Below are 54,589 nucleotides of genomic sequence, written 5' to 3'. Positions count from 1 at the left end.
GGAGAGGAAGGAATGTCTGAAAAAAATGGGATTGTAAAGTGTTTTGAGACCCCCCCACACACACGTTACTAATTCGTATAAAGACTAATGCATATTTCAAACTAACAGATTAAGAAGCAATTATCGTAAAAATATGGTTCCTCTGCCAACCGCGTTTATTCATGAAGTCTCCTTATGGACTTGGAGAGGATTTAAAGAGATGGGAAGAAAGTCTTGGCATTCTAAGCTGCCTGGGGATTTTGCTGGGCATATGAGTTTTCCTAAAACTCTGATGAAAGCAAAACTCACACATGATAGGTTTTCAATTTTATTTCAAATAATGATTTTCAGTTGCATTTGTAAACAACCATTAATATTCAGAAGTAGCCTTCTGAAGAGTTAAAAATCTTTCTCTCCTCTGCTGTGGCAAATATTTAGATTTTACATCTAACCAGAAGAACAGAAAAAATCAAACAGGATTTTACTGAGGCTGGGGAACTGAATCCTCTGACTTACCATTGGTCCAGTTGGTGACCCCAAGTGACTTGGGAGGGGAATCCTGGGCATGCTGGTCTGGAACTCTGGGGCCACAGTGGGGTAAGAGCACCTCCTCCACCCCATCCCAGAAAATCATGGCTGGAGGGTATGTCAGGCAATTATTGCTGTGTAACAAATAGTCCCCAGATGCCATAATATAAAATGACAATCATCTATTATTTCTCACCTGTCTGCTTGTCAGCTAGGGATTAGCTCCTCTAGTCTGGGCTTATCTGGGATGCTCTGTGTCCCTCATCCTCCTTGGACCAGGTGGCTAGCCCAGGCAAAATTTTCTCACAGCATTGCTAGAAGCACAAGAAGGCAAGCAGAAACATCTGAGGCCTCTTCAGGCCTAGGCTCAGAACTTGAACACTATTCAATTTCATTTTATTGGTCAAAGCAAGTGACATGGCTGAACTTATAATCAAGGGGTAGGGAAATATATTCCACTCCTTGAGTGGAAGGAACTTCAAAGTCATGGCAAAGAGTATGGATACAGTGAGGGCTGAAGCCAGTACTGTAATCTACTACAGAGAAGAAGGCCTGTAACCCTGACTGTACACTTGGTGAGTGGAATCACACAGCTTATCTGCAACTGTGACAGACCACTCTGTTCTGTGGTATTGATGATGGCGATCATAACTTGATGCTATTAATCAATCAGTATTCCTCCTAACTCTTCTAATTTTGGTTCCATATACCTCCCCAGACAACCTTCTGATTATCATTTAGCTTCCTGTATGGCTGTTTCTGCAGGGTGTAGTATTTTCACCTTTAGATACAAATGTCTGGGACCTAGAATAATTCTATTTCTTATGTTATTTTAATAGACAGGCCCTATTAATATTAATAGGCCCTATTGTCTAGTTCACCCTCTAGTGAGCCTGGCTGAGTCTTCTTCTTTAACAGAGTTTAACTTAGTAAGCTGCAGGGGAGGAGAAACAAGTTTCTGAGCTTGAAAAGCTGAAAGTCAGTTTCCATACTATGATAAATTCACACTATGTAACCAGTGGGCAAGTAACCACCTTTTTGGGGAGCCCTCTACCATGGTGTAATTTTTTGCCCAGATTTCCATAGTTCCTACATATAACCCCAGCACTTTGCCTTTAATAATGGAAGGAAAGAAAGGTCCAATTCACATAATCCTCCTGTTGGGCAGCCAAGCACATGCATGGTGAACCAGAGGGCTTCAATCAGGGGAGCACACCACTAGATATTATTGATATAGGAATAAGATCTCACAGAATTATGGGAGAAACTGGGAAGTAAAGGAGAAAAAAGGAAAAAAACTCATCCCGCCACAAATAGCCCCTAGTTTATTCAACTATGTGTCCTGTAGATTAATATACAGTCTCCTTGGTAAGATATTCAAGAGCCTTCAGAGCCTATCTTTGTATTCCTATCTTCCATCACTCCTTAGTACATACTCTGAGTAACACTGAACTTCCTGAGGCTCACAGGGAAACCCTTCAGAGCGCATGAAAGTGACTGACAAGGGCTGATAAAGATGATGATGATGTGATGGTGACGCCATGCTTGTTTTCATGTCAAGATGTCAGCATTTGGATCGGGTGGCCATCAGAGAGAGAGAAAAGAGCTGTGTATCCATAAGGATTTTTCGTTATCCATTTGGGACAAACTTAAAGTCTCCATGACCTTAATAGTTTCTCTGATCAATTTTCGTGTTTCATGTTTCCCATGCAATGCCTAGAGCAGAAGATGTTTTCTAGCGTTTTGTGTAATCTCTATGTCATCATTTACGGCAATGTTAATCAAGGTAAGTAAAGCTAGCTGTTGGGGAAAAAGTGCCCCAGTATTAGTAGTTTACACAAAAAAGTTTGTTTTTCACTCACAACACAATCCAATCAAGATTAGTGGGTGGTGGGTGGAGTCAAGCAGAAACCAGGACGTCTTCCATCTGGTTGCATTCTTAGCTTTAGCAATGGTTAACAATGGTTTAGCGATGGTCCAAGGTGGTCAAGGGATGGGAAGAGGGAGAGAGACTCCAAGTTTTTCATTGCATAGGGCCAGGAGTGAAACTCTACTCATGCTCACATTCCACTGATGAGAACCAGTCACACAGCTTTACCTAGATACAAGGGGAAGGGACAGTGTAGTTTAGCTTTGAGGCCAGAAGAAGGAATTAAGGTTTGGTGGGCATCCATGACTCTGTTGAAATGTCACTTTCTCTCTGAGCAAGTGCTTGATATACTACAGGCACTCAAAAATTTTGTTGAACAAGTGAATAAATGAATGAATGAATGACTATGTATAGGCTTCTGCTGTTCTGTTTTTCTAAGGCAGAAAATGAGAAGGCAATCATTTGGAGGGAAGCCGAAATCCGTATGCCACACCCACTGTGTTCATGCGACCATATATATTTGTAAAATTATTTCACAAGCACTCTAGGAATTCGTATTCTTTTTTTTTTTTTTTTTTTTTTTTTTTTGCCGTACGCGGGCCTCTAACTGTTGTGGCCTCTCCCGTTGCGGAGCACAGGCTCCGGATGCACAGGCTCAGCGGCCATGGCTCACGGGCCCAGCCGCTCTGCGGCATGTGGGATCTTCCCGGACCGGGGCACAAACCCGTGTCCCCTGCATCGGCAGGTGGACTCTCAACCACTGCGCCACCAGGGAAGCCCGAATTCGTATTCTTTTAAAGATTTGTTTTTCGTTCATTCAACAAATATTTGAGTGCTGCTACATGTCAGGGGCTATCGTATGTGTTCAGAGAACGGGTGGAAGTCCTAATTCCTGTTTATTGGTAACTCACATGGAATGAGTTTAATAGAAAGAGGGGAAAAAGCCAATACTCGCAGTTACTGAGTAGGTGCCATGATGGAGATATGGGTGGATTATGGCAGGAATGCTGAGGAAGGGCACCTCATTCACTTTCGGCTGGGTGTTGTGGAGTTTCATCTTCCAGAAGAGGTGATACTGCAGCTGAATGAACATGGACTTGCCAGTTGATACGCATAAAATGGAGGCAAAGAGAACAGTAGTGCAAATTTGGCACCTTTGGGAATTGCAATTAATTAGAAGGTCAAAAATATGTGGTGGTGGGTAGTTGCACGGGAGGCTGGAGAGGTAGGGCTGGATACGTCACAAAGCATTTACAAACTGTACTAAATGAAGGAAGAATGAAAAGGGATTTAGGACAGGGATTAAGTGATTTGTCTCCATCAAATGAAATAATACACACAGCAAAATCTAAGCAGCTGTTACCCACATCAACCCAAATTTCTTTTTCTCCTTAGATCTGCCTGAAATAATGACATTAAACATTAAAAACCCTAATGTTTAACATTAAAAAACAAACAATAAACACACAAAAACCCACTCAGAAAGTTGCAACAACCATCATTCTATGGGAAGAGGGAACACAAGGGCACAAAGAAAGGTGTACAATATCCTCCATTTGTATCAATGTATCCTTGCCTCTGAAAGTGGAACAGGAAGGAGGGACGTTTCGAAGAAAACAAAGGAAGTGGTTTCATTGTTTTCAAAGAACTATATCTGTCAGCAGAGTAGATTCTTCTAAGAAGCCTTTTTATTTTTAAATATTTATTTATTTATTTATGGGCTCCTTTTTGTCTGGATTCTTTTTTTTATATAAATTTATTTATTTATTTTTGGCTGCGTTGGGTCTCCGTTGCTGCGCGCGTGCTTTCTCTAGCTGCCGCCAGCGGGGACTACTCTTCATTGCGGTGCCGGTGCCGCGGGCTTCTCATCGCGGTGGCTTCTCTTTGCTGCGGAGCACGGGCTCAACGTGCGCGCGCTTCAGTAGTTGTGGCTCACGGGCTTATTTGCTCCGCGGCATGCAGGATCTTCCCGGACCAGGGCTTGAACCCGTGTCCCCTGCATTGGCAGGCGGATTCTTAACCACTGCTCCACCAGGGAAGTCCAAGAAGCCTTTTTAGATGGAAGAAAATTAGGAACAATTTGGGAAGCTCGTTTGTGGACTTCTGCATCAGTGAGGAGGTTGTTAAGGCTGTTCAGTCAGGGAACCAAGTACCCAGTCCAGTTCAATAAGGACTATTGAGCGTTCATTCACTCTGTTCATCCAGCACATCCAAGTGACACTTTTGTGCCCTACACCATGATGTCAGGTGCTGCAGGGAGTAAAAGATAGGTAAAGGTCCTTGCCCTGGAGAAATAATACAGGAATCTAGAGGTTTCTAACCAAGGATGTGCTGTACTTAAGGGTCAAATGAGAGAGAGAGAAAGTATATATATATATATGTGTGTGTGTGTGTGTAACAGGGAAGAGCCAAATCGGACTACATGTTGGATCTGTTTCTTTTACTTTAACCTTTGCTTTCTGCTGCTTTTGTTCACTAAAAGGATACTGTCTATACATAATGGCCTGCCCCTCTGCCATCCGGACCCTGTCCACCTGTGGATGGCTACATGAAAGAAGAAATTAACACATCCCCTCCCCCAGGCTGGCCATTCCAGGGGATATTTGCAAAACTTATGGCCCTTTTACTTTACTTCCTCATCTCCTTCCCCTCTCTGTGCCTTAAAAGAAACTGGCATCCAAACCCCAGTAAGATGGTTATTTTGAGACTTTAGACTGCCATCTTCTCGGTCTGCGGGCTTTCCGAATAAAGTCGTATTCCTTGTCTCAACACCTCATCTCCGATTTATTGGTCTGTCGTGTGGCGAGCAGAGCGAGCTTGGACTCGGTTTTATATATATATATATATATCTCACAGAGTCATTTGACCCTTAAATAAGTACATTATCTACATACTTTATATAATATATATTTTTAAAGCCTTGGAGTCTTAAGTCCAGAGTCAATGTTGATTCTATACTTGGGTAACCACTGTTTGTTTGAGCCTCAATATTTTCAACTGTAAAATGAGGATAATAACAACTACATCACAATTGTGAGGCTTAAATGAGATGACTCACGTGAAAGCTTTGTGTAAACAGTACAGAACTTTGCAAACATTTGTAATAGAGTGAAAAATTATTGAAGGTGAATATACTAGGACTGAAAGCAGTGTTTATCAAAGTGTGTTAGTTGAAACATTAAGGCCCCAGGATGGTAACTGGCATTTCTCAAGAAGAGAGTTGTATGGTCTCGAGGAGAGGCAAAAACTTTATCCTCTTAGGGGTTCTGACTGGAACTGAGAATTAAATTGACATAGACAGATTAACAGCAGCAACGCATAAAGATTTTTTACATGTACATGGGAGCACCCACAAGTCAATGAAGACCAAAGAAGCAGTTAGAGCAGAACACATACTAAGTTGGACAAAGTAGTAAGTAGTGAAAATGGGACAAAACAAAGGGGCTTGGGCTAGGGCAGTTAATAGTGGAGAAGTGGCTATGAAGATAAGGGTTAGTTTAACAAAGTTTGTTTTTACAGATTTCCCTCATCCTTGACTCCCATCTCTGGTGATAAGACTGTTTCTTTCCTCAGGGTAGCGGGAGGACATCGTTCACTTGGGAGTTCCATCTCCTGCTTTTGGGAAGAAAAAGGAAGATCAGAGGTCCTTCTTCCTTCTGATTCTCAAGTGCCTTTAGCTGAAAATAATCTTTATGCCAAAGTGGCATATTTTGGGGTAGCATATTCTGTCACTCCTCAGGTCCAGTAAATTTGAGAAATTCAGGATGATACAAAGTAAAACACAGTTCTTAGGCCTTGAATGCCTTGTCAACTCAAGGAGTAACTCTATTGTGCCTCTTTCCCCAGATTAATTTGTTCTCAGGATCTAGGCCTCCTCTCCACCCCACAACCATCCCAACCCCCACTCCAGCATCTAGGGCCTGGAGATTAACAGAACCCATTTTGGGAAAGACTACTCTCCAGGAAGAAAGTTATCACCTTCAATTTACAATCCAGCAGCCTCTCCAAAGCTTAGCCATTCATCAACAGATCACCTAGGAATTCACTCAACAGCTTTCCAAGTACAGTGTTGAGATTTCCAGCAAGGAAGGCAAAAAAGGGCCAGTCAACTCCTTGCCAGGGTGCCAGAGGGGATTCCAGCATAGAATGGGGGTGTGGCAGGTAGTGGATACCTTTGGGATTCCTTCCAACGTACCGGCTGCTAGCAAAGCAGTAGGAAATGTAAAGTCACAAAAGTGAAGAGTTGCGAGCTGATTCTCAAAGACTTTATAATTAGGATGTAAACCCTAAAGACCAGTGACACAACTAAGAAAAGTTTCTCTGCTTCCAAGAAGTTTCTCTGCGTGCAGAAATATCTTCTGGCAAGAGAAACTGCTCCTTCCTTCCCTATTCAAGGAGGTTCATCAGGTCACTTGCTTTCCCACTATACCCCTATCTTTTATCTCCCGTCTAATCCCGTATGATTGCTCAACACACTCCAAACTCTGCCTGGCTTCATTTTATTCCTTTCCAGAGGGCGCCCCCGAGAATTGCGGCTGGGAGAGGCGAGGAGCCGAGGGCGCAGGCGCCTGGCGCTCAGGTACACTGACGGGCGGCCCTTCCCCGTCCCGCCCCTCGGCTTGCGCCTCCCGACGGGCGGGGCGGACCTGGGGAGGGCGGGGCAGATCTGGCGGAGCGGACCTGGGGGGGCGGGGGGGAAACCTGGAGAGGGGGCGGGGCCTCGGGGCGCGGCCGCGCGAGGTGACCGGATCGCGGTTCCCGCGGGCGGCAACGCCAGGACGCTCACTGCCTCGAGCAGGTAACTGGCCGCCTCGGCGCTGTGTGAGGCGGCGGCTCCCCGAGAGCGGCGCGTGGAGACCCCGGGGACACGGCGCGGGAGAGAGCCGGGGGTGGGGGGGCTCAGGTGTAGGGTCGCGGGTGCTTCCCCGGGCGAGCAGCGTGGCGCGGGCCTCGAGCGGCCTCTTGCCTGCCCTCCCGGTGGGACTCGTGGACGGCAGTCGCCTCGTCGCCCCCAGCCTCGCGGGGCCGAGTCTCCTCAGCGACGCCTGCTCTCCGGAGGCCTGAGGGAGGTTTGGGGCCCCTCGACAGCCGCGATATCCGAGACCGGGAGGGCAGGGACTCGCTCTGTGGGAGCACGGTGGGCTGTAGGTCCGCTGGGTTCACCGGTCCGCTCGTTGGGACCCGCGGGCCGGACGGAGGGGAGACCCCAGCCCCGGCGGGGCCGGCCGCGCGCCGTGCTCCCCGCCCTGAGCGCGCGCTTGCGACCGCCGGACCCAGGTGGGCTCTGGCCTCTGGGTTAAGAGGAAAGCGAACGCATTTCCTTTGCCTGGAGAGTCTGATGAGAACCGGTTAGCGGATGGTTTTCATCTGTGAAGTTTCTGAAACTTTTTGAAGCGGCTAAGGGGTGGTAAACATCACTTTGTTTTGGTTTTGGCAAAACATGAATTCATCTACCCAGCTAGGTTTTTAGATTTGGTTTATATCTATCTCCTCCAATTTCTTTTTCCTTCTTCTTTCTTTACTATGGTTTTCTTTAAATCAAGGAAGTACTGTGCATGAATCGTGGGTATGTCGCACACAGGTGGACGTGCAGGTATAGGCAAGATAGATGGCAAGCCAAAAACGTTGATTCCTGTAGAGTGCTTAAAATACAGCGTGTAAAAGGATTGCTTTCGTATTTAAAATATACTGATTCTCACTCCAGGTAGGCAGTTATTAGAGGTGTTTCCCCTGATTGATATAAATAGCCTGGAAATATTGAGTTAATAGCACCACCGCCTACTTACCAATTTAATATTTCGATATGGAACTTTATCATGGCTAAAAATTGCTCTTTCTGGAAGGAGAGATTTATATTGCTTGCCTTTGAGAGCTGGGATTCGAGGAGATTTGGGTTTTTATCATACATTTTGTATTTTATAGTTTTTGCTAATGACTTTGAGTGTCTTCATAACTGGAGGAAAAAGCCTTCATAAAAATTTGCTTTTTTTTTTAACCCTTGAAGAAGGAACAATTTTAAGTTCCTCTTGTATTTTATTGGCTCCACTTGAGTTATAATTGTGTATTCACAAATAAAAACTAACAAATTGAGGGGCTAATTCAGGTTGAGAAAAAATGAGTTTGTGATTCTTGTAGGGCCTCTGGCTGAGCTGCCTGGTTGGCAGTTAGATATGTTGATAGTGGGATTTTCTGAAGTCAGGATCAGAGTTGTGAATGTTGGAACCACCCATGGATTTGTGATAGTTCATCTTGTGAGAGTGGAAGAAAACTTTCCAGTAAGTAGAGTAAGAAGAGAGGAACACCAAGGATGGAAAACACCAGGACTTAAGGGACGGGTAGAGACAGCCAAGGAGACCAAGGCGGAACAAACATTCAGGAAAGAAGGAAGCAAACTAACAGACAGTGGTGTCCTAGAAACCAGGAGACGGAAGAGTTTTCATAAGGATAGAAATCTATTTTAGGGTCAAATGAGTCAGAGGAATCAGGAAGATTGGGGCTGATAAAGTGCCTATTGGTTTTGGTAGTTAGGAGTATGTCATTGAATTCAACAAACACAATTTAAGTAAAATGATAAGGATGGAAGCCAAATTTGAAGGCCTTTGAGGAGTAAATAGAGGATGAAGAAATAAAGATAGCGTAGAATCCTTATTTTGAGACACAAAGATTTGAAGGAGGAGTGATAGGGTGGTAGAGTGATAGGGGAGTTTATAGTCAGATTGGAAAGAATATAAGGCCAATAGAATACTTTTATGTTAAAGTGCATCACCCGGCATGGGAAGCTGACAGCAAGTTGCTGCACATATTGACTAGAACTGTAAGTGTTTAATCTCCCCAATTCAAATTATGAACACTATTTTAGTGGTATTTTGGTCCTTTGGGTTCAGGTGATTTTATCAGTGTCAAAGTCACACGTTAACAAACTGTTGGATTGTATTTCTCCTGAGTTCCAGTACTTAGATACTTCTAGCTTACTTTTGTCATGTGATTTTTCTAGTGTGTATCTCAATGACTCTTCTAAAAATCTTATGTAGGTATCACACATTTTGGCTAAATCAGAATTCATGAAGCATACATCAGTTAGGGCCTTTGCTTCAGTTATTATTATGCATTTAAAAGAAAATGCTCTTAGATGAAAATTTCTTTATGAGTTTCACTCCAGTCTTCATTGAGAGTTTAATTTTTGTTGTTGTTCAGGCAGTAGTTTTGTGTGTGTGTTCCTTAGGATATGAAAAGAATGGCTAAAAATGGAAAAGCAAACAATCAAGTGTTGATAAGGATGCGGAACAACTGGAACTCTTGTACTCTGCTGGTAAAAGTGTAAATTGGTGGCAGTATGTACTAAAGTGAAACATATGAATAAAGTATGCCTAGACTATACCTGAAAAAATTCTAGAAACTGCAAACTAAAGTAACGGAAGACAGATAAGTGGTTACCTGAGGGAGGGGGGAGTGGCAAGGGAAAGAAAAGGGGGATGGATTCAAAGGGGGTATGACGAAACTTTTAGGGATGGTGGATGTATTCATTGGTATATTAATTTTCTTGATTGTGAAGATGCTTTCACCACTGTATACATATGTCTGACTCATGTATTTGTACATTTTAAATATGAGCAATTCACTGTAAGTCAGTACGTCAATAAAGCTGTAAAAAAAAAAAAAGTAAATAAAAATAGAGAGTAAAATGTGAATTCCCTGGTGGTCCAGTGTTAGGACTCCATGCTTCCACTACAAGGGGCATGGGTTCGATCCCTGGTCTGGGAACTAAGATGCTGCACGGCTGAGGCCAAAACCAAAACCAAACTAAAACAAAATACAGGGTAGAAGAAGACATACCATTTAAGTATATTTATTTCTTTTAAATATTATAGTTATCTCAGGATGATGGGGTTATTGATAATTTTAATTTTCTTCATATAGTTTTATATGTTTTTCATATTTTCTACCACGACATGTATTTGCTTAATTTTTAATTTTTTAAAATTTTTTTTTAACTTTTTATTTTATATTAGAGTATAGTTGATTAACAATATTGTGATAGTTTCAGAGTGATTCAGTTATACATGTATCTATTCTTATTCAAATTCTTTTCCCATTTAGGTTGTTACTGTGTTTGCTTAATTTTTAAGTGAAAAATTCATATGTGCAGAATAGTACTTTTGACACATCTACAGATTTAGAGAATACAAATAAAATAAATGCCCGGTACCTATATCATGCGTTAGAAATAATACATAATATTTTTGAAGCCCTAATTGTATCTTTCTCCCTGATTCTGTCTTTCTCTTTCCATGTTCCTTGATTTTCTGTAGAGTTTCACTACATACATAGGTATTCATAAGTAATGTGGTGTTTAGTTTTGTTTATTCCATGGCTTTTTGGGTGCACAAATTATATTTATGAGATTCATCTGTGTTGCTGTGTTATAGTTCATTTGCTTTTTTTGCTATTCTGTTATATGAATTTACAGCTGTTTATCCATCCTCCTGTTAATGGACATTTAGGGTGTTTTCATTCTTCTTTTTTTAAATTTAATTTTACTTTTTGCTATTGAAAGCTGTTTTGTTATTACTGTCCAATCTGTGTTTCTCTGTGTCCATTTGCAAGAATTTCCTATGTTTTTTTGCCTAGGAGTAGAGTTGTGGATCTTCAGTTTTGCTAGATAACGCTGAATTGCTTTGTAAAGTGGTTGTACCAGTTTATACTCTCACAAGCAGCGTATTAAGTGTTCACTTTGTTCCCTTTCTCAACAACATTTGAGACATTTGTACATTTGTAATTATCTGAATTTTTGTTTTCAACAATCTGGTAGATGAGAAATGGTAGGGTTTAATGTACATTTCTTTAATTACTGATGATGTTGAACCTTTCATAGTTCCTATTCAGTGGGATGGCTGTTTATGTTTTTTGCCCGTTCTTAATTTTTTTGTCTTTTTGAAATTGATTTCTAGAATATATATATATATATATAATTTTATTTATTTATTTCTGGGTGCTAATCCCTTGTCAATTATGCATGTGACAAATATCTTTTTCCCAGTAAGTAGCTTGTCTTTCACTTTCTTTACAGTGGTTTTTGATAGACCCATTCTGTAGTTTAATGTAGTTGAATATGTCAGCCTTTTCCTTATGGTTTGTTCTTTTGATATCTTGTTTAACAAATCTTTCCCTTCCCTGAGGTCTTAAAGATATAGTCTGATATTTTCTTCTAAAAGCTTTAAAATGTTGCCTTTCATATTTGTGTCCTTAGTCCATGTGAAATTGATTTTTGTGTGGTGTGAAGTGGGGATCCAGTTTCATTTTTTTTTCCATATAGGTTGTCAGTTTTTCTCAGCATAGTTTATTGAATATTCTGTTTTTCCTCTCAGTAATCTCTAAGTATCATATGTCAAGTTTTCATACATATGTTCATATGTATGGGCTGTTCTTTCTTTGGTCTCTTTGTGTATCCTTGCTGCAATCTTACTTTTACTTTAGTTGTAAAAGAGCCTCCATACCTAAGAGGCAGGTCACCCACCCATGCTTCTTTTAAAACTCAAATTAAAGTTTAATTTTTTTCTAAAGTAAACTTTTCATCTTAGTATACAGGAGTATGTTATCTAAGTCTTAAATATCTACTGTATTCATCCGAGGTCCCAAGTACTTCTAAAGCTACTTTATTGTGGATTATATTAGGCTGTCTTTATTTTTTGCAAATCCTGTCCTAACTCACTAGAGTTAACTTCAACTTGAAAAGTAAATATTGGATTTGCACGTTTGGAATATAGTTAAGACATTTGGAAAAACCTTCACACTGAATATAGCTGTATTTAAAAAAAGAATAGCTGTATTTAAAAAATTTTTTAAGGTACTTAGGATTTAATATGTCAAAATCTAAGAGAAAGATGAAAATCTGAGAGACTGTAGGAGCCCTTAAGTCTTATTTGCTTTGAGAGTATTTGCTAAACTGAGGGAACTTGATTGGATTTGAATGAGAATTTGGTAGATTTGTAGGACCGGAGGTATAATTAAAAGTCAGCCCAGGGCTCATTCAAGGTTAGCTAACAAGAGACTTTCTGCCCATAATTCTGGGATCCCAAAGGTCTTCGATGTCATGGAAAGGATGAAAACTCAACCTCCTTCAAGGATCTGCAAGGAAAATTGTCTTGAGGCCAAGTAAAGCAGAAGGGAAAAAAACCTGTCCTTGGGCAGTCGTAACTACCAGATCATGAGGGAAGTACACATCACCTTGGTGGTCTAAAAAAATTTCAAGATGTGAATTTTAAAAAATCTTTTTTTCTTTAGATATAATTCATATGCCATAAAATTCATCCTTGAGAGTGTATAATTCAGTGGGTTTTCATATGTTCACAAAGTTGTACAACCATCAGCACTATCTAATTCCAGAACATTTTTATTACCCCCAGAAAAAAACCTTATACCCATTAACAGTCATTCCCCATTTCCCCTTTTTCCCTCAACCCCTGGCAAACTCTAATCTACTTTTGTCTGTATGATTTGCTTATTTTGGGCATTTCATATGAATGAAATCATACAATATGTCTTTTGTGTCTTATTTCACTTGGCATAATCTTTTCAAGGATTATTCATGTTTACCATGAATCAGTACTTCATTCTTTTTAATGGCTGAATAATATTCCATTGTATGGTTAATACCACATTTTGCTTTCCCATTCCTTAGTTGATGGTTATATCCACTTTTTGGCTATTACGAATAATGCTGCTCTGAACATTTGCATACAAGTTTTTTTTTTTTGCATACAAGTTTTTGTATGGAAATGTATTTTCCATTTTCATAGAAAATATATTTTCATTCTCCATTTACCTACAAATGGAATCGCTGGGTCATATGGTAATTCTGTGTTTGTTTTGAGGAACTGCCAGACTGTTTTCCAAAGCAGCTACACCAGTTTTCATTCCTACCAGCAATGTATGAGCGTTCTAGTTTCTCCATCCTCATCAACATTTATTTTTGTCTGTCTTTTTGATTATAGCTATCCTACTGTGTGTGGAGTGGTATCTCATTGAGGTTTTGATTTGTATTTCCCTAATAACTGATGCTGTTGAGCACTTTTTTGTGTCTTTATTGGCCAATTGTCTATTTTTGGGGGGGGGGAATGTTCGCATCCTTTGCTCATTTTTAAATTGGGTTTTATGTCAAGGCATGAATTTAAAATGATATAGTAAACAAATGCAAATATTCTCTGTAGTAGTACGCTTTCATCTTTGGCTTAAAAAAAGTCCTACCAGTAAAGTTTTGAGGTCAATGGATAATTTGTCAAAGATAACCAAGTGCACGTGGAAATAAGACAACCTGAACAAGAATCAGCAGAAACAATAGACATTTAGAAGAAAACTTGCAAAGGCTTATGTATTGTAATTACTAGTTATTATTAAAATAACCATGATGGGCTCTATTTAAGTAAGTAAAAGGCACGTTTGAAAATATATGCAGGGAGCAGGAGTCTGAAAAGTGACAGAGGTACAAAGCTGGTTGAAAAGAGGAACTGAATGTAATTTCTATTAATGAAAAATGCAGTAATAAAAACTCAAAACTCATTTGTTAAGTTTAACCACAGATAGGGCAGTTAGGCAAACCCCAAGAGAGAATGAATTAACTGGAATATAGATCAGAGTAAATCATTCAGCATACAGCTCAAAGATACAGAAATGGAAAATATAAAAGAGATTAAGATACATGAAAATTAGAATGATCAGAATGAGAAGTTATAGTGAGAAAGTCTAGTAAGTGGAGTTCCTGAAAGAAAAGAAATAGAGAATGGGCAAAAGCAATATTTAAAGAGATAATGAATGAGAATTTTTTAATACTGGAAAATCTACCAGTACAGGTGGAAAGACACTAATCACAGATTGGTTATTCAGGTATACCACAATTTGTTTATTCACCTGTTGATGGACATTTGATAGTTTCTGGTTTTTGGCTTTTGCAAATAGAGTTGCTATGAACACTAATGCACCAGTCTTTGTATGGACATAAGATTTCTTTTTTCTTGAGTAAATACCTAGGAATGAAATGTCTAGATCATAGGGTAGGTGTATGTTTAACTTAAAACTACCAAACTATTTTATATTCCCACCAGTTGGATATGAGAGTTCTACTTGTTATACATGCTTATAAACACTTGGAATGGTCAGCCTTTGCAATTTCATCATTTCTAATAAGTGTGTAGTATTATCTCATTGTAGTTTTAATTTGCATTTCCTTAATGAATAATGGTTTTGAATATGTTTTTATGTACTTTTTATGTACTTTTTTTGCCACTTGGAGAAGTGTCTGTTCAAATCCTTTTTAAATTGTGTTATTTTTCTTTTTATTATTGAGTTGTAATAGTTTGTTTATATTCTGGATATAAGCCCCTTATTGGATGTATGATTTGCACATATTTTCTCCCATACTCTGTCTTTCACTTTTTTTTTTAAATTAAAAAAAAAAATTTTTAATTTATTTTTTGGCTGCGTTGGGTCTTGGTTGCTGCACACGGGCTTTCTCTAGTTTCGGCGAGAGGGGCCTACTGTTTGTTGCGGTGTGCGGGCTTAGTTGCTCCACGGCATGTGGAATCTTCCCAGACCAGGGCTCGAATCTGTGTCCTTTGCATTGGCAGGCAGATTCTTAACCACTGCGCTACCAGGGAAGCCCGATGGTGTCTTTTGAAGCACAACATTTTTACTTTTGATTAAGTCTAATATATCAACTTTTTCTTTTTTTTTTAATAAATTTTTTAATTTTATTTATTTAGTTTTGGCTGTGTTGGGTCTTCATTGCTGTGCACGGGCTTTCTCTAGTTGTAGCGAGCGGAGGATCCTCTTCGTTGTGGTGCACGGGCTTCTTGCGGTGGCTTCTCTTGTTGCGGAGCATGGGCTCTAGGCGCACGGGCTTCAGTAGTTGCAGCATGTGGGCTCAGTAGTTGTGGCTCGTGGGCTTAGTTAGTTGCTCCGCAGCATGTGGGATCTTCCCGGACCAGGGCTCAAACCTGTGTCCCCTGCATTGGCAGGCGGATTCTCAACCACTGCACCACCAGGGAAGCCCTCAAATTTTTCTGTCATTGCTTGTGCTTTTGGTGTCTTATCTAAGAAATCATTGCCAAGTTCAAGAAGAATTACTCCTATGTTTTCTTCTAGCAATTTTGTAGTTTTAGCTCTTACATATAGATTTGGATCAATTTTTACTTAGTTTTTGTGTAGAGTGTGAGATAGTTGTTCAAATTCTTTTTTTTTTTTTGCATGTGGATATCAGTTGTCCCAGCACACCTTGTTTGAAAAGACTATTCTTTTCCCTTTAAAGTTTTTTGGCCCCTTTGTAAAAATCAACTGACCATACATGTAAGGATTTATTTCTGGGTTCTCAGTTTTATTGCATTGACCTATATGTCTGTCCTTATGCTGATACCAGTCTTGATTACTGTAGCTTTATAGTAAATTTTCAGGTCAGGAAGTATGACTTGCAACTTTGTTCTTCTTTTTCAAGATTGTTTTGGCTATTCTGTGTCTTTTGCATTTCCATGAGTTTTAGGATTACCTTTTCAGTTTCTGTAAAGGAGCTGGAAGGGATTTTTATATGGATTGTGTTGAATCTGTAGACCAGTTTGGGGAGTATTGACATCTTAACAATATTATGTCTTACAATCCATGATCATGGAACGTCTTTTCATTTATTGATGTTTCCTTTTTTTTTTTTGAAGACTTTATTTTATTTTTTTAAATTTTCTTTATTTTTTTTGGCTCTGTTGGATCTTAGTTGCAGCACGTGGGATCTTCATTGAGGCATGCAGGATCTTTCTCATTGCAGTGTGTGGGCTTCTTGTTGAAGTGCGCGGGCTTCTCTCTAGTTGTTGTGTGTGGGTTTTCTCTCTCTAGTTGTGGCGTGTGGGCTCCAGGGCACGTGGGCTCTGTAGTTGTGGCGCGTGGGTTCAGAGTGCGTGGGCTCTGTAGTTTGCAGCATGTGGGTTCTCTAGTTGAGGTGTGTGAGTTCAGTAGTTGTGGTGTGTGGGCCCTGTGGCATGTGGGATCGAACCCACATCACCTGCATTTGACTGGGGATCGAACTTGCATCTCCTGCATTGGAAGGTGGATTCTTTACCACTGGACCACCGGGGAAGTCCCTGTTGATGTCTTCTTTAATATCTTTTAGTAATGTTTTGTAGTTTTCAGTGTACAAGTCTTGCATTTCCTTTGTTAAAGTATTCCTAGGTATGTTAGGGTTTTTTTTGGTTTTGTTTTTGTTGCCTGTTATTATGAATGGGATGGATTTCTTAATTTCATTTTTAGACTGTTCATTGTTAGTGTATAGAAACATAACTATTGATCTTATATCCTGCTACTGTACTCAACTTGTATATTACTTCTAGTAGGTTTTTAGTGTATTCCTTTGAATCTTTTTATTTACAAGACCATGTTGATCTGTAAATAGAGTTTTACACCTTCATTTCCAATATGAATGCCTTTTATATCTTTCTAGCCTAGTTGCCCTGGCTAGAATATCTATTACAGTGTTGAACAGAAGTGGTGAGAGTGGATCCTTATCTTTTGCCTGGGTTGAGAGGGAAAGCATTCAGTCATTTAGCAATTACTATGATGTTAGCAGTAGATTTTTCATAGATGCTCTTGATTATGTTGAGAATGTTCTCTTCTATTCCTAGTTTGCTCAGCTTTTTAAAATCATGAATGAGTGTTGGATTTTCAAATCTTTTTTTGGTATCTATTGAGATGATCATGTAGTTTTTGTCCCTTATTCTACAATATAATGTATTATGTGAATTGATTTTCAGATGTTAAACCAATGTTGCAATCCTGGGATAAATCTCACTTGTTTATGATATATAATTCTTTTTATAATTTGCTGGATTCAGTTTGCTAGTATTTTGTTGAGGATTTTTGTGTCTATATTCATGAAGAGTATTCATCCTTTTACTTTTAACTTATTTGTGTCTTTATATTTAAAGTATGTTTAAGTAGCATATACTTGGGTCATGCTTTTTTTTATCCAATCTAACAATCTCTAACTTTTAATTGGCATATGTAGAGCATTCACACTTAGTGTGGTTATTGATATGGTTAGGTTTAAATCAATCTTGCTTTTTTTCTGTTCATCCCATCTGTTCTTTGTTTACCCTTTCTTCTTTTTATGCTTTTATATCAATTGAGTATTTTAGGGGTATGATTCCATTTGATCTCCTTTGTTGGCTTATTAATTGCACCTCTGTTTTCTTACTTTAGTGGTTACTATAGAGTTTATAGTACGTATTTTTAACTTCCCACAGTCTACCTTCAAATGGTGTTACATATACCACATCACATCTTCTACAAGGACCTTACAATAGGATACTCTATTCTTCCCTGCTGGCCTTTGTGCTGTTGATGTCATGCATTTTACTTTTACATATGCTATAAACCCCACATCACCATGTTATTATTTTTGTCTAATCATCAATAATCTTTTATAATAAATCTTATATATTTATCTGTGGTACTCTCAATTCTTTGTGTGTGGGTTTATATTTCATCTGGTATTATTCTTCTACCTGAAGGATGTCCTTGAACACTTCTTGTAGTATGGATCTGCTGGTGGTGCATTCATTCAATTTTTTATGTCCAAAAAACTTTTTGTCACTTCCTTTTTTGGAAGATTTTCTTTAGGTATCAAATTAGATGTTGATAGTTTTTTGTTTTTTCCTTTCAATACTTTAAAGATTTTTGCTCCACTGTTTCCTTACTTGTATTGTTCCTAGTGATAACTATGTTCCTATGTATATAACGTGTCTTTTTTTTTCCAGCTGCCTTTAAGATTTCCTCTTCATCACCAGTTTTGAGCCATGTTAGTATGATGTGCCTTGGCATGGTTTTCTTCATACTTCTTGAGCTTAGTGTTTGTTGTTTCTTAGACGTGAGTTTTGTAGGTATCATATTTGGAAAATTTTAGTATTATTTTTTCTGCCTCTCCCCATCTTCATGAATTTCAATTACATGTATATTAGGCTGCTTGAAATTGTCCCATGGGTCACAGATGCTCTTTTCATTTTGTTTTTATTCTTTTTTTCTCTCTGTATTTCATTTTGGGTCTCTTATTACTGTACTTTATTGTTTCTTTTGCAATATCTAATCTGCTATTAATCCCATCCAGTGTATTTTCCATCTCAGACATTATAGTTTTCATCTTTAGAAGTTGGGTTTGCATCTCTTTTTGTATCTTCCATGTTTCTATTTAACTTTTTGAACATATAGAATCACTTATAACTATTTTGATGTCCTTAATTGTTCATTTCATTGCTGTGTTGGTTCCAGTAGATTGATTTTTCTCCTCATAATTTTTTTCCCTTTCTTTGAATGTCTGGTAATTTTTTATTGGCTGCTACCAGACAATGTAAATTTTACCTTGCATGCTATATATTTTTAGATTTCTGTAATTATTTTTTGCTTTGGGACATAGTTAAGTTTCTTAGAAATAGTTTGATCCTTTTGAGTCTTGATTTTAAGATTTGTTAGGTCAGACTAGTCTTTGGTTTAGGGCTATTTATTCCCCACCACTGAGGCAAGACTCTCTGAGTCCTCTCCTCAGTATCCTGTGTGAGGTTTTTCCAGTTTTGTTGGTGGGGACAGGCATTATTACTGACCTTGGTGAGTGTTGTTATGGTCTTTTAAACTTTTCTGGTGGTCTTCCCCCAGTCTTGTGTAGTTTTCTTGCATGCATTCTCTGATCAGCACTCTGCTGAATACTTAAGTGGGACCCTCTACTGATGTCTGTGCTTCTCTCTGTGTACACATCTCTACTCTCCAGTAATCTGTACAAACTCTAGCTCCCTTATTCTTATTTATATAAACTTGTTTCCTTTTCTGCATCCCTCTCCCATCTTCTCCAATTCATTTTGGATGACTCAAGGCCATCAGCTTTGAAAACTTTACCCCCAGAAGTAGTAATCATTTTTAACCAGTCCTCTCACATTCCCCTCATGATTAATGTTAAGTATTTGCAAGCTTACTGGGGTCAGAAATGTTGTTTGAGGAATATGTTAGGAGTTTTTATATAAGCTAGTTATTATACTTTGTTTCCTTGTCTATCAACTACATATTTGCTGAGTTCCTGCTAAATTCCCAGCATCATACAAGGTTCTGAGTTTTAAGCAGAAAGTGAGTACAACATTGTTTCTGAAAAGTTTTTGTTCTAGTAGGGGAGATAGAACAGATGTCATGAAATGTCATGAAAAATGTAAAACTTCTTTTTTTTTTAATTCACTAGATGTTTAAAGATGAGAGAAATTAGTATGATCCGGGTGGTCAGGGAATGCATCCTCTAAACAGACTGAAAAGGGCCTTTGAAAAATTTTAAAAAACTCAGAAATCAGTTACAAGGTATAATGGAAGAAAAAGTACCATTTAGCCAAACAAATTTCATAAGCATACAATAAACAAGAAAAGTTCGAAATTTATGAGGAAAATTGTAAAAAAACACTCCTAAAGATACAAACATAAACTTGACTTGAACAAATATTCTGAATAGGAAGACTCAACATCCTAAAGATATCAGGTTTTTCTAAAATAATTTATAAATGTAACATGATCCCAATAAAAATGTCATCAGATTTTTTTCCTTCTAGGTCTGGACAGATTATAAAGTTTATTTGTAGGAAAAGATAAGCAAGCATAGCTAGAAGAACTTTGAAATTGAAGAACAGTAAGGATGGGAGGCTAGCCCTGCTAGATAATGAAACATATTATAAGCCATAATAACTTTTGAAATGTGGTATTGGTTCAGGAATACAGATCAACTGAATAGAAGATATAAAACCAAAACCCAGTGGCAGGACTTTCCTGGTGGTGCAGTGATTAAGAATCCGCCTGCCAATGCAGGGTACAGGGGTTTGATCCCTGGTCCCAGAAGATCCCACATGCCACGGAGCAACTAAGCCTGTGCGCCACAACTACTGAGCCCATGCTCCACAACTACTGCAGCTCACGCGCCTAGAGCCCGTGCCCCACAACAAGAGAAGCCACTGCAATGAGAAGTATGCGCACCACAACGAAGAGTAGCCCCCAATTGCCGCAGCTAGAGAAAGCCCGAGCACAGCAACGAAGACCCAACACAGCGAAAAATAAAATAAATGAATGAATTAATTAAAAACCAAAACCCAATGGCATGTAGAAATTTAGTCTATAATAAAAGCAGCATCCTAAAATCAATGAAAAAAATAGGAATTTTTAATAAGTGGTGTTTGTGATACTGGGATAGTCAATTAAGAAAAGCTAGGATTGGATTCACTTCTCATACTGTACCAGGATGTACAGTATTCACACACTTATATATGTATGTATATGTGTATATATGCATATTTGTATATACAATACACACTCCCCCTCCTTTTTTGCATAGCAGAAAACACCATCATCAGAGTAAATCAATTTCACTAGTAAATCAAAGTGAAAAGAGGACGACAAACTGGAATAATGTTTGCCGCTTCCATTATGGACGTTGCATTAATCTCTCAAATTTATGAAAATCCTCTAAAACTGAGGAAGAAAAGGACCAATAACTTTATAGAGAGATGGGCAAGAGATAATGAACAGTGAGTTCATAGAGACAAATACATATTAGCCTTTATATGAAAAGGTGCCCAACCTGATTTATAATAAGAGGTGCAAATTAAAACAGCACAAGATATAATTCCTTTCCTATCATATTGGCAAAAGTCCAGCATTTTGACAAATATTCTCTTGGTGATAGATACAGGTACTGTCATACATTGCTACTGGGAATGCAGAATGGTACAACTTTAGAGAGAAATTTAGCAGTATTAAACAAAATTACACATATATTTACCTTTTGACCCAGTAGTCCTTATCTCTAAGAATCTGTCTTACAGATATATACTGGGAAATATCTGAAAATATGTGTGTATAAAGTTACTGTGTCACTATTTCTAACAGCAAAAGACTGGAAACAGTCCAAATTTTGATCTTGATTTGCAGAAAACAGCTATAAAAAATGTTTCACCATAGGGGAAATTTGAACATTGGGTAGTTGATTATCTTAAACTTTTTAGATGTGATGATGTTATTATGGTTATGTTAAAAGAGAGTACCTTTTAGAAATACTTGACATGTTACAACCCATTACAGTTACTGTTTATTTTGATGCTCAAATTGATCCATGTTTAGCCAGTAGAACCCCTTGGAGTTAAGTCTTGAGTCCTTCAGCCACATCTTTTAGAGATAATTACTTAAATATTTATGAGTGAGATTATATGATTGGAATATTTTTCAAGATAATCTGAAGGACAGGGTTAGTAGAGAGATAAAGATGAATTAAGATTTGCCTTGAGTTGATCATTGTTTAGGTGGTGGGGGTTTTGTTATACTATTCTATCTTCTTTTGTATGCATTTGAAATTTCCCATGAAAAATGTACAGGTAGTAGGCATAAATGAAAAGAGTGCATTTGGAACAAAGTCATTGAAGCCAAGGTAGGCAATTGGCTTCTTATACAATTTTATGTTCCTGGTAAATTTAAAACAGACTCTCTGTATTTCCACTATATCTTATTTGTGGTTTAGTTAGCTGATATGTGTGTGTGTGTGTGCGCGCGCGCGCGCAGCGCGCGCGCGCACGCGCGTGCGAAAGAGACAGAGACAGAGAGAGACAGAGAGTTTTAGATTTTTCTGTTAGTGTAATTCTCAGTATTAAACTAACTCAAAAAATACGAAGTTGTTTGTTTATTGGCCCTCATTCATTATAGGGCCTTTGGATTACCAAAAGAATCAATTTGGAGGAAGTGAACATTTTCTCACACTTTCTATGAGTGTCATATTTTCTTGCAAATTTTATTTGGACATTGATTTAGATATATCAGTCGAAAGAGAAAATGGAGAGTGGAATTTTTTTCAGATTTAACATTAAGATTGTTCATTTAGTAATTTTTAAGCATGTCATTTTAATAGCTTATAAGGAGCCCAGGTTATATAAAATTGCCTAAAGGAACAAAAATCTATTTTGCTCTAAACATTTTTGCTTTGGAGCCCTCATTATGTCTTAGAAAGACAGATTATGTGATTTATTTAATGATATCTAATGACATTAAGCATGATCATGTTAACTTGTTTTCTATTCTACCAACAGATTAATATTAAAATTGGAAATTTGTATCTTTTGCTGGATATTGGAGATTGAATGTAATGGCAACAGAATTTATAAAGAGTTGCTGTAGAGGATGTTTCTATGGTGGAACAGAAAAGCACAACTGTGAGTTTTGCTTTGTTTTGATTTCAACATTTTTTAATGTCTTCTTTATTTGTGACATTTTGTGATATAAATGTAAATGAGACATGTTTCCTAACTTCACGGGGGAGGCAGAAACATAAATGTAAGGCACACTAGCTCAGTATGAAAGTACCTTGGGGCATAGGGGAGAGAGAGATGAATTCAACTCAGGAGACACTCTAGGACATCACCACAAAGAAGATGATCCGTGGTATGGAAGTCTGAAGAGGATTTTAGCAAGCTGAGTGGGAAGCAGGGAGTAAGAGAAGGTGAGGATTAGACATGAATATTACAGGTGGATGAAATAGTATGGGCAAAAGTAGGGAAGTATTTGGGGGATAACATACTCTGGCAAATGTTTTAATTTAAATACAGAGAATTTCCAATTTACGAACAATGCATTAAAAAGTGCCTTTCATGAATGAATGAACGACCAATAGAGAAGAGACCTGTAACTTTATCAAGACCCACATTTATCAAGGACTCCTGGAGATTTCGCTTTCTATTGCATGGTTTCCTCAGCTCTTCAAGGTTATGACTGGAACTTTATTTTTCTCTGGCTCTTTCTTATATTTCTTTGTCTAAAGCATAGTTTCTTAGTATGTTTTTGAGTATGAAGGCTTCTTTTTTGCAATAAAGCATTTCATAAATTCCAACACAATAGTAATTGTACTTCCATTCAGTCTATAGACAGTACTAACTGTACATGAAGATTAGCTCTAGGTGTCCCTTACCTCCCCATCCTAAGTCACACAGTTTAGGAATCAAGAATCTCTCAAGATAATGGACAAAATAGGTCATAGAAGCTAGTACAGGGAGAGTCGATATTATTCTAGGGTCAAAGTACATTTTATTTTGTGGTTTAGTAAAGATTTTGGTAAAGACTTCGAGACCTTTAGCTTCTTTTCAAAGTAACTTTTGGTATTTAAGACTGAAATTAACCGCTGGTATTGACAACAAGAATTGTTTTGTTGACAGTATTTTTATTTAAATGACTAGATTATTATTTGAATGCACTGTGGAATTAACTACAGTATAAACTTGTTTTCCATCTGTGAGCTCTTTTGTGGAAATGAGACTCTTTAAAAACTGCTTTTACCATTATGATAAGTTAATATACTTTGGCAGTAGTATATTAACTTCTCAAATATTGGCTAGACAGAATTAATGTAGATTCCAGAGTGCTTGATAGGACCCACGAGTAGTTTATGTATCAGCAGTTTCCTTTAAAATGATTAAATAAGTACCAAAGCATGTTAGGTTTAGATTATTATATATAAATCTACATACATATTTGTGATTTTTTTTCTCTTTTCTCTTCTCTTCTACGCAGTATCTGTGGAAAGAGACTTTAAAGCAGCAGTATCAAATAGTCAAAATACTGCTATCTGTATACCTCCATTGACGTCCATCTCTGTAAAGCCTCAGGTTGGCTGTACTGAGGATTATTTACTTTCCAAATTACCATCTGATGGCAAAGAAGTACCGTTTGTGGTGCCCAGGTTTAAGTTATCTTATATTCAGCCCAGGATGCAAGGAACGCCTTCACATTTGGAAGAACTTGAAGGTAAACAGTAAAATGGCAGGATTTAAAAATCAGCCTGCAGCATTTAAATTCTGTTATTGCTGTTATTTTGCCCTTTTACATATGTAAAGATATAAAATATCTTTTATGTACAAATTTTACATTTCATTTTTTATATGTTCTGCTCTTTCTGTAGAGGAACTTACTGTACAGTGTTTTTGAAGTCCTTTATGAAATCTGATCACAATCAACATTTGTGTGTAGATTTGACCTTTCTAATGGAATAATATAATTGTAATATGTCAGTTATTCTTCACATATCTAGAAAGAAAAACAATAGAGGAATTATTCTGTTTTAGATCAGTAAATACAGGAAATAGTCTTATTATTTTCTAAAATTTAGTGTAAAGAGAAATAAGGAAGCAATGAAGTATTCTTTCTTCCTTCCCTTCTTTCTTTATTATTATACTTCTCAGTCTAAATACACTTCCCAGCCTAAACAGCCATTTGAATGAGGTAGATTCATTGGCTGAATTTTGGCTGATGTTTTAGAGGCCAATGAACTAAGGAAGATAAAAGGGAACAACATGTAACTCTTGTATTTTAGAAATATTTCATTTTAGTTCATTGAAACACTGTCATTCACAATGATTTATTCCCTGAAAAATTTCAAACATACAGAATAGTTGAAAGAACTTAATGATGAATGCCTGTATATCCACCACATAGATTCTGTCATTGACATTTTACTATTATACTTTATCACACACCTATCTATCCATTTCTCTAACCGTTATTAATCCTTTTGGGGGTAAGGGGAGAATGCATTTTCACAGTAAATTGCAGACATCAGTACACTTCCCTCTAAATACTTAAGCATATATATCATTTACTAAGTTCAATTGTCTACAGTTTTCTTCTTTTGACATAAACTTTAAACACAATGAACTGCCCAGATTTTAAGCGTGTATTTGTTGAGCTTTGACAAAGGGATATACCAATGTAATCCAAACTCCTATCAAGATCTACAGTATTTCTCTAAATATTTTTCCTGCCCCATCCTTTCTCTCTTCTCCTTCTGGGATACCAATTACACATATGTTGGACCTTTTTGTCTATGTGTCTGTGAGGCTTCTTTTTTTTCCACCTTTTTTGCTCCTCTCTATTCTTCTTATTTTTATTTTTTTGTATAAGACATTTAATTTATTGGTCTTTTTGGGGAATTTGATGCATCACCAGTGTATTACAACTGAGCCATTAATCTTGTAGCTTCATCAACATTAACTGGTTCATTTTCATGATACTGCTGAGGAGTCAGCTGTTTCTGCAGAGGTTCAAGGGAAAGGCCTTTTGAGAAGCTGCAAGTTCTTTTGTATATCTACAGAAGCTTTATTCACTCTGTTAACTTTTTCTTTTCTTTTTAAAGATTTATTTATTTATTCATTTTATATTTTTTAATTTTTGCTACGTTGGGTCTTCATTGCAGTGCGTGGGCTTTCTCTAGTTGTGGCAAGTGGGGGCTACTCTTCACAGTGGTGCATGGGCCTCTCACTGTGGCGGCTTCTCTTGTTGCAGAGCACGGGCTCTAGGTGCACGGGCTTCAATAGTTGTGGCACGTGGGCTCAGTAGTTGTGGCTTGCGGGCTCTAGAGCACAGGCTCAGTAGTTGTGGCGCACAGGCTTAGTTTCTTCATGGCATGTGGGATCTTCCCAGACCAGGGCTCGAACCCATGTCCCCTGCATTGGCAGGTGGATTCTTAACCACGGCGCCACCAGGGAAGTCCTGTTAACTTTTTCATCACTCGCAATGTTTATCTTCTTAAGATTAGTGGTAACTGGTTTTGCTTTAGTTTCAACCTTTTAAGCTTTTTTGGCTGGCTATGTGGAATACATTCCTGGACTTCTGCCCTCTTAGTTTGTTCTTGGCCATTGTCTGATACCCTCATGCAGCTGCTCAAGTTCCCGGTGACGCCATCTGCATGCCTCTCCTTTCTGTTCTTAAGGCTGGATAATAATGACCTATTTTCAAGTTCACTGTCTCTTTCCTCCATTATTTCCATTCAGCTGTTTAGTCCATCCAGTGAGTTTTTAATTTTAGATGTATTTTCAGTTGTAATATTTACATTTGGTTCTTTGTTTATAGTTTCTATTTCTTTTCTGTGATTTCTTCCCCCCCACCGCCCCCATTATTGTGAACCTATTTTCTTTTAGGTCTTTGAGTTTTAACATCTTTGTCTACTATTCTGACATCTGGGTCATCTAGGTTTGGATTCTGTGGATTGTCTTTTTTTGAGAATGAGTCACATTTTCCTGTTTCTTTGTGTGGAGTAATTTTGGATTGTGTTCTGGATGTTGGATGTTATGTGGTGGAGACTCTGGAACCTGTTACATTACTCCGATGGGTTTTTTTTTTCCTTCCATCACTCCCTCCCTCCCTTCCCTACCTCTCTCCTTCCTTTCCTCCGTCCCTTCCTCCCTCCCTCCCTAACTTCAGCAGGCAATTAACTTGATTGTACTGTGCTGCAGATTCTGTGTCTTTGGTGGCAGCTGCTATCTGAGCTTCGTTTTTTTATCCTTAGTTGGAGTCTGTCCCACACATGTGTGGTTCAGGGATCAGCCAGATATTTGAGCAGACTTTTAGTCATAGAACTTGAGGTTTTCTCCTTTCCAAGATTCCCACCTTACTTTCTAGCAGCTGTGGTTGCTCTGAACTCTGCGCTCTGTTCTTCAGGCCAGAAAGACTGGGTTTTCTACCAGAATTTTATCCACCCTGCACAGTGCCAATTTTGTCCTGCCCACAGGCTAAAAGTCGTTAAAAACAGGTGGCCATTCCCCTTTGTCCCAGAGTCAAGTGCTGTTCAGAATCCTCACTACTTTTGTTCACTCTCTAGTACCTTCAGGGTATTTTGTTTGTTTGGTTTTGTTTTGTTTTATAGTTTATTGTAGTTATCTACAGGAGAGTTGGGTCTGGTAACAGTGATAATTTTTTTTTAAGCAAGGAAGGATGAACCCTAAGCCTGGCCTGCCACCCTGTTTTGCACATATCAGCAGTGTCTCTCCAAAACAGTTTTTAAAAGTTCTGGCTCACAGGATACCCTGATCGATTGATCTTTCTCTTTCTCTCGCACTTGTTAACAACATTGTGGTTAAGCCATATAAATGGTCTTGTAATCTGTTTTATTCATATCATATATTGTGAAGCTTTTTAATGGCTCCATAGTACTAAATCATATGGATGTACCATAATTTAGTTAATAAATTCTCTATTTTTAGACATGTAGGGTATTTTATGTATTATTTTCATTATCAGAAGACAAGTAAGAAATACCTACCTGGCAATATGTTATAGTTTTTCTTTTGTCTTTTTTTTTTTTTTCATTGTATCACTAGAAAACAGATTACTTTTTGAGTTGAATGAGTGAGAAATTGGTTTACACTTAAATTATAGGCTCAGTAAAGATCTGGTAAAGCCATCTGATTTTTAGCATATTGGAGAGAAAATTATTTTATTTAATTAGAGTCAGGAAAGTATTCTTGGTGCCTAATTATGGAAATCAAACATGTGTATCTTGTATGTTTACATGAATGTGTGAGTGATGGGCTGATATGGAGATTTTGAGAAGGTAGAGCAGACCACTATCAATAATGACTAAAATAATGTTTCAGATATTTTAAATTTGTTAAGTTGCATTGCTTACTTGCTGATGGATCTGATTATAGCTGCAGCTTACTGCTTTGATAACAGATTGTATTATTAACATTTTACTCTGTTTGCTTCATCTCATATCTATCTACCTATCCATTAAGAGAATGCATTTTGAATAAATATTGAAAATTTTAATTGGGCTTTTGAGAGGTATAAGCAGTTGTGCTACTTTACGTTTAGTTTTATAGCACTGTGATTCTGTAAATTGAGAGAAATGCCTCTTGAACTTTAAAACTGATATCTTTTTAAGGGGAAAATTGGAATTCTTTACTGACTGACTTATAAAGGAAAAATGGAGTAAGAATATTCATTTTTTGGGGCTAGCCTATAAAGGTAGAGAGTCATCTTTGGTGCTACTGCTCTTGACAGTGCTACTCTTATTACCATAAACAGACTTTTGTAGCAGTGTTTATGTGCTGAACGATTTAAGAGTTAGCTTATAAGGTGTACAGGCTCCTTATAAGGCTCTCTGGCATGATACCTCCCTCTTGGCATCCCTCTGCCTTTGTACAGGGCTTGGATTGTACACATAGTTATTTGAACCAGAGTGTGAGGATAAGATCTCACTTCATAACCACATATTTTCTTTTTCTTTTCTGAACTCAGTGTGAAGCCACCTGTTTTATTGTTTAGCTTTTTCAGAAAATATTAGTTTCTACTGTGGTTTCTATTTTAAATGGGATAAAAAGATTTAAAAGATGGTGATGATTTAAACATTTGAAAAACTTTACGTCTGTTATTTCTAATGTGAGTCTTAACTTTGAAAGGAATTTGATCTATTGTTTTACCCTTTAAAAATTGTGAGATATAGGGCTTCCCTGGTGGCGCAGTGGTTGAGAGTCCGCCTGCCGATGCAGGGGACGTGGGTTCGTGCCCCGGTCCGGGAAGATCTCACATGCCGCAGAGCGGCTGGGCCCGTGAGCCATGGCCGCTGAGCCTGCGCATCTGGAGCCTGTGCTCCACAACGGGAGAGGCCACAACAGTGAGAGGCCCACGTACCGCAAAAAAAAAAAAAATTGTGAGATATAATACACATAGAAAAAAGGAACAAAACAGAAATTTACAGCCCAGTGATTTGATACAAAGCAAAATGCGTGTATGGTCACCACTCAAATAAAGAGAGTGTTACTAGTAAAACAAAAGCTTCCATCTTCCCCCTTTTCAGTCACTCTAGAGCAATCAGAATCCCAGTTGTAATAATCATCACTTTCTTGCTATTTTTACTTTTGACCACCTAAGCACATACCCCTAAATGTTGTGGTTTAGTTTTTTTCTGTTTTCTGACCTTTATATAAATGAAATTATATATTCAATATATATTCTTTTGTTATGTGTTTTTTATATAAATGAAATTACATATACAATATATACTCTTTTTTATGGGTTCTTTATATAAATGAAATTACATGTTCAGTATATATTCTTTTGTTATGAGTTCTTTCATTCAACATTATGAATGAGTGGTATCTCATTGGAGTTTTAACTTGCATTTCCCTCATGACTAATGAGATTGATCACCAGGTCATGTTTATTGGCTATTTGGATAGCCTCTCTTCTGAAGTACTTGCTCAGTCTTAAGCCAGTTTATATTTGGGCTTGCCTGTCTTTTTCTTACTGGTTTGTGGGAGTTCCTCATATATTATGGATATGAGCCCTTTGTCAGTTATATATGTTACACATATCTTTTCCCACTCTGTGGTTACCTTTTCACTCTCTTTAAATAGTCTTTTGACCAATGGGAATTTTCAATTGTAATGTAGTTAGGCTTATTAAAATTGTTTTTATGGTTAATACTATGTTCCATTTAAGAAGTGCTTCCCTTGTCTAAGGCCGTGAGAACTTTCTTATAAATTTAATTAAATATAGAAGTTTTATTGGTTTGCCTTTAACATTTAATTTAGATCTACAGTCCACATGGAATTTATATTTTGTGAATATGTTTTGTTGGATTGAAGTGTTCTTTTTTTCTACATCAATATCCAATTGTCTTATCACCTTTTATTATTATTATTTTTTGGCCGCGCTGTGTGGCTTGTGGGAACTTCCCCCACCAGGGATTGAACCCGTGCCATGGCAGTGAAAGCCCATAATCCTAACCACTAGGCCCCCAGGGAACTCATCACCTTTTAATGAAAAGACCATTCTTTCCCACTGTTATGCAGTGCCACATTGATTATAAATCAAGTGTCCATAAAAGGGGTTTCTCTTTCTGAGCCTTCTACTCTGTTCCATTGATCTTATTATTGTTCAAATTTTCTATTCTTAATACTGAGTAGAGCAAATCTTTCTTCTTAAGGATTATATTTTGGTGTTTCTTGGTTCTTTATGTTTACATATAAATTTTTTTTTTTTTTTTTTTTTGCGGTACACGGGCCTCTCACGTTTGTGGCCTCTCCCGTTGCGGAGCACAGGCTCCAGACACGCAGGCTCAGCGGCCATGGCTCACGGGCCCAGCCGCTCCACGGCATGTGGAATCTTTCCGGACCGGGGCACGAACCCGTGTCCCCTGCATCGGCAGGTGGACTCTCAACCACTGTGCCACCAGGGAAGCCCCCATATAAATATTTTTTATTCTTCTTTTCGTTATTTGATTTCTAACTTTATTGCATTGTGGTTATAGAACATACTCTGATTTCAGTCCTTTCAAATTTATTGAGACTTGCTCAGTGTATCTCAGCATGTGGTCAGTTTTTATAAATGTTCTGTCTTTGTGAAAAGAGTGCATCCCCCAAAAAAATGATTATCTTTTTTACTTAAAAGATGTTCTTTCTGCAGTAGAAAAATAAAGGAAACTCCGGTCACAAAATGTAGAATTGTCTGTAGGGCAAAGAGGAATGCCAGACATTTATCAGACTGTCTTGAGAGCAAGGTTCATGACTGACACCTGGGAGAATACTCCACACAGTTAGGCCTGAATAAACATCTGCTCATGTTTTTAGATATCAAATGCATGTGATTTAGTATTACTTGAGACATTTTTTTCCCTTTGCCTTGGGTACACCAGTTGTTGGCTAATAACTCCAAGAAAAGGGTGTTGTAAAACTTTAGAAACACTTGCTTTCAGGATCTGCCAGAGCATCTTTTGGAGCTAGAAAGGTAGAACTTTCCAGTTCATCTCAGCATGGACCCAGCTATGATGTGTATAACCCATTCTACATGTATCAGCACGTGTCACCTGATTTGAGTCGGCGCTTTCTTCCTCGTTCAGAAACAACGAAACGATATGGATCGGGTATGAAAAAAATTTTTCCTCTTTAACAAATGTAGAAATCAAATTCAATCTAAATTCTGGAAGAAATGATTCATCTTATGAAAAGCAATTTAAAAATAAAGAGAAAAGCAGGCTTCAGAAGTGATATGATAAACATCGTAACTTCTCTGTGGTTTATATCTAATGTAAAAATGAAAGATTAATGAGTTATGTATATTGGTAGTTCCAAGTTCCATTTTGTTTGTCCTTTTTTGAAAGAAATTTTATTTTTAGATTTTGCACATATTTTATATAACATCTGTCCATTCATATTCTACAACAAGTATTTACTAGCTCTATTTATTTTCTGCTCTATTCAGTGAAAATGATGCATTTAGAAACTAATGATGAGATTAGAAATGTAAACAAAGAAAATAGAAAATGCCTAAATGATTACCAGTCTTCGTTAGTTTAATATTTGAGACTGTATCAATTATAGACTATCTGTACATATCTGATTCACAGAATTTTCACTGATATTCAGGAAAAATATATAGCTATCTCAAACCCTGAATTCAGGCTGACGTACTAGAAATAAAGTAGAAATACTTATTTAAATATGTATTTCATCACTGTGCTAGACTATACAATTATTATACAGAATTCCATTCTTCAATGATCTTATAGTTTAGGAAGGAAACTACATATACAGACTCGAACTATAACAGTACATGGAATTCAGTATTGTAATAAGTGCTCATTAAATAGTTGAATTGCATTTAGTATAGAGGACTTACATCCTCTTAGATTATTCTTCTGGGATGAAGAATTGGATCATGTAAGCAAAAAGAATGAATTTTTCCTGCTTGATATTTGATGTGGATGTGAAAATGTATTGTTTGATTTGTGTTGGTTTCTGTTTCAAACAAAAGTAAAATAATTGAAAAGCAATTTTTAAACTTGATTAGAAGGCTTTGTCTCTTAAGTAGATTTGCATATAATATTCATGCTATATTTCCTATAGAGATTCAGTTCATGGTAATTAAGTAGAATTAAGTGTTTCTCCTTTTTTTTAATGTGTGTGCTTTTTAAAAATTTATTCATTTATTGTTTATAAACAATTATGGTTTCTATTTTAGAAACCATAATTTGGCTGTGTTGAGTCTTCGTTGCTGTGCGTGGGCCTTCTCTAGTTGCAGCGAGTGGGGGCTCCTCTTCATTGTGGTGTGTGGGCTTCTCATTATGGTGTCTTCTTTTTGTTGCGGAGCACGGGCTCTAGGCACGTGGGCTTCAGTAGTTGTGGCACACAAGCTCAGTAGTTGTGGCTCGTGGGCTCTAGAGTGCAGGCTCAGTAGTTATGGCGCGTGGGCTTAGTTGCTCCACGGCATGTGGGATCCTCCTGGACCAGGGCTCGAACTCGTGTCCCCTGCGTTGACAGGCGGATTCTTAACCACTACGCCTCCAGGGAAGTCCTTCTTCTTCTTTACTATAAAAATAAGTAATTTTCTCATGTCCCTTTGTAGTTTGTGACTTAAGGACCAATAGACTTCCCAATTCCCCTGGACTAAGCAAGTCTATGTTTGATCTTACAAGTTCATCTCAGCAGTTCATTCAGGTAAATTATTTATATGAATTTAATTATATGCAGTAATTTATTTTCAAGCTAAAACTTCAGAAAATGTGTGAATTACATTAGGAACAACATGTTATGTATATTTTGTAGATGTATCTGTCCTAATAGCTAAAGAATAAACGCTTGGCATTTCCCATGTGCGTTATTTCAGGAAGGTCTCAGTTGAATACTAAAAGGCAATAGTTTTTCTCTTGTTCTTCTATGAATCTTACTTTTCTCATGGTGTGTAATGAGGCAGTCTTGAGGCAGTTGGAATTTAAAATGTTATACTTAAAAGTGCTTATTGATTTGACTTTCCTTATTGAACATAACTACCTAGTTAGTAAAAATTAGTATTTCTATTGAGATGTAGAACTTTAATTATTCATGAATATTAACACAATGTTCTCCTTTTTTTGAAATAGAATTGAGTTTTTTGATGTTTAAAAAATGTTTTTTTAAATAAAGTAAGCTGTGATTATTATTTTAAAAGTAGAAACCAGAATTAAGCAAGGTAAAAAGACAAATCACCTATGTTCCTATAACTGAGAATAAAAGTACTATGAAAATATTGTTATATGTACCTGTGGACATTTTTCCATGTGAATGTATATGCATACATTTAAATGGAAACGTATTCTTAATAATCCTCAGTTGAGTTAATTTTTTGCAGAATTAATTCTTTATAGCACCAGTTTTTTTTTACTGTATCAGAATTGTTTGAAGAACTTGTTAAAATACAGATTGCCAGGCCTCATCCCCAGAGCTTTTGATTCAGTAGCTCTGCATCAGGGCCTGAGTTTGTATTTCTAGCAAGTTCCCAGGTGATGCTGAAACTGCTGGCCCAGGGGACTATGCTTTGATAACTGCTGTTTTATAGGTTTTTAGGTAACAGGGCATTTCCAAATATATTCTGATTTTCATTAGTATTTGCAAGTATGACATATAAACAGTAATCTCTTCCTCCTTATTACAAAGCCAAACCAAAAACAGCAAAGGCTTTCCCATATATTACCTACTAAGATATTTACTATTTTCCTGGTAACACACACACAGAAAACCTTTTCCCCCTTTACTATCTAAAAGTGAAAAATTCTGACCAGTAACACTGTCAGAATGATTAGCACTCAGTTTGATATTAGGGTGGGTATTGGGGCATCAGTTTCAGAATCCTTAAAGTCTGATATGCAACATCTGACTAAAGAAGAATTTTATTTGTAGAGACATGATTCATTGTCCAGTATGCCCAGTAGTTCTTCTTCAAGGAAAAATTCTCAGGGGAGTAACAGAAGCCTGGGTAAGGAATAAAGTATTCTACTTTTATATTCTTAAGGGAATTATTTCTACCCAATAGTATTTTGAATGTAGTTATGATAAGGTTAAAAAAAGTCTAGATGATTATATGTATGTTGTCAGTGTTATCTGCATATGAATACTCAGATCAGATGGTCCATTTTTTAGTGTTCGGGCATAAAGGCGTCTTTAAAATTAAATACCTTTCGTTTGTTTTAAAGTATGTTAGTGAGGGAATTTCCAGAAGCATACAGTATTAAGGCCATATCAGTGTTATTTGGGAAAGTTTTTCTTAGTTTTAACTTAAATTCTTCAGGTTATAATTGGGTTAAGTTTTTAAGCCAGGTACTTTTTATAGTATATCTTCCCCCAGCACTTCAGTAAAAGCATTGAAGTGTGATTTTTGTGTTAATAAATTGACAACTTTAAAAAGTAATTATAGCAGTTTTCAGTTGTGCTCTTAAAATTGGGTTGTATCAAAGCTCAGTTGGATTGGAAGGATTGTGTAGTAATTCAACCATCTTTGTTCTTTTACAATGCAGATACAATTACTCTATCAGGAGATGAAAGAGATTTGGGGAGATTAAATGTGAAAATGTTTTATAATTCTTCAGTAGAGCAGATCTGGATCACAGTTTTACAGGTAAGTTAATACAGTTAATACAAACTTTTCGTACATAATTGAATATTTAGACTATAAATTATAAGCATCTACTGTTGCTCTGTTCCAGGGAATGGGTCAATACCTTCTTTGGAATTTAGGGTTCTATAGGATTTTACAGAAAATAGTATTTAATAAAGAATCTAAAGAAAAATAAATCTATAGGCATGATGGAAATATGTTTGCTTTTAACCTCAAGAAGGAAATTGATATGATGTCTAAAACATTGTCAGATTATTTTAATGTTGATGAAACAGAAGATCTCAGTAGACTAAAGTTTACTTTTATAGTTTTTTTATAAATTTATTTATTTATTATTTTTGGCTGTGTTGGGTCTTCGTTGCTATGCACAAGCTTTCTCTAGTTACAGCGAGCGGGGGCCACTCTTTATTGCGGTGTGTGGGCTTCTTGTTGTGGTGGCTTCTCTTGTTGCGGAGCATGGGCTCTAGGCATGCTGGCTTCAGTAGTTGCAGCACGCGGACTCAGTAGTTGTGGCTCACGGGCTTAGTTGCTTCGCGGCATGTGGGATCTTCCCGACCAGGGCTCGAACCCGTGTCCCCTGTATTGGCAGGCATATTCTCAACCACTGTGCCACCAGGGAAGCCCTATAGTTTTTATTTAAGTCATTAACTCAAGAAATGTATCAAATATTTGTATTGTCAGGGTCCTTTGTAAAACTCAAACTGTATTTTTATTTTATCTTTCTAGTGCAGAGATTTAAGTTGGCCCTCTAGTTATGGAGATAATCCTACTATTTCTATAAAAGGAATACTAACATTGCCCAAACCAGTACATTTCAAATCTTCAGTCAAGGAAGGCTCTAATGTAAGTGTTTGTGTTTGACTATCTTTTTATGTTTTTCTATTTGTCACTTTAACCCATGTAAAGAATTGGAATAAGAAAGTGTTTTATTTTTGGAAAACTACAAATTATGTACCCCTTGCTTTTTTTTTGTTTGTTTGTTTTTGTTTTTGTTTTTGCGGTACGCGGGCCTCTCACTGTTGTGGCCTCTCCCGTTGCGGAGCACAGGCTCCGGACGCGCAGGCTCAGCAGCCATGGCTCACAGGCCCAGCCGCTCCGCGGCATGTGGGATCTTCCCGGACCGGGGCACGAACCCGCGTCCCCTGCATCGGCAGGCGGACTCTCAACCACTGTACCACCAGGGAAGCCCCACCCCTTGCTTTTTTAAAAATCGTTTTGAGCCTCAGAAATACTTGATATTTCATTGTCCAATATTAAGATGCATTTATTTTTAATTTTTTTTAACATCTTTATTGGAGTATAATTGCTTTACAATGGTGTGTTAGTTTCTGCTTTATAACAAAGTGAATCATTTATACATATACATATGTTCCCATATCTCTTCCCTCTTGCGTCTCCCTCCCTCCCACCCTCCCTATCCCACCCCTCTAGGTGGTCACAGAGCACCGAGCTGACCTCCCTGTGCTATGCGGCTGCTTCCCACTAGCTATCTATTTTACATTTGGTAGTGTATATATGTCCATGCCACTCTCTCACTTTGTCACAGCTTACCCTTCCCCCTCCCCATATCCTCAAGTCCATTCTCTAGTAGGTCTGTGTCTTTATTCCCATCTTGCCCCTAGATTCTTCATGACCATTTTTTCCCCCTCAGATTCCATATATATGTGTTAGCATACGGTATTTGTTTTTCTCTTTCTGACTGACTTCACTCTGTATGACAGACTCTAGGTCCATCCACCTCGCTACAAATAACTCAATTTCGTTTCTTTTTATGGCTGAGTAATATTCCATTGTATATAAAAAGAAAACCTTAATCACTAAAATATATAGAAGATGAGTAATATCTAATGAAACTATTTACTTTTCTTGTATTTACTTTTCTTGTATAAATATATGTGTATATTTTCATCCTCTCTCCCCCACTCCACTTTTGCTTTGAGAAATAATTGCATGATTACAATTAATTTCTTTTAAATACTTTCAATGATCGTAACTGGAAGACTTATGATCCTGAATTTGTTTTATAGATAGATTTCACTTTAAATATATCTTCATTTTTGTCTTCTGATATGGGTTGAATGGTTAGTGTTTTTCCATACAAATGCAACTTCTACAAGAGCATATCATTTAAAAATAAGGTAATTCAAATGACTAATAAACATGAAAAAAATTTACTCTCACTAGTATTCATAGATATACAAATTTAAATTACATATTGCTTTCTCTTTTCTTTCTTTTTTTGCTTATAAAAATTAGGAAAATTTTACAAGCACTCTAGACCATAACACTTTCTGGAAATTATTTTGACAATATACATTAAAACCTTAAAATAAGATTATACTAAGTGAAGTAAGTCAGAAGGAGAAAGACAAATATCATATGATATCACTTATATGTGAAATCTAAAATATGATACAAATGAAATTATTTACAAAACAGAAATGGACTCACAGACAGAAAACAAACTTACGGTTACCAAAGGGGAAAGGGGTTGTGGGAGGGATAAATTAGGAGTTTGGGATTAGCAGATACAAACACTATATATAAAATAGATAACAAGTTCCTACTGTTGTATAGCACAGGGAACTATCTTCAGTATCCTGTAATAAACCATAATGGAAAAGAATATGAAAAAGAATATATGTATAACTGAATCACTTTGCTGTACATCAGAAACTAATACAACATTGTGAATCAACTATACTTCAATAAATGATTTTTTTTAAAAAGAAAAAACCTTAAAATATTTATACTTTTTAACATAGTGTTTCTACTTGGAATCTACTTCATGGCAATAATCTAAGATGCAAACAAAATATATATAAAGTATTCTTGGCAGTTTTGTTCATCGAGGAAAAGTTGGAAACTATCTAAATGTTTCCCATAGGGGAATGGTGGAGAAAACTCTTGGTATACCATGTATTTGTGTATTTGTTTCCTATGGGTGCTGTTAACAAAGTAACACAAACTGGGTAGCTTAGAACAACAAATATTTCTCTCTCACTGTTTCAGAGGAAGTCTGAAATCAAGGTGTCAGCAGTGTTGGTTCCTTCTCTGAAGGGGAATCTGTTCCATCTCTTCCATGCCTCTCTCCTAGCTTCTGGTGATGGCCAGCAATCCCTGTCATTCCTTGGCTTCACTCTAATCATTGGCTTTCATCTTCACATGGCCACGTGTCTTTCATCTCTATGTGTCTCTGTGTCTTCACATGGCTATCTTCTTATAAGGACGCCAGTTTTATTGGATTAGGGGTCTGCCTACTCCAGTGTAACCTTATCTTAACTTCACAAATTACATCTTCAATGACCCTATTTCCAAATAAGGCCACATTCTGAGTTACTGGGGGTTAGGACTTCAACACATCTTTTTTTGGGGAGACACAATTCAAACCATAACACCATGTGATAGAATACTAGGCAGCCATGAAAAATAATGTTTAGGAAGAGTTTTTTTTTTTTTTTTTTTTTTTTTGCGGTACGCAGGCCTCTCACTGTTGTGGCCTCTCCCGTTGCGGAGCACAGGCTCCGGACACGCAGGCTCAGCGGCCATGGCTCACGGGCCCAGCCGCTCCGCGGCATGTGGGATCTTCCCGGACCGGGGCACGAACCTGTGTCCCCTGCATCGGCAGGCGGACTCTCAACCACTGCGCCACCAGGGAAGCCCTAGGAAGAGTTTTTAAGGACGTGGAAAAATGTTCTTAATAAGTGAAAAAGCAGTAATCAAAATTTATGTGTAAATATTAGGATCTCACTTTACAAAAATATTCATTGTAGAAAGTCTAGATGGAAATAAATCTTAACTCTGGTTTTAATCCTGATACTCACAGATGAATACTTAGTGAATTAAACACTTTGACTTTTTGATTTTCAAATAAAACTCAGCTAACTTAGGAAAAGTTAGGGGGAAATGTTCTCATATTAAAACTTGCTTGGAATCTTTTAAAATTTATTATTAAGTTGTTTAGGAGTCCCCTATTATGGCAAAATGTAAAGTAAACCAGTACACGTACTTCATTTGTAAGCTCACTGCATCTGAGTTTAAAAATTAAACATTTTATGCTTACTGTATTATTGATGTGATCTATGGCTTGAGATTGGAAGAAAAAGAAAGCGCAGGTGGTTGGGAGGCTCTCAGAAACACAATTCTGACTACACAGACATAAGTGATTACCGTAAAAGTGAACATTTGGGCACAGTATCTAAAATATTGATGTTAGGAAATTTATAAGCAGAAAACAGTCTAGTGTCAAGAAGATGTTAGGTCACAGTAAGCCAAGGTTTTAAAAATATTAAAAGTAATAAAAAGAACATTTGAAAATAGTCTGGGCATGGAAAACACTGACTTGCTGCCTGCAGTGGAAGATTATGAGAGAAGGTAGAACTTGAAACTCACATTTTTGTCTTCTCTTATCAAGGAGATCGATTTTCAGTTAGGAAAGAGTGGAACAAACATCACTAAAAGATAAAATGAACCCCAAATTAGATGGGAAGAACATTAGACAAAGAATATCTCCTTTAAAGAAATAATTCAAGTCTCTTATTAATGTGAACAAATTAGATTTTACATACTGTGAGAGCTTGCATGAGATTCTTGAAGTACTGTCATTAACTGTTGAAGAAGTGTGGTGAATAGCAGGAATGATACTCCAGAACCAAAGATGGAGAGCAACCTAATTTTTGAAAAGGGAAAAAGCTGTATTCTGGTGAACTTGGTGTTGATATTGACTAAATTCCTGACTAAGTAATTAAAAGGATTTGTGAAATTAAGAAGGGCAGTATCCAGAATAAATTTTGGAAAAGCAAGTCATGGCCATTCTCATTTTCATTTTCATTAAAAAATATTTTTTGTTATTGTAAAAATATTAAATTTGCCTTTCCTAGATTATAAATGTTATTTTTGTTTATTTTGTATTGGTATATGACCCTTTTTTCAGTCATTCTATTAATATATTTTATATTTTCTTGATTTTTATTTTAGACTATTGAATTTATGGAAACGTTTGTATTTGCTATTAAACTCCACAGTCTACAAACTGTAAGACTTGTATTTAAGATTCAAACCCAAACTCCTAGGAAGAAAACTATTGGAGAATGCTCACTATCACTCAGAACTCTTAGCACACAGGAAATGGATTACTCTTTGGATATATCACCACCTTCAAAAATTTCTGTAAGTGATATAATATGTAAAGTATTTCACACTTTGAGAATTATTTAATGGTTGAATTTTTGTTTGTTGGAGTATAATTTGAAAACTAGAATATATTAAAGGATCAGGAAGGCTCTCAAGAAGCAATAGTAACATAAATGTAATGTAAAAAAGTTGTAATTATGTCATTATTTAATAATTTTTTTAAAAGTTGATAAAATGTTAACAGAGCCCCTTTTCTTTCTCCATTGGAAAATAACCTTAGGGTTACTTTCTCCTAGTACATGTTTAATTAATATTTCATACTTCAATGTAATAACCCTAAGTATGAATAATTTTAAATAATTTTTTAGGTTTTTTTTTTTTCAGTAGCTGATAACTTAGGAAAAGCAAGACAGAATCAATAAACTCCAAACTCAATGAGAGATTGCCTTGAAATAGATTAGGAAAGTTTTAATCATGAGTAAGCACCATGTCCATAAATTGGGTAGAATGGAGGATCTTACAGCTGGTGTTTTTTTGTAAAGAACTTCATTATCTATAGTGCTGATTGATTTTTGAGACCCAGTAGTTGCTTCTTTCAACTAGCCAGCTGAACACTGTTTAAGTTGTTTAGAAATTCCTAATGATTTAATTATGTAGTTTCTGTGTCAGGATAATATATATAGAAATCAGTCATAACGCTTTATACGGTTGAACTTATATGTGATTTTAAATTTACATAGGATTTATATTTTACCCACTTTCAAAAATGTTTAAGGTGCTTGAAGTGGTTCTTAACCTGGCTACACATTAGAATCACCTGGGGAGCTTTAAAAAAAAGCCCATACTTAAACCATTAAATCAGAATTTGGGGAGGAGTGAGCCAGAGGCATCTGTAATTTTCAGAAGCTACTCAGGTGATTCTAATGTGTAGCCTAGCTTGAGAACCACTGAATTGAGGGGAAATTAGGGATTAAAAAATAAAGAACAAAAGATTAATCAAGAAGAATTGAAAAATCTTGTTATTTCTTGTCTATTATTTTCTGTCTCCACACCAAATGTGTTTTCTTTATAGCATTTATTATAACTTAGAATTATTTAAGTTACTCGTTTTAAAAAAAAAAAGGCTTGAGCTTCCATCATTTTTCTTCATTTTTTACTGTGCCCGTAGTAAGGGCCCATCATATTCTTGGCATTGAATATTTGTATGTAGGTTGATATGAAAGAATAAATGATGAATGGAAGCATGCTAAATTAGATTGTTGTTTTCTGTTAAAGTATAGCAAATTTGTTTTCTAACTGTGACAGGAGTTTATCACTTACATCTTGTTTATCATTTACATCTACTACTAGCTTAGTAGACAGTAATCTGCAACCATATTTTACAAAAGGCACATATTACTATTTAAATGGATAATTCATAGATTGAATCTTTTTTAATATTATTATAACACAGCATTTTATTATGATTGCATATCTGACTTCTCCCATAGCCTTGAGATTTTCTAGGGCAGTAATCTGCCTCATAGGTTTTTTGGTTTTTTTAGTAGATTAAATCTTTAAAAATTAGTATAGAGTATAGTAGAAGATAACTCAGCAAATGTATTTTCTGGGGAATTGAGACATTATAATCTTAATCTGCCTTGGAGAATCTGAATGAATGATTATGGCACAGTTTCTACAAAATTATATTTTGCATATCAGATGTTTTATAAACATTTGTCTATCTGTTGTATGCCACGTGCTAGTGATACAAAGATTGATGGCTTGAAAGAAGGGCTTTCAGGCTATATTGGACCAGTAAATTTATATTACTGAGTGTGAATGTTTCTTCTTATTGGCTAAAAGCAAGAATAATATGCTTTGTTTTCTGTGTTGAGGAGGAAAATTGATATTCTAATTGTAACATTGAAAGAGCCAGATTTACATACCCATCCTTCACACTGACAACTGTTTTATCATGAACAGCAGAATTTTCATACAGAGCTAATAATTTCCTGAGTACAGAGTTTTTGACCTTAACAACTAGCTGACAACTCAAATTTCTGTGTTGAATAATGTAGAAGACATAAGGTTTCCCTGAAGAAATAGCTGACATTTGAAGAAACTTAGCATATGACTGACTTGGTCCTAAGTGATTTAATGCTCACACCGAACTTACGAGCTTGCTGCTCTTGTCATCCCTATTGTGGAGAGCAAGACCTTGAAGCACTTGCCTGAATACAGCCTGTTGTTGGGGAATCAGGATTTGAACCGAGGTATTCTGATTCCACAGCCAGCTCTCTTTACCGTGTCGAAGAAAATGATCAATTAACAGTCTATAATAGGAATCGAAAAGAGTTTTATTTGAGCCAAACTGAGGACTATAGCCCAGAAAACAGCCTCTCGGATAACTCTGAGGAACTGCTCTGGAGAAGCATGGTTTTCAGCACAGTTTTATATCTTGTCAGAAAAAAAACATCAAACGAGTCAGGGATACATTCCTTCAGGGTTTACAGCATGTGCACAGCAAGTCAGTATGGCCTTGGCACCTGGGAAGGGAATCTTATCCTGGATGGGGGACCAGCAGTGGCATCCCAGGAAGGGAGGCATTTAATATTTTTTTTTTTTTGCGGTACGGGGGCCTCTCACTGTTGTGGCCTCTCCCGTTGCGGAGCACAAGCTCCCGACGCGCAGGCTCAGCGGCCATGGCTCACGGGCCCAGCCGCTCCGCGGCATGTGGGATCTTCCCGGACCGGGGCACGAACCCGTGTCCCCTGCATCGGCAGGCGGACTCTCAACCACTGCGCCACCAGGGAAGCCCTAATCTTTATTTTTAACATGGACATTCTTTACTTCTGGGCAGTGCGCCCTTTTCTTTAATAATTAAAGCAGATGTACAATGTATGCTTGATAGGCCACAAACAGGCTGTTTTCGTTATAGCATAAAATTCAAGTTAACTCATGTATAAGCCAGAATGACTTCCCCAGACCTCAATATGTGAAAATATCTTTTATCAGCTATGTATTGTCCCCCTAAGAGGATATTCTCAAAAACCACCAGATAAGGAATTTCTTTAATTATGCTTAACATTTTATCCAGGAAGCTCAAAAAGTTCTCTTTTCTTTAAAAAATGATATATTGTTCAGGAACAGAGGTCGTATGTTTTATCTTCCACAGTTTTGTGCTCATTAAAAATGCTCTTCATGTATACCTACTAATCGATTAGAATTTTAATTTTTTGGTTATTATGAGATTGAAAACCACTTTGAATAGTTTTTCATGATCTGAATTAATATCTTGGAATATAAATTGAATTTATGAAATAACCTTGGCAAGTAAGAAATGGTAAATCCATTGCCAAGTGCTGCTCTGTTTTATGAGAGTGAAACTCTACAAGTGTGTAAACACTAAGAGAAGTTTTGCCACCTTTAGATGTTTTCATAAGTGTTATTATATCGTGGGTACAAAACCGTAATGAAAGTAATTAATGAAAAAATGTTATCCATGGTTTCCTTTGTATCTTGTAAACAATAAATAACTGTATTTTTTAAATGCCAAGGACTGCAACATTTGTTTTTTTAATCAGCAAAGGTGTTATATATGGATACCAAAATTAGTTCATGTAAAAAGATTTATTAATCCATCCTTATTCTGATTAAAAGCAAAAGCTGTACATTCACTTATTTATTAGAATTCAGCATTTATTGCTAAAGTAGACAATTTTTATCATCATTTTAGATTTTTCAAGAGGGAGTGTAACCTCAACAGATGATTTTATACTTTTTTTTTTTTTTTTGCGGTACGCGGGCCTCTCACTGTTGTGGCCTCTCCTGTTGCGGAGCACAGTCTCCAGATGCGCAGGCTCAGCGGCCATGGCTCACGGGCCCAGCTGCTCCGCGGCATGTGGGATTTTCCAGGACCGGGGCACGAACCCGTGTCCCCTGCATCGGCAGGCGGACTCTCAACCACTGCGCCAGCAGGGAAGCCCGATTTTATACTTTTAAGTGATTCACTTTTCACTTTGTATCTTTTGATTTCTTATGGCATGACCAATTTTGGCTATTTTGACCATTACAGAATATTGTATTAAGAAAATATCCAAGATTCAGTCAATGGCATGTACATAAGAAAGTTCTTTTTTATGATCCATGCTTCAGTTACTGGGGAATACTGCGTGATTATCAAATATAAATCGCTTGATGAAGTATCAGTCAGCTGTTTTATAGCTTTGTTGGAATCAATACTAGCAAAGACTTTTGTGTCAGTCTGTGCTGCGCCCTAGTGAGATCTGTTAACATGTTCTTTCTTTAATCCCATACTTACTCTTTTCATCATGTGAACAGTAATGTTTTTGTATTTGGCCGACTTATGTTTCTCTCTTTTATTTTTCACTCCAAGGATGCTGGAATCCATGTAAATAGGTTGGCTTGTGTAAGGCAAATTACTTTCTTCTGTTCTTAACAATACTGAAGAGCACATTTTAGCTTTTCCCCCTTGCTAAATCTCCTTCATTATATTGTTTGCCTCAGGTTTTCTTTGACCTTTTCCTTATTATTTACTGCCTCATCACTTTTGCTAGCTTCCTTCTTGCCAACTTTCATCTTTGGCTTGCTTTCGTTTAGCATAGTAATTCAGCTCTTAATCCACAAATCTGTTCATTGTAATCCTTTGTCTTCTGATTTTGGTAACACTACCTCTGATTTCTACAAATGAAGAAATAATGATGCGTTTCATATATAACATTTTTATCATATTTCATACATTCTGAAAAAATCATTCAAATGACTACATTTAAGTCTTTTGAAAATATGCTCTTTTGATGTTTATTTCACTGACATTTTCTCTAGTAAAGCTTTTTAGGAATTTAATTTTTTTTTAATACATTTATTTTTGGCTGTGTTGGGTCTTTGTTGCTGTGCGTGGGCTTTCTCTAGTTGCGGTGAGCGGGGGCTATTCTTCCTTGCGGTGCGTGGGCTTCTCATTGCGGTGGATTCTCTTGCTGCACAGCATGCGCTCTAGGCACACGGGCTTCAGTAGTTGTGGCACGAGGGCTCTAGAGTGCAGGCTCAGTAGTTGTGGTGCACGGGCTTAAGTTGCTCCGTGGCATGTGGGGTCTTCCTGGACCAGGGCTCAAACCCATGTCCCCTGCATTGGCAGGTGAATTCTTTCTTAACCACTGCGCCACCAGGGAAGCCCTAATTTTTTTTTTTTAATTTGAATTGTCTTTTGGTTTCCCTGATTTTGAAGGATCAGTATGTATGTGTAACTTATATAATCAGAATTTATGAAAGTCAGTAAGTACCTCATATTGACAGAATCCATGACATTTATCTTAACCTTCCCTTCTCTTATAACACTTAGCTTTGTGTGTCAGTAAAAAGCAGTGCTTTCAAAATTTCTAACTTCAGCTCTTTATTATTGAATTTTTGAAATATGCCAAAACTTTATTCTTGATTAGCAAATGACACTCTTTTAATATGCAGGTTTGCCATGCAGAACTTGAACTGGGGACTTGTTTTCAAGCGGTAAATAGCAGAATTCAGTTACAAATTCTTGAGGCTCAATACCTTCCAAGCTCATCAACACCCCTGACTTTGAGTAAGTATGTCAAAGTGGTTCAAAGTGGAATCTTCAGAAAATATTTGTAAAAGGTAGTTTTTTCCTGTGTTTCTTACAGTGAAGATTAAAATCTTAGTTACATTTGTTAGTTAACTTACATACTTACCTTTTAACTTAAAATTACTTTATTGGATTTCAAATTACTAGCCACTGTGTCTACCTTAATCCACTGGTCTCTTGATTCTTACCCAATTGTGACCTTCTTGCATTTGATGCTATTCTTTATTTAGCTCATTAGTTAATATAGGTTGAGTGTCCAGAAGACTGTCAGCTATATTTCACCAGCCTAGATAATTTATCCTCTCTCTAGGTCTGTACCCTTTTTTGGATACGCTGCTAACTAGAAACTTAATTTAAAAAAAAACTGAAAATATCAGATACAAACCTCAAAATACTTTCTCGCCTGTGCCTTTGAGCACAGCCAGGGATTCTGATATTTTGGTTGTCTAGGGCTGCTTCACATGGCTGCCGCTGGAGTGGGAGGTTTGAGGTCAGTCCTACCTAAAGGACTAAGAGTAGGACTAAGAGTGTTCCTCTTTCCTACTAGAAGAAGAGAAAGTATCAGGAGGTAGGTAGAAGCAATGAATGTCCACTGTAACTACAAAGTAATTACAAAATAAATACAATTGAGCACAGTCCAAGAAGCTAGAAAAACAACAGCAAACACAAAGGAAAGTAGAAGTAGAAATTAAAGCTAAAGTTGAAGTTGATAAATACGGGGACAACAAAAAACCCACAAAATCAATAAAACCAAAAGATTTTTCTTTGAAAAGAATATTAAAATAGACAAACCTATAGTAGGCTGGATCAAGCAAAAAATAAAGAAAACATAGACAAGGAAGAGGATATAATTTCAATTTTGAATCTCAGAATATATTCAAAAATAAATAAGAGGGCTTCCCTGGTGGCACAGTGGTTAAGAATCTACCTGCCAATGCAGGGGACCCGGGTTCGAGCCCTGGTCTGGGAAGATCCCACATGCCACAGAGCAGCTAAGCTCATGCACCACAACTACTGAGCCTGCGCTCTAGAGCCTGCACGCCACAACTACTGAGCCCATGTGCCACAACTACTGAAGCCCACGTGCCTAGAGCACATGATTCGCAACAAGAGAAGCCACCACAATGAGAAGCCCACGCACCACAACGAAGAGTAGCCCCTGCTCGCCACATCTAGTGAAAGCCCACGCACAGCAATGAAGACCCAACACAGCCAAAAGTAAATAAATAAATAAATTTATAAAAATAAATAAATACAGAAGACAATACCAATAATAACTGTGCCAATTCATTTGAACAGCTATATAAAATAAATGATTTTCTGAGGAAAAAAACTGTTGAAATTCACTCCAGAAGAGAGAGGAATCAATAGAACAATAACCATGTAAAAGTAGTTAAAGAACTGCCTCTAGGACTTCCCTGGTGGCGCAGTGGTTGAGAGTCCGCCTGCCGATGCAGGGGACACGGGTTCGTGCCCCGGTCCGGGAAGATCCCACATGCTGCGGAGTGGCTGGGCCCATGGGCTATGGCTGCTGAGCCTGCACGTCCGGAGCCTGTGCTCCGCAACAGGAGAGGCCACAACAGTGAGAGGCCCGCGTACCGCAAAAAAAAAAAAAAAAAAAAAAGAACTGCCTCTAATAAAAGCAGAGGCCAAGATGATTTTACTGGCAGATCCTACCAAACTTTCAAGGAACATATAATTCCTATTCTATATAAGCTGTTCCACAGCATGAAAAAAGATGGAAAAAGTAACTTTATGAGGTTAGCATATTCTTGCTATCAAAACAGAAAGGACAGCATACACAAAAAATAGCTATAGACTACCATCACTTATGTAGATAGATGGAAAAATCATAAAATAAAAAGCAAGTAAAGTCCAAGTTGGCATTAAAAGAATAAGTTAAATTACCAAGACTATATAGGGTTAATTCTGAGAAACAAGGACAAAACAGTGCAATTTATTACATTAACAGGTATCTTCCTTTAATCAAAACTGCTAATCAGGATTACCAGTGATCTCCATTTTATAAATAATGGTCAGCCCCAGTTCTTACTTTGTGGCTCCCTCCTTTCTGGAAACTCTCTCTTTACTTTCTTGCTGTCTGGCAGCCCCAGCTCTGTACCATCACTTCTCAAATTAGTCAGACTGCACTTTTTGCTCGAGTTGTAAGCACTGTATGTCAGACTGGGGAGCAGGCTTAGGTGAAAAACTGTATAAACCTGAATTTTACTTAGTGAAGTTCTCATCTTTTAAGAGTTGACTCTCCTCTAGTTTCTTTCTGCTTTTCGTCAATGTTTAGCATCTTGAACAGTTGTTTTTCATATTTTCCCCAGAGTTTATAATTGTCATCTATGAGAGGTTAGTCTGTAAAAGCTATTCTACCATTACTGGAAGCTCTACATCTCAAACTTATTTAAAGAATAGGTTTTCTCTAGTGGGCATATGTTTAACTTCTGGAGTGTCAAGCAAAGAATTTTACCTATATAAATTTGTGAAATAAATTCCTCCAGCTCTCCAAAGAGTTGGCACCTCTCTTTTGTATAATCCTTTTCAATGTGTACTCCTTTGCTGCTGATTGTTATTTATGTCTGCAGTTCCAGTCTTTAAGGGCATCCAGCTTAGAGGAAGAGTAAATTCATTTAAGGTTAGAGTAGTTACTTATAAATTATGATAATAATTATAAAATTTACTAGAGATATTTCCTGTTATGGCAGTTAGCTCATCAGATCTTTAAAAGTAGCTTATTGATATTTTTATGACAATATATGGATATATTTCTTTATATGACATTTAAAATTTTTTATTTATGAAAATTTCTTATTCTTTAGGTTTTTTTGTGAAGGTGGCAATGTTTAGCTCGGGAGAGTTGATTTATAAGAAGAAGACACGTTTATTGAAGGCCTCCAATGGAAGAGTAAAGTGGGGAGAGACTATGATTTTTCCACTTATACAAAATGAAAAAGAAATTACTTTTCTCATTAAGCTTTACAGTCGAAGCTCTGTAGGAAGAAGACACTTTGTGGGGCAGGTTAGTAGGGAGTTTTTATCTCATGTTCTATCCTTGCACTTTTCTATGCATTTAAACAGTTGGTTAACAAAGGGAATACAGGATAAATTTGAGGTTGAATAGAGTAAAATTGTTCATCATAAATTAAAATTCAGTTTCACCACAAAAATCAAATCTTGTCAGGCTTTCTGCTTTAATACAAAAATAGTTGGAATTTCTGAGCAGTCAGGCTTCTTATCTTAAAATAAGTTTTCTCCTGAGCTTTTCAACTTTAAAATCAGTAAGAAAGATCAGTTTTTCAGTACTCCTGACTCGTTCCTTGTGAAGGAGGGAACACTAAGTATTTCAGTCAAATTTCTTAAGGCTTACTTAAGGTATCCAACTTACTTTATTCTGTGTCATGTTCAATTTAATGTTTAACTCTGTATGCTATTAGCTGAATTGTGTTAGATTTGAATTCCTAGAAAACATCGATTTTAACAGTGGTTGTGATATTATTTAGTCAGTATTGTCATCTGGATTAAGCTATTGAAAAATTCATAGTAATTTGTATAAGACAACATAACACTTGCTTACTTGCCAGTCCTACAGGAACTTGTTTCCTTTCGTAGTTCTTTCTTTACTCTAAATGAGTTACTGGTAGCTGTCCAGTATCTTTTATCTTAACTACAATTGTTTGACTCACGCTTAAATTCCAAAATCTGTATTATTAGTCTAAAGGCTTCTACTTGACAAGATGTTATTAGCAGTCTACCTGTAATCTTCAAATTATATGTGAATTTTCAAAGATTGATACTCTCACTCACTTCATATATTTTACCTAAAATATTTGTCAGAAATACTATAGTTCTGTTGTTCTTCATCTATTCTTATTTGGAAAAGAGTTTGAACTCAAGACCTAGTATAACTAGCAAACTTTTCAAAGTCGTGAGGCCTATGAAATGAATTCAGTTAAAGTTTTCGCATGTTGTCAAGCCTCAACTACCATGTATGAATGGAATAGATTTACCTGACAGATGATTTTCAGGATAACTTTTTTGGTGATTCCACTTTCTTGGTTGAGATTTTAGTGAAGAGTAATAATTCTGGAAGGTTCCTGTTGGCCATCTGTTCCCTCTGGCTCCTCTGGTAGCCTCAGGAGCCACCATGGTGGGGCAGGCACATGTGAAATCAAGGTCTCCCACTCCTCTATCCGCCAACACGCTCTTATGTTATCTGTTTCATATGTTGGGGTGTTTTGTAAGATTTTATTTGAAGGAAAAGTTCTTCAGACCAAGAAATTTAGAGAAAAAAGTTTGAAAACCAAACCTTTTTGGAGTGCCCTGCTCCAATTTCTTTATTTAAAAGAATTAGAAACTGAGTCTCAAAGAAGTTAACTCCAAAGTAACAGCATTTGTTAGTGCTGTAACTGAGTTGAGGATTCGGGTTGTTTTGTGTCCTTGTTCACCTTGTCTTCGTGATACATAACATACAATGTGATATCTTATATTTGCAAAATGCTTTACAGTTTTCCCAAGTTCATTCACATCTGTTATATAAAGTTACATAAGTGATAGGTTCAATGAAATTGTTTGGTATGAAGAATGACTATTAGATTTCAATTAAAATTACAGTTTTATTTAATGTAAAAGATACTTAAAATGCACATTCCTTACCAATCAGTTTAAATCATGATTAGTCTCAATTAATCTTTACAAAAATGTTTTTGAGTAGTTGGAATCAATTTTAAATTGAGCTCCTAGATTTATTGAGAAAGAAAGGATACTAATAACCGTTTTGGAGGAAGTGATTTTGTAATATCTCACATTGAATTTTTAAATTGAATTGGGTCATATAAAATAGTCTTCAGTGACTAAATAGGTTAAGTGTTTTAACATCAAGTTTCAAAGAGAGAAATCAGACTTTTGGAAAAATGAAAAGATGTTTAGTTGAAAATATGTAAACCAAACGTCCAGCTGTCTTTCATTAGTAAGAGTAATTAATGGTTTGAACTCAGTTACCATTATTGTGTTAAGTTTAATGAGTGTACTGTTCCTTTACAGATTTGGATAAGTGAAGACAGTAATAACATTGAAGCAGCGAACCAGTGGAAAGAGACAGTTAAAAATCCAGAAAAGGTTGTTATCAAGTGGCACAAATTAAATCCATCTTGAAGACCCTGCACATTAATTTGGTGACAAACTTGACATTCTTTTAGAAGACTTTCAATTTGCTACCAATTTGAAGAGACAGATCAGTACATTTATCAATTTATTTATGGAGGCCATAATTATAGTATATAATGGATCTAATAGAAAATCAAACTTGGTAAAAAATGGGATGAATTTTACCAGATATCCAAAGTAAAGGAAATGCTTTAAAACTGGCCGAAATAGACAATAAAATAAATGGGTAGTATTACTAGGGCAACTAAATAAATTATAAAGTCAATGGGAATATCAATCATAGATAGTTGCTGCTATATTATGTTTATAGGCTTTTTAAAGCTTTACATAGATATTCAAAATCCACTATATCAAGTCTCTGTTAGTACTAGGCTTTACCACTGTTTCAGTGCTAGTCAAGATTGATTAGATCTTAACTCCACTGTTTAACCCCTCGCTACATATTTTCCCTCAGAAAGCAAAAGTGAATTGAACCACTTCAACTCTTCTCATTTGGGGAAAGTTTGTGGCCTGTGTTTATCATTACTTACCCTTAAGTCATCACATTGCCACTTAGTAAGCTATTTATCTCTAAGAAACTTCAGATATAGAAAACTACATTTTCGCAAGAATAAATGAAACACCAGAAGGTTGAAGTTTAATTGGAAACCCAGTGTACACACATTTTGCTATGTTTCCTCCTTCACATCCTCTTTGTTTTAATTGGAGTTGAAATAAGGTTATCATCCATATGGCCCATCCTAGTTAGCAGAATTAAATGAGCTTAAGTAGCAAATTTAATATTTTATGATAATCACTTCCTTGGTTTTAGTTTTTTAAATATAAATTGCTTGTTCTATAATCCACAACATTAGAATATGTTCCTGTATTTTAAAACTGGCCATACATGATAACATTATGTAGCAAATAAATATTTTCTGTTGCAGTTTCTCTCGGGTACTCATTACAACTCAGTATGTAGGGATAATTTCAGTTTAGTTGGTCAGACAAGCTATGACCAAAAAGCACAGTTGTTTGGAGAAACCAATAACACCATCCCTGATCTTGGAAAGTAGTGACTTTATTTTTGCTAATGGGTAGACTAAGTGCTTCATCTTCCATTTTTCTTTCTCTCTTACCTTGTACCACACGTGCCAAGAGATAGATAGTGATATTTCAGGCCACAAGTATACTTTGCTGTAACTTAAGCATGCCTTTTTCGTTTCTTGTTCTGTGTATCTCATTAAGATTTTCCCAAATAAACACTAATTCCCCTTTTCCTAGGTACCACCTTCTCAAGCTACAAAATGTACATACTTTACATGCCCTTTGCTTCTGGTGCCTAGAGTTTATGGTGTACCGGGGATGTTGACAGGTACTCTCTGACACTGCATTTTGAAATAATTTTTTTTAGATTTGTGAAAAATGGCATATTAGTGAGTACTCACATGGACTTTCAAGAGAAAAATCACCTTTTGTGGTGGTATTTTGAATCTTTGAGACAAATGGCAACTATTTTAAAAGAGTTTTTAAAAATAGACTTTGTTTTTTAGAGCAGTTTTAGGTTCACAGCAAAATTGAGAGGAAGGTGCAGAGAGTTCCCATATACCCTTTACCCCCGCATTTATACAGTCTCCCCCACTATCAACACCTTCCACCACAGTAGTACATTTGTTAAAGTCACTGAACCTTCATTGACGCATCATCACCCAAACTCCATAGTTTGTATTAGGGTTCACTTTTTATGTTGTACATTCTGTGAGTTTTGACAAATACATAAATGACCTGTATCCACCACTCATATCATACAGAGTAGTTTCACTGCCCTACAAATCCTCTGCAAACACAACCATTTTAATAGCTACCAAAGAAAGAAGTGTACTTACTGGCTTTTAGATAAGTAACAGACTTTATTGTTTAAAAAAAGCTAGAATTTTATTTGAGCAGCTTTTTTGTGTTCTAGTAATGCTTTCAATTCCTAAATTTATTATAAGTAGTCATGTATTTAATGCAATTTCTAATTATTTAATTTTCAATATTTTTACAATATGTGTGTAATGTATAATTTGAAGGAAAGGTATGACTTCTTGGTTTCTTGTATGCCTTAGAATCCTAGGTAAATAAAAAAATTAAAAGAAAACCTTTTTATTTAAAAGACTTCAGTTAGAGAAGTGTTGACAACTAAGATCCCAGATATTTTAATTAGTGTTTACTTAAGCCTTTTTCAGATGAAGAGGTACTGAATACAGGTGATATTGTTTCCTTAATAGCTACTCATGTTATGAGAAAAACATTAGAAACTGGTAATAAAAAATGAGATACTATGCAAAAAAATCACTTCTCTTTGTACTTAGTTGGCATTTCTTGACCTTTACCCACTAATAACAATGAGAGAGAACCAAAATGATACTTGGTAACCAGAGAAAGCCATGGAGAGCTCACACTGATAGCTGATAGTTTGCACAGTGCTAATCCCTAACAGTGTATTTATTTATAAGTCTTCAGATTAATACGATTAAATAGCTGCAGTCCATATCAAAACATAACATCTCTGTTTGGCTTTTGTTTGGTTTTGTATGATTTTTTAGCAGAACTAGAGAACTTACCACTGAAGTATATCAGATAAGCTCTTATCAGACTGTTCAGAGGGAACCAGTGGGATTTTGAAGTAAGTTACATAATTGTGGTCTGAAAACAACCTAAACTGATCTTCTGTTTGAATACAGTTATGTGAATTTCTCTGATACTAATGTACAGAAACTATATTTCCCAACAAAAATTTCCACTGTTTAATCAAATAATTGTTTTTTTATGAAGGATTTCGGAAATTTGCAATAAATTTCAACTCTTTATGTTATGGCAGTAATGGATATTTCAAAGCTGTATGTTTACTTTTGTTGTTTGGTAGGGTGTATTGAAGGAAGTTCCAGATAAAACGTCTGTATCTACAGTAGTTGTGAGAATGTTCACAGATGACCCTTGAAAAACACGGGGCTTAGGGTTACCACCCCCAACGCCGTTGAAACTTGAATATAACTTTATATTTGGCCCCCTGTGGTTCTGAATTCACAGATTCAACTAACCTTGCATTATGTGGTACTGGAGAATGTACTCACTGAAAAAAATCTGCATGTAAGTGGACCTGTGCAGTTCAAACCTGTGTTGTTCAAGGGTCAACTGTATTAGGGTTTCCAGAGAAATGGCACCAATAGAAGATAGATAGCTAGGGAGGGAGATATAAGTTTTCTTTTAATTATGAGGAATTGGCTTATGTTTACGGAAGCTGAGGAATCCCACAATCTGCCATGCAAGCTGGAGACCCAGGAAAGCCAGTGGTATAATTCAGTCCAAGTCCACAGGCTTGAGAACCAGAGGAACCAATAGTATAAATCCCAGTCTGAGGTCAGGAGAAGATGAGATGAGAAGTCCCAGCTCAAGCAGTGAGGCAAGAAAAAAAAAAAAAGGGCAAATCCTCTTTCCTCTGCCTTTTGTTCTTTTCAGGCCCTCAACAGATTAGAAGATGCCCACCCACATTGATGCAAGTGCTAATCTCATCCGGAAATACCCTCATAGACACACCCAGAAATAATGTTTAATCTGGGCACCCTGGCCAATCAAGCTGACACATAAAATTAACTGTAGCAGATACCTCCTAGTGTTCTTCTGGTATGTTAGTTGTAATTCTTGTTCAACAGTAAATTTCAAATGCTTGAAGTTCTTGCTGAAACACTGAGAAGAGAGTTATGAAAAGTGGATATATATGAAGTACCTGTCCATTTTGAAATACGGATTTAAGACTTAAAAAGGTATTAAAGAGTGTTGACCTGAAATAAATAGACTGTGTTGACTGAAAAAAAATACACAACATAAAAGTTGAGAATTATGTTTTATTCAGTGGTTTTCTGAGGATTTCAAGCCCAGAAGACAGCCTCTCAGATAGTTCTGAGGGACTGCGCCGAAGAGGTAAGGGAGGAGCCAGGGTATATAGGGGTTGTTGCAGCGAGGACCAGGTGGTCAGGACATCAAAAGTCTACAGTTAACCAAAGAAAACCAGGCATCTCAAGGAGTTTAGTACTTTTCTGTGTGTGGAAAGACGCAAG

At 36.8% G+C, this 54,589-nt stretch overlaps 2 protein-coding genes across 2 annotated transcripts; one reads left to right on the top strand and one right to left on the bottom strand.

Moving 5' to 3' along the window:
- The first annotated feature begins 7,093 nt into the window (after nt 1-7,093).
- On the top strand, nt 7,094-53,303 carry TC2N (tandem C2 domains, nuclear). Its single transcript, XM_030883557.3, has 12 exons — nt 7,094-7,175; nt 22,498-22,620; nt 23,972-24,205; nt 30,933-31,100; nt 32,582-32,673; nt 33,892-33,967; nt 34,506-34,606; nt 35,333-35,449; nt 39,584-39,775; nt 45,203-45,317; nt 48,167-48,366; nt 50,388-53,303. The coding sequence occupies exons 2-12, from the start codon at nt 22,554-22,556 to the stop codon at nt 50,496-50,498; spliced, it is 1,473 nt and encodes a 490-aa protein (XP_030739417.1). The 5' UTR covers nt 7,094-7,175; nt 22,498-22,553; the 3' UTR covers nt 50,499-53,303.
- LOC132596781 (ribosomal biogenesis factor-like) lies at nt 25,407-26,092 on the bottom strand. Its single transcript, XM_060293658.1, is given in 3 exon segments — nt 25,407-25,481; nt 25,954-26,010; nt 26,012-26,092. Coding segments are annotated over 3 exon segments (213 nt in total).
- Nucleotides 53,304-54,589: the final 1,286 nt, after the last annotated feature.

The sequence above is a fragment of the Globicephala melas genome, chromosome 2, assembly GCF_963455315.2.
Source record: "Globicephala melas chromosome 2, mGloMel1.2, whole genome shotgun sequence".
NCBI classification, from domain to species: Eukaryota; Metazoa; Chordata; class Mammalia; order Artiodactyla; family Delphinidae; genus Globicephala; species Globicephala melas.
The sequence above is the reverse complement of the archived record's forward strand: the minus strand, read 5'-3'. Positions and strand labels throughout refer to the sequence as shown.

Excerpts from the sequence above, each read along its gene's own strand:
- TC2N (XM_030883557.3), top strand. The coding sequence starts at position 22,554 with ATGGCAACAGAATTTATAAAGAGTTGCTGTAGAGGATGTTTCTATGGT. Across the intron at positions 39,776-45,202 it reads CACCACCTTCAAAAATTTCT|GTTTGCCATGCAGAACTTGA; the intron begins GTAAGTGATATA and ends TTTAATATGCAG. Across the intron at positions 48,367-50,387 it reads GAAGACACTTTGTGGGGCAG|ATTTGGATAAGTGAAGACAG; the intron begins GTTAGTAGGGAG and ends GTTCCTTTACAG.